This window comes from Populus euphratica, unplaced genomic scaffold (genome assembly GCF_000495115.2).
Source record: "Populus euphratica unplaced genomic scaffold, PopEup_1.0 scaffold89.1, whole genome shotgun sequence".
NCBI lineage: Eukaryota > Viridiplantae > Streptophyta > Magnoliopsida > Malpighiales > Salicaceae > Populus > Populus euphratica.
The window spans coordinates 55670-120910 of record NW_011499970.1 but is presented as its reverse complement, the minus strand read 5'-3'; the positions used below and the strand labels follow the sequence as shown (position 1 = coordinate 120910).

The 65241-nt window shown below is 32.1% G+C and overlaps 4 protein-coding genes and 1 pseudogene across 8 annotated transcripts; 2 read left to right on the top strand and 3 right to left on the bottom strand.

The window, feature by feature from the left end:
• The first annotated feature begins 5559 nt into the window (after positions 1 to 5559).
• Positions 5560 to 9471, top strand: LOC105139193 (ferric reduction oxidase 4-like). 4 transcript variants are annotated; one of them, XM_011045551.1, is made up of 9 exons: positions 5560 to 5680; positions 5753 to 5967; positions 6066 to 6168; positions 6255 to 6440; positions 6584 to 6818; positions 7623 to 7950; positions 8034 to 8271; positions 8369 to 9078; positions 9197 to 9471. In XM_011045551.1, exons 2-9 carry the CDS (start codon positions 5817 to 5819, stop codon positions 9355 to 9357), a joined length of 2112 nt encoding a protein of 703 aa, XP_011043853.1. In that variant the 5' UTR covers positions 5560 to 5680; positions 5753 to 5816; the 3' UTR covers positions 9358 to 9471. The 4 variants fall into 4 exon arrangements, with proteins under 4 accessions (XP_011043853.1, XP_011043855.1, XP_011043852.1 ...); XM_011045553.1 differs by lacking the exon at positions 5560 to 5680 and having other exon boundaries at positions 5717 to 5967; positions 6584 to 6773; XM_011045550.1 differs by lacking the exon at positions 5560 to 5680 and having other exon boundaries at positions 5717 to 5967.
• A 4087-nt stretch (positions 9472 to 13558) lies between these two features.
• LOC105139194 (ferric reduction oxidase 2-like) lies at positions 13559 to 17090 on the top strand. 2 transcript variants are annotated; one of them, XM_011045556.1, is made up of 9 exons: positions 13559 to 13855; positions 13950 to 14052; positions 14632 to 14817; positions 14911 to 15145; positions 15241 to 15314; positions 15375 to 15568; positions 15673 to 15913; positions 15994 to 16694; positions 16812 to 17090. In XM_011045556.1, the coding sequence occupies exons 1-9, from the start codon at positions 13675 to 13677 to the stop codon at positions 16946 to 16948; spliced, it is 2052 nt and encodes a 683-aa protein (XP_011043858.1). In that variant the 5' UTR covers positions 13559 to 13674; the 3' UTR covers positions 16949 to 17090. The 2 variants fall into 2 exon arrangements, with proteins under 2 accessions (XP_011043858.1, XP_011043857.1); XM_011045555.1 differs by having other exon boundaries at positions 15241 to 15568.
• Positions 17091 to 19224: 2134 nt separating this feature from the next.
• On the bottom strand, positions 19225 to 23822 carry LOC105139251 (uncharacterized). Its single transcript, XM_011045625.1, has 4 exons — positions 23808 to 23822; positions 23347 to 23649; positions 20934 to 23230; positions 19225 to 20834 (listed from the first exon to the last, which is right to left on the bottom strand). The coding sequence occupies exons 1-4, from the start codon at positions 23820 to 23822 to the stop codon at positions 19610 to 19612; spliced, it is 3840 nt and encodes a 1279-aa protein (XP_011043927.1). The 3' UTR covers positions 19225 to 19609.
• An 8126-nt stretch (positions 23823 to 31948) lies between these two features.
• Positions 31949 to 38835, bottom strand: LOC105139192 (proline--tRNA ligase-like; annotated as a pseudogene).
• Positions 38836 to 44019: 5184 nt separating this feature from the next.
• Positions 44020 to 46352, bottom strand: LOC105139191 (scarecrow-like protein 8). The gene has a single exon (XM_011045549.1). The coding sequence runs from the start codon at positions 46211 to 46213 to the stop codon at positions 44207 to 44209; it is 2007 nt and encodes a 668-aa protein (XP_011043851.1). The 5' UTR covers positions 46214 to 46352; the 3' UTR covers positions 44020 to 44206.
• Between the last annotated feature and the right edge of the window lie 18889 nt (positions 46353 to 65241).

The window sequence follows — 65241 nt, the reverse complement described above, 5'->3', positions numbered from 1 at the left end:
TATATATATATATATATCTGAGGATAAATCTTTTCACCTATTTCCTCTCTAAAAAAACCCTTAATTAATGGTTTGTTCAACATCAACACTTTACCTCCCTCTCTTTCCCTCATCAATAATACCTGTCTATTTATACATAAAATAAAAGCTTGAAAAATCAAACTTCAAGTGTGAATACAAATGGTTGGTGGCAGTGTGAATGCGGTTTATAGATATTGATCAATGATTGGTGGCTACCATCATTGACCTTCTAGATTAAGTTTACTATAACAAATACCCCTTTTACACTCAATCGAGGGATGCATTCGAAGCATTAACTTTAATCTGATAAATGCCTTTTCTTTCAATGACTTTGTAAAGATATCTGCAACTTGATCATTTATTTTGTAAGATATTAGTTCAACATATTTGTTCTTCACATGCTCTTGAACAAAGTGATGATATGTATCGATGTGTTTACTTTTTTCATGATACACTAGGTTTTTTTCTAATATAATCGCTGATCTATTATCAATATAAATATCTATAAGAGTTTCTTAACGAAATCCCAAATGCTTCAGCATATTCCTTAACCATATTAAATGACATATAGTTGAGTTGACAACAACATACTCGGCTTTATAACTTGATGTTACTATCAAATTTTTTTGGATGACCATATGAAAAATACATCTCCTATAAAAAAGATAAATCTTGTTGTGCCTTTTCTTTTATATAGGTTTTATCCCCAATCACTATCTAAGTATCTAAAAAGATTTAAGCTTTTACTTGAAATATAGAATGTACCTTTATTTATCATTTCTTTAATATAATGGATAATTCTCTTCGTTGTATTCAAGTGAGACTGATCTAGTGTCTCTATATATCTCATAATAAATCCTACTCTATAAAGTTTTTTTTGGTCTGGTATAGGTCAAATTCCTCAAACTTCCTACTAACCTTTTAGAGTAAGTTGGATAAATATTTCTTACTTTACTCTTTCTTGATTCCATTTTATTTTTAATTGGAGTTAATACCGGATTGTGGCTTTCTATCATATACTTTTCAAAAATATCCTTAACATAACCATTTTAATTAAGATACAAAAATCTCTTTTTCTTTCTATGTCACTTCTAGGGCACGAAAGTGTTCTATTATACCAATATTTATCATCTCAAACTCTTGCACATACTTTTTTTTAAATCCTCAAACATGGTAGGATTATAGCCGGTGAAAATCAGATCATCGACATATGGGCATACAAATAGTGTGCATCCATCATCTTCATTCTTAACATATATTTTGTGTTCATATAGATATTTTTTAAATTTATTTTTCTAGAAAATACTTGTTAATTTTGGTATTCCAAGCATGTAGAGCTTGCTTTAAACTATAGAGGGCTTTCTTCAATGTGTATACTTTGACTTCATTATTGATTTCAATGTATCAAAGTGATTGTTCAACATAGATCTTTGCTTCTAGGAATTCATTTAGAATGTTAACTTCATATCAAGTTGATAGATCTTTCATCTATGTTGTGTAGTTAGTGAGATCATTAGTTTGATTGTCTCCAATCGGGCTACATGAGTAAATACTTCTGCATAGTCAATGTTTTCTATCTGTTTATAGCCTTTTTTCATTAATCTTATTTTGTATCTTTATATTTTATCTTTTGTATTCTTTTTTATCTTATAAACCCATTCAACATCAGTTCTTTCTTATAGATTAGTCAATTTTCAGGTATCATTCTTCTCAATTACATGTATTTCTTCATCCATTGCTTTTATTCATTTCTCTTCTATGATAGCTTTATTGGAGCTAAATGGATCATTATTTTTTAAGAAACAAAATAGATATGTATCTTTAATGGATTTAGTGACATCATAAAAATCTTTCAAGTTTTATTAATCCTTATTAGTTCTGATGAGGATGTTGATGGTGATTATTATGATGATGATGATCATGGTGTTGATTTGTTTATCCTATTAAATATAGGGAATCTGTATACCAGAGTTTGTGGCTCATTTGTTAGTACTATTGGAACTTTTATAAATATTATTAGTACTTCCACTTAATTTGCAAGGATTAGATCAACATTGATCCATTTGACTTCTTATTGATCATTACTCAATTTCCAAGTTTAATGTTCTTCAAAGATAACATCTTTACTTATAATCATTTTTTTTATGATGAGATTATACAGCTTATATCTTATTGTTTTATCATCATATCCAACAAAGATGCATTTTTATATCTGATATCTTTGTATAAGCCATATAATTAAAGACCCAAAGATGAGTAATACTTGATTGGTGATCACTCTATGCTTGTTCTGAAGTGATAGCTTGTAGAATTTTGGTTGGGAAACGGTTCAGTGAATACACTACATATTACACAACTTCGACCCAATATTGTTTAGGTAGTTTCTTTACTTTGAGTAGACTTTTTGATCCAGAATAGTTTGATTCTTTCTCTTAGCAACAACATTTAGCTATGGTGTATAAGTTGGCGTTGTCTAATACCTGATGCCTTGTTGTTTACAGAAAAATTCATATTCATTTGATATATATTCTCCACTTTAATCAAATCTCATGGTTTTGATGTTATAACCACTTTTCTTCTTAATATTTTTTTCAAATTCTTTAAAAAAATTTAACACTTTTGACTTCCTCTTCAGAAAATATACTCATGTCTTTCTATTATAATCATCAATGAAGTAAAGAAGTACCTATTATGTCCAATTAACATTGGTTTTATAGGACCACACACATCAATGTAAACTAACTCTAGTGGTTTTTTTGTTTTCTAGTTGACCTCTTTGGTAAAACTAGCTATATAGTGCTTGCCAAGAATATAAATTTCATGAATTTCATCTGAATAATCAATATGAGGCATAACTTTGACCATTTTCTTACTTGTTAGTATCTCCAGACTTGTAAAATTCAGATGTCCAAGCCTTAGGTACCATAGCCACTCTTCATTGTTGGTGATGACACTCAAACACTTTGTTGTATCATATTGAATATTTAGAGAAAACATATTTTGGACATCTTCACATAGGCAATTAATCTTCCAATGTAGTCCTTGATTGTAAGATGATGATCCTTCATGAAAAGAGTATAACTTTTCTCTAGAAGTTGACCTATACTCAGCATGTTACGTTTTATAGCTGGAATATAATAAACATTTACGATATAGCTATGATTTTCATTCTTTAACCTAATTAAGATGTTTCTTTTACCTTTTACTGGAACTTTTGAGGTATCTCTAAAAGTGACTTGTCTTTAAACAGTCTCATCTAAATTACCAAACAAATCTCATTGTCCACATATGTGATTGCTAGCTCTAGAATCTAGATATTAAACATTCTTATTATCACTTAGTCTATATTGGATAAATAATGCAGTTGATCCTCTTATAGCGGTATCTTTCTTTGTATAGATTGCTTGTTTATGCACCTTTTATGGTTCTTTACTTTAACATTCGGTGCTATAGTGCCCAAATTGACTGCAACTATAAAAATGGATATTTGTCCTTTCACAATTATTGTAACCACTTTCTTTTCCTCTATATATACTTGTTGTCCTCGTCCTTCTCTAGTGTTGTTTTTGACACCTCTACCTTTGAATCTTGTATTCCAAGATCCTTTTTCTTAAGATCATTGAAATCCTCTCTGTCCCTGTTGATCTTTTCCTCGAGTGGTATATCCACTTCTTAAAGTCCTTTTTTAGTCGTATTTTCTTTTTTTAGGGATAATTTTTATTGCAAGGCATGTTTTATTATCTTATCTTCATTTTTTTTTTCATAATCTTCTGTTCATGAGCTTGTAAAGAATTCATAAGCTTATCTACTGTCAACTTGTCCACTTTTTTGGACTTTTCAATATGAATAACAAGATAATTAGATATTGGATTTAGGGATCTCAAAATTTTCTCAATAACTCGAACATCTATGAGGCCTTCTTTATTTATTCTCATATGATTGACTATCACTATATTTCTTGTGTGATAATTAGAAATATATTTTGAGGACTTCATTTGTAATGATTCAAATTCACTTAATAAAGATTGGAGACGAATCATTTTGATTCTGTCAGCACCTTCATATTTTTGTTAAAGAGCCTCTCGTATTTCCTTTGATTTTTCTACAGAAGTGATGATCTAAAATGTGGCTTCATTGAGACCTTGATAAATAATAGTCTTGGCTTTGTTATCTTTCTTTCTATTAGATTTGAGAACTTGTTTATGTGCCTTTTGTAAAGAATCTTCTACTTCTTTGGATTTTAGTTCATTATAATCATATCCCATGATCTACATACACCCAAGTCAATAAATGCCTTCAGTCTGATATATTAATTATCATAATTTTCTTTGTTCAGCTTCAAGATGAGTGTTTGTGCATTTTTTTTAGTCATTTTATTTTTTGAATTACTATATCATTTTAAAGGGTTGAATTTGACATAACAGATACTATAGATAAATCCAAAATGATCAAAATTATAGAGAATTGATCCAACTCAATTGAAAACAAGTCACAAATAGGTTGAATCAATCAAAAAACTAATTTAGGATGTCGATCAGTTCACTAAGGTTGAACCAGAAATATTCCAGAAAATTCTTCAACAGATGGCTTGATGGCTCAGTTAAATGGATTTGGAGGCTCGGTAAATGGTGCGGCTTGGGCGACTCACCTCGGCTCAAATATGGCGTACATGTATGTCTTTCGTATTCTTCCTTTAGGGGCATGGGCTACTGAGCATGAGTTTTAGGCAGCAATTGTGGATCACCATAGGCTCTGACTGGACTGATGTTTGCATCATTTTGTTCATAATGAAGAATACTACGCTGTGGATGTGTTTTTCACAACTTTAAAAATTCAAATGAATTTAAAAAATACCTCAATTTTTTATGAACGAGATTCTAATATCAATTATTGGTGGGAGAGATAATAGATGGTGGTTTTGAAAAACTCAGGGATAACACAATCGTAAATAACAGACTTACATGAATTGCAAGCTCTCAAATTCTCACCCTCTCTTGCTATTCAGCCACTGGTCAACTGTACTTGAATTGCCTATAGAAAGTCAACTGCACTTCCAGCAGTAACCATTGTATATTTTATAGCTTATGTATTACATGTTTCTGAACTGAACTGTGCTGAAATAAATGACACTAACTAGAAGAACATATATTGAAGAATGATTGAGGAGGTCAGAATGCCAGATTGATGCATAACATTCACATAAATCAATCGTGCAAGAGACATTTCAGACCTCAGCTTTTTCTTTCAGATTGGTAAGATGTGAAAATCTGTACTCTAATATGCTCCTGATGTGTCCTCGTGTTGAGAAGTACTTAATATCTAAAGAATCTGTAACCAAGTGAAAGGGACTTGAATTGGTTCAGCACACAATTATGCATCTTAATGTATGCAAATATGCGCATAAAAAGTCATTCTGGATAAATCATCATTTTTGGTGCTTATGAAAAGGATTTATAAATGTATTTATAGCACGCTCTGCAGTTATTATCTGTTTTCCAGCTTATAAGAGGCATTTTCTCATATTTAAGTGTTTTTGACTTTCCAGATTGAGCCAAATCTCATTGCTTGCAGAAAGTAATTTACCACAAATGGGGTTTTAAATGTGCATGAATCATGCTGTTTCTTGGTGCTTTCACTAATGATGGTGACTAAAAGACAGGTCTTATGTCGTATACAAATGCTTTTCAAAGGCTGTTTACTTATAGCACTTTTACAAAGTTTGCAATTGCAGGGTTACAATTTGCAACTTAGTGTGCAAGGGCCTCCTTCCATAACAACTGCACAAGGCAAAGAAGATGAGCAGCATGACAGTCTTCAGGCTAATCTTCCTTGCGGTGTTTCTTGGATGGCTCGTGGTTTGGATTATGTTGCCAACGAAGTTGTACAAAAATACATGGACTCCCAAGCTAAACAGCAAGCTTAATTCAACGTATTTTTCAGGACAAGGTAGGTTTTCGATTATCCATTCTCAATCCAGGTAACATTCTGTTGTTTTCCATTTCATTTCATTCTTCTCATTGATTATTTTTGTACCATTGCTACAGGCACAAATCTACTGCTCCTTTCATTCCCGATGATGTTCATTGCTGCCTTAGGATGCATTTATCTCCATGCTAAGCAGCAGCAGAGAATTTCATACTCCAAAAGGTTTTCTTTTCTTACCAGTCCACTTCAGTTCTTTCCACTATTTTGATACAAAAGGTTTACCACACTACTGTACATTATACTGGCAGTATTGTTGCAAGCAATCGTTTGTCCTTCTTAAGACGTCCGGCTCTCGTGATGGCTCCTCTTGGAATTGTTACTGCAATGGAGCTTGCTTTTGTAGCCATGTTTATTGCACTCTTGATCTGGTCTCTTGGAAACTACTTGTATGTCAGTTTTGGTCATCTCCACATACATAAACTAAGGGAGAAAGTGTAAGACATATCCCTTTCATCTTTTTGTTCATTCCCGCTTGGCTGGAATCAATTTTTCATGAAAACCTCTCATTCTTTCATTATGTAGAAAGTCTTCTTCAAAATTCTTTCGCTGAGGTGTTTCTTTTCATCAATTATTGCAGGTGGCAAGCAAAGTTTCGCAGTGTATCGTTGCGACTTGGATATGTTGGAAACATATGCTGGGCTTTTCTCTTCTTTCCTGTAACTCGAGGATCTTCAATTCTGCCTCTTGTTGGACTTACCTCTGAGTCCAGTATCAAGTATCATATCTGGCTTGGTCATCTTTCGATGATTCTTTTTGCTGCACATACTGTAGGTTTCGTCATATACTGGGCAATGACTAATCAAATGGCTGAGGTACTTGAAATTACTACTAATCTCGTTTAGTTGGGCTTCCTGGTCAACCTTGTGGCCCTTAGCTTTTGTATGGTTATACTTTTTATCCTGTAATATCAGATCAAAGGTGTGGTATCCGAGTCTTATCAACTTTTTGTGTGATTAGAGCTTTATCAACTCTTTTTTCTTGGAAACGAATCTTGTTGTCTTTCTTGTTGGACAGAAGTGCGGGACCTGATGGTGGTCATATTCGTTTTGCACAAAGCTTTCCTTTCTTTTTCATGTTAAAAGTGGCATTGGGAGAAGGAAATTTTACAACCTGTGAGCATCAATTAAATCAAAATACATGAAAAGAAAACAAGAAAAAAAAGGCTTATTAGGACATAAGGCATGTTGTTGCATACACGTTGCTGGGGTACGTACATGAGAGTTTACATTTTATTTTATGATGACATTAGTCCTTTAGCGGTTTTGCAAAGAAAAAAAGAAATTGTTTGAGTGCTCATAAATTCAAGAATCTCTCGACTCTCATGGATCAAAGAATGCCACACGTAGAAGTCAGGCATGTAGGGGGTAGCGTCATGAGTTTAGCCATAGCACCTCTTGGCATAAAGTGCTGGGTTCCATTCTCCCTCTGTAAAAGGAATCGAACCCAACACTTCTTATCAGTGTCCAAGACGTGCAACAACGTGGACCAATCAAAGAGTTGTTGCTGACTAAACTTATTTGCTTTGATGTTATAATGCCTGAGGGTCTAGTGATGTCAATGGTGTTTCCTGAATTTGTTGTGTTCTTCACATTGAAAATTTTTGTGGGACCATTCAGATGCTGGAATGGAGCAAAACCTGGGTATCAAATGTTGCCGGAGAGATTGCGGCTGTACTTGCATTAGCAATGTGGGTGACTAGCTCTTACCGTATTCGGCGTAAAATGTTTGAGGTTTTCTTCTACACCCACCAGCTATACATTCTCTACATAGTCTTCTATGTATTGCATGTTGGTGCTGCCTACTTCTGCATGGTCTTGCCTGGGATCTTCCTCTTCGTCATCGACCGATACATGAGATTCTTACAGTCACAGCGACGGGCTAGATTAGACTCCGCACGTCTCTTACCATGTGGCAGTGTTGAATTGACCTTCTCCAAGAGTCCAGGTTAGAACACATTTTGATCTGGATGCGGCAATCGAAACATTATATATCAGTATAAAATTAATATTTACTATTCTTGTCCTCAGGGCTGTATTATAATCCAACAAGCATATTATTCCTAAATGTGCCTAGCATTTCGAAACTACAATGGCATCCTTTTACTATAACTTCAAGCTGCAATATGGATCAAGATAAGCTTAGCGTAGCTGTCAAAAGACTGGGAAATTGGTCCCAAAAGCTTTGCCAAGAAATTTCTTCTTCCGTGGATCGTCTTGAAGTTTCTGTAGAAGGACCATATGGACCTAATTCATCTCATTTTCTAAGGTCAGTTTACTAGCTGGAAAGAAGTCCTGTGTTTAGAAGACTGTACATGGATTTCTGATATCGTGCTCATCGACAGGTTTGGTTTATCTTTCCACAGGCATGAGTTACTGGTTTTGGTGAGTGGAGGTAGTGGCATCACTCCATTTATCTCCATAATCCGCGAGATCATGTTCGAAAGCACGAAACCGAACTATCAAGTTCCTCGTGTCCTTCTTGTTTGTGCATTCAAGAACTCAGCTGATCTTGCCATGCTAGACCTTCTGCTCCCAATCAATGACACACCCGCAAAAATTTCTCAAGTGCAGCTGCAAATTGAAGCCTATATCACCAGGGAGGAAGAGCAGCCTATTGCAGATAACCAAAAGCTTCTCCATACCATTTGGTTTAAGCCAAATCAATTGGACTCTCCGATTTGCGCCGGTCTAGGCCAGAACAATTGGCTATGGCTTGGTGCAATAATTGCATCATCATTTATCATGTTCCTTCTCATACTAGGCATTGTCACTCGTTACTATATTTACCCCATTGACCACAACACTGAGGAGATATACCATTTTTCCTATTTTGTACTCTGGGACATGTTTTTGCTCTGTACCTGTATTTTCTTAGCTTCTAGTGCCGTCTTTCTTTTCCGCAAGAAAGAGAACGCCACAGAAGCGAAGCAAATTCAGAACCTGGAAGTGCCAACTCCAACACCATCAACGGGTTCATGGTTTCACAACGCAGATAGAGAGCTCGAAAGCCTTCCTCATCGGTCACTTGTTCAAGCTACCAAGGTGCATTTTCGTGCAAGGCCTGATCTCAAGAGTAAGTAAATGCCACTAAAACAATTCCATCTTCGTATGATCACTTAAATAGCTTGCAATCTTCTTCGTATGATCACTTAAATAGCTTGCAATCTTTTTTTTCTTTTTTCATTTTTCAGCATTTCCTGTTGGCATTGCAGGAATTTTGTTCGATTGCAAAGCCTCGGATGTTGGAGTCCTGGCTTGCGGGCCAAGGAAAATGAGGCACGAGGTTGCCAAGATTTGTTCATCTGGCATAGCAAATAACTTGCACTTTGAGTCCATCAGCTTCAACTGGTGATGCTAGTAATATATACTTCTAAGTAGAATAAAAGTAGGGTTTGGTCAGTACCATCCACAGCTACAGCAAGGACTCTTTAATTCTTTGTGATTATGTACAATAATTTTGCTGTAAGTTTCTATTTGTGGGCTTTATATTAGTTTTTTAAATTGTTTTTTATTTGAAAATATATTAAATTAATATTTTTTTATTTTTTAAAATTTATTTTTACATCAAATTTATTCAAAAATATTTTAAAAAATTCGTAAAACAGGCTCGGAGTGAAGCCGATAAAAGTATGTAGTAAAACAAACCATCTTCACGGGGAGCTGAGCACTAAAGTACAAGGGACTTAGAAAATGTAATCATGTGGAAAGGCGTACGCATGCTTGCATTAGATTGTATCCAGTCCATTTGAAGCTGGACATGATCCTAGCTCGTGTCTGGTCCTTTTACTTTTCCAGCTTGAACAAATCAAGCCCTCTACTTTTTAGATTGTATCAAATTAGCCCTAATTCACTTTTAACAAAGCGAGGCGGCATTCTCCGTCCATTTATGTCATCACACATGGCATTCATCTAGCCATTTGATTAGTCAAAAAATCATCATCTTAAATTGAGAATAAATAGGCTGATTTGATCTAATTTTAATTCGACTAAGTAAAAGAAAAGGTAGAAGGTTCTCTCTCTCTCTCTCTAATTTTATCTTTATTAAATAAAAATTTTATTTTTAAATTTTAATAATCATATATATTATAAATTATATTTTAAAATCTCACTTAATATTGAATTAATTTTTTAATATAACATCATAGCTTTAATGATCAAATAATCACGAGTTCAAATCTTACCATTCTTATTTATTTAATAAAAATTAAATATGTAATGTGAATTTATACAAGTTTTAAATCCAAAATATTTTTATTTAAAAAAATAAGTTAAAAACTAATATAAATTATATCTCAGTATCTTATCTAATAATTTATATTTTTAGGTTAATATATATATATATATATAAAAAGCTGTTTGGTAATGAGGTTGCGTCTGCGTTTTGTTTAAAACGCAGATGCAACATGTTTGATAAAGAAAAAACATAATTAACTATTTATGGATCTCATGATGTTTTTGCGTTCGAAACACAGGGGAAAGAAAAGCGATTAATGGCTTATGCACACTGTTCATGTTAATTGCACTGTTCAGTGAACAATGTAATTAACATGAACAGTGTAGCCAGCTCTACTGTTTAGATCGGACTAGTTCTAGCCGGACCAGGTTTGGTCCAAAACTCAATATGCATTGAACTGAGTCCGATCCAGTAAAATAAAAAAATAAAAATTATCTTTTATTTTTTAATTATATTTTATTTGAAAATTAGTGTTTAACATTATTCAATGACACTACATAAATTAAACACAGATCGCTTGATGACGTAGTATTTATAAAATTTGATCGCAATTTCAATTTTGTTTCTGATTATATTTTACCTAATGTTGTTGTTACGCGCTTAAAAAATCAAAAAAATTATAGTTTTTATCAGATGTATTTTATATGTTATGAAATTGTAGATAGTTTAATAGAACAATGAAAAATAGTTTTTATAAAGTAATGTTTATTTCATGATGTAATAACAATAGTTAAATCTATAATATTTAAATTAAAAACCATCAATATTAATATATATTTTTTAAAATTATTTTATAATCTCAATTTCAAAAGCCTTTAAAACCAAACACATTAAATTATTTTTTATTCAACCTTAATCTTAACAATATTTTTAACCAAATATATATAAATATCAAATCAATCTCAACCAAAAATAGGTTTTATAAAATATTTTTTAAAATTTAGAGATCAAAATCTCTCTCTGAAAACAAAAAAGGAACAAAAATCCTAATTCAGCGACAACACATTAAAATTTATAGATTATGACGTAAACCCTTTATCAACCACTACTTGCAAGTAGTAATTAAGATTCAAATTAACCTTTAATGATCCCAAGATCATTTATCATAAAGAATTGGGGGAAATTGCCAGTATGAACAGATCGATGTTTTTGCTAATGAATCATCATCAATAGCTTAATGGTCAATTCTCCTAATTTTCAAAAGAACATATGAAAAGGCACGCAGTTCCCAATTTCGCTAGATATTGACATTGGTTGATAAAATATTAACAATCACCTCTTTTGTCTCTAAAAATAATGACACCATAATTACTATTATATATATCTTCTATTAAGTTCGTCTTAATTATATCATGAAAATCGCGGTTAATGTTAATATAACCATTAAGGTCCGTACCATGAATTATTATTTTTTTGGAAAATTAAAGAGAAACGACGAAATAAAATTGTGTCATCAATTATATCATGTTGTTGCTAATTTTTATTTTTTACTTGTTAGTAGGGTTTCTTAGCATTAATATGTTCTCAAATGTTATTTTTCTTGTTTCTTGGACATGGTAAATATGTTTAGTTTTCATTATAACATGTTATTTTTTTGTTACTTCATGGTTCTTGCTGCTTTTATTACTCGAGAGATAGAGATAGGTATTACAAGAAAGAGAAGGGAAAAAAAATAAACTCTGAATAAATCTTTATTATTTCTAATATGATTATATATATTATTAAATAAGTATTTGTAATTACAATTTAAGTGTTACAAGAAGGTTTCGCTCCGACATGAAAACAGTCGATGTTGTCATCATCGTATCTGAACAGGAGGGAATTGTTTTTCTTTGACATGCACGGTGCAACTAATTAAGTACTGATAATGTCGACAGAGTATAATTTTTTTTTTCATGGACGAATAACTAATTGTTACATGCAATGAATCCAAAACCTACTTCGAAAATAATAATATCATTGTTTGCTTGAGATACCATTTAGACGGTCCTAAATCAAATCAAAATTAAATAAAATTGGATTGAGCAAGCGCTGGCATCGATAAAATTAGAGGATGTTGATTAATTTTTAATGCCTTCAAGAGAATGATTAGCTGAAGATATATACCTAAGGTTGACGCCTTGTTGCAGGCATGATTTAAGATACGAAATCTTTTTTAATTTGAATGAACACATTCTCGACAAAGAATTTTAATCAGGATTAATTCATGAGCTTTATCCAAGCTCGATGGCTCCATGGAATTATTTATATTTAGCAAGAGGTGAACTTGGGATCTTGCAGACTGACAATTAATTCCAGGTCTTTAAGATACCAAATCGTTGGGTAGCAAAAGTTGGTGGAGGTCTAGCTGTTTTGTACCAAGTTCTTTAAACATTCGATAAATAAATAAAAATTCGACAGTTTCTTTGAAGATTTGCAAATAATTAATGGAAATATATAACAGTATGATTATAACATGGACTCGTCAATGTTGATGCGTACGTAATTAATATAGCTGTAAAAGAATTACGTACTTACTCCTAAAACCAAAAGAAAAATCAATATTTCGCAAATCAAATACTTTCGTTTTATATTTTTGTTTGTCTCAGAATAATCATTTTTTGGTAAAAAAATCCAAATCGTATATTTTTCTAAAATGTATATTAAAGCTCGTTAATTATCAGGGACATATAATAATTCTATAATTAATTTCTTAATATATATGCTTTCCAAAAAAGGGATTTAATCTTAAATGCAAAAAGAATCGGACGAAATCTTGGATATGTCAAGTGAGAAAAGAAAATGAAACAAACAAATGATTGCAGGCCAAGCAGCTGGTCTTGCTTATGACCACTGCTTTGTAAAAAACAAGACAACAATGGTGGCCAAAAGTGATCGTACTTGAGCACCTCTTGCCTTTTCTCCCAGGTAAGTCAACTTTTTTGGTCACGGATCCCAATACTTTTCACCCTTTTTTTATTCTATAATTGACACATAATTCGTCTTGCAAAACCCCTTCATCCATGTAGCTTTTACAGTATCTATACGTAAAGCAAAATAATTTTCTTGTACAAGTCACTTAAATATAAATATATGTATAGATATTGAATGATTTGGACCATCACACTCATATGAGCAAGAACTACTTTGGTAAAATACATGAATAAGTATTTTGTTTATAAAGAAAATTAATTGAATTTGATCATTGGGTTGTATATCTCTTGAGACATGCATGAACAATGACTTTTCACTAGTAGCTAGTTAGTTTACATCAAAAAGATTTCAGATAAAATATAGTAATTACTGTTCTTTAATCTGTCTTTCTCTCTCTCCCTCTCTCTCTCTCTCTCTCTCTGTGTGTGATATATATATATATATATATATATATGGTAGGGTGGAGTTAACTATATATACTCATAAAGGCCAGACGTAGAGCTACAAGATAGAGAGCAAGAGATGGGTTCCGGACCTTCTGGTGCAGCAATGAAGCTGGTTGCAGCGGTGATGACCTTTTTGTCAATGGTGGTTTTTCTGGGATACATGATGATTTGGTCTATGAAGTCTACTAATACCTTTTACTTGCATTGGTGGCCTGATGTTCTGAAGAAAACAAGTTCCACTTATCTTGGAGAACAAGGTATGTTTTTTCAGGTTTTTTAGTTTTCTCATTGTAAGAAAAAGAGAGGAATTTTATGCTCATGTTGTGTTGTTGCTGTTTCTGTGATATATAGGCACAACCACACTGATTTATGCATTTCCTATCCTCTTCATTGCTACCATTGGCTCCTTGTACCTTCATCTGGAGAAGAAGTATGACCATGATCATAGCACCAGGTAAATAATGATATAAAAATTTGAGTATTGTTGATTGTGGAAGAAAAGCTTATACGAAGGGAAAGGCTAATAGGTATCCTTGGAGCAGTTAAAACTTGTCTGACCTTGTAGGGTCTGTTTATAAGTGTGGTCAAGATTGTATTTTAAAATAAAATAGTATTTTTTTATTTTTTAAATTTATTTTTAAGATCATTACATCAAAATAATTCAAAAATATTATAATTAATTTTAAACAAGAAAGATCATTACATCAAAATAATTCAAAAATACTAAAATTAATTTTAAACAAGAAAAAATCAGATTTTGGGCAAACAAACACACTATTGTAGTCCAATGATAGGTTTCTTGCCGGAGATAATGAGTATGAACATTAGAAATATGAACTTCTCAAACCAAAATGAGGTCCCTAGCTAATTGATTCCAAAGTTCTTTTCTCGAGAAAATATATACATGCATGACGGAGAAATTAGTAAGTGTGACATTAATATAAGATGCATGATGGTATATATTAATAAACAATCAATGTTTAAGGAAGATAAATTATTAACCAATGAATCAATGTTTTTCTTGAAATATCAGGTTTATTTCTCGGATTATCTTGTTGAAACGGCCGGTGATAACGAAAGGTCCACTGGGGATTGTTTCTTGGACAGAGCTAACATTTCTGGCCATGTTTGTTGCATTGCTGGTTTGGTCCATGTATTCATATACGCATAATATGTTTGCATTTGCTGCCCTGGAAGCTGCTCAAGAAAAATTTCAAGTGTAAGCCTAGCCTTACCTCCTTCTCAACCAATGTCAGAGCAAAAGGATTGATTGGTGTTTAAAGGGTTATTGATTTATGGATATTTTTGGCAGGTGGGAAGTTAAGTTGCGAGGTGCAGCTTTGAGTCTAGGGCTTGCAGGGAACGCCTGCCTGGCCTTTCTCTTCTTTCCAGTGACTAGAGGGTCTTCAATTTTGCAGTTTGTTGGCCTGACCTCAGAGGCAAGCATCAAGTACCATATATGGCTAGGGAATATTACTATGGTCATCTTCACAGCTCATGGTCTAAGCTACATCACTTATTGGTCCCATACACATCAAATTTCACAGGTAATGTTCTATGGAATCTGCTAACTTTAGTCACTGTGTGTTGGTTTAGAGCTAGCTACTGAAGCTTTGGGCCATGTCTGTGCTGAATGTGGCAGATGCTCAAATGGGACAAGTTCATGGTTTCCAATGTGGCTGGAGAAATAGCTTTGCTTGCTGGATTGGTCATGTGGGCAACAAGTTTCGGACGGATAAGGCGAAAGATTTTCGAGCTCTTCTACTATAGTCATCATCTCTACGTTATGTTTGTTATCTTCTATGTGTTCCATGTTGGTTTTGCTGAATCTTGCCTCATTCTTCCTGGTTTCTACCTCTTCTTGATCGATCGATATTTGAGATCCTTACAATCTCAGCAAAAAGTTCGCTCTGTCGCAGCACGCATTTTACCTTGCGAAACAGTAGAGTTGAACTTCTCCAAGAATTCAGGTGAACTCAAGATTTTGTAACTAGATGTTACTGAAAGGTTTTGCAATCAAATTTTCCACTCTCGAGATATGTTTTTGACACTCTTCTGTTCATTGTTGTGCCAGAGTTGAGCTATGCACCAACAAGCATTGCGTTTATAAATGTGCCTAGCATTTCCAGGATACAATGGCATCCCTTCACTGTTACCTCCAACAGCAATATGGATTCTGATAAGCTAAGTATTGTCATCAAACGCGAAGGAAGCTGGTCTCATAAGTTGTATCAGATTTTGTCCTCCCCTTCTACTAACCGACTTGAGGTCGCCATCGAAGGACCCTATGGACCTCCTTCAACCAATTTTACGAGGTAAACAGGTGTTAGCAGAATCTGTCTATCAAGATTTAAATTTTTGTGGCAGCTAAACTAACATAGAGAAATTGTCCCAGGTATGAGAGGCTAGTACTGGTGAGTGGTGGAAGCGGCATAACTCCTTTCATCTCCATCATCCGCGAGATCATCTTTAAATGCAACACAACAAGCAGCAAGACTCCAAGGATTCACCTCATATGTGCTTTCAAGAAATATGTCGATCTCACCATGCTTGACCTTCTTCTCCCAGTTTCTGGCACCACTCTTGACCTATCTCGGTTACTGTTACAAATTGAAGCCTACATAACCCGAGAGACACAGTCAAAAACAGAGAACCAGAATTCTATCAGAACAATATTGTTCAGGCCTCATCAATCAGATAGACCAGTTTCTGCAGTTTTAGGACCTAACAGCTGGCTGTGGCTCGGCGCGATAATCTCATCTTCTTTCATCATCTTCCTTATCTTGATTGGCCTTCTCACACGATTTTACATTTACCCAATCGACCACAATACCAACATGAAGCATCCTGTCCCAGCAAGTTCAGCTTTCAACATGTTATTTGTGTGTATAGCCATAACAATAGCTGCCTCTGCAGCTTTTCTGTGGAACAAAGGAGAGAATGCGAAGGAATCAAGCCAGATTCGAACCACGGATATGTCAACACCAGCACCATCACCCACTTCATTGGTGTCCGAAACAGAACTGGAAAGCCTTCCTCACCAATCTCTTCGCCAAGCCACCACAGTGCATCTAGGTCAAAGGCCAAATCTGAAAAGTATGCAATCCTTTCCTCCCACGAGTGAATTTATAAACTTCTTACGTACTACTGACTTGTTTATATGTAAATCCCATTTCCTTTTGATATAAATTTTTGGATTCTTGATTCTTGCAGAAATATTATCAGAGTACAAGGAAGAAAAGGTAGGAGTTTATGTTAGCGGGCCAAGGAAGATGAGGCAAGAAGTGGCAGCAATTTGTTCATCTTCAGCAGATAATCTTCATTTTGAGTCTATCAGCTTCAGCTGGTGATTTAGAAAAAGACATGTTAGAATCTAGCAGTTTGGTTCGAAAAATTTGTAAATTCCAGAAGTCCTTTGAGTGTTCATTGCAGTCCCCAACATCTCTACTTGCATTAGTTTTATAAAAGCAACGAGTACAAGCATGGTTATAATACTCCGGCTATGACGCGACCAAAACTCTGGTTACGGTTACGCAGTTAATGAGTAATAGCATGTATGTTTGGCAGTGATAGTTGTTGAAAATATTTTTTGTTTTTGATTCTTGCATTAGTTTTATAAAAGCAACGAGTACAAGCATGGTTATAATACTCCGGCTATGACGCGACCAAAACTCTGGTTACGGTTACGCAGTTAATGAGTAATAGCATGTTTGGCAGTCAGTGATAGTTGTTGAAAATATTTTTTGTTTTTGAAATGTATTAAAATAATATATTTATTTTATTATTTAAAAATTGAATTTTTATATTATTATATTACAACAATCTAAAATCACGGAAAAAAAATCAAAATTTGATGAGAAATCAGTTCAATCATAGCCTCCAAACATAATTTTAATCTAAAATAATATTTTTTCAAAATTTTTAAACAAAACTATATATTGAAATAAAATTGTTTAAAAAAAATCAAATTGAATCTCACTCAATTTTTTACCTAGTCAATTTAACTATAAATTGACCTACCAATTAACTAAGTTTGACCGGTTCATTTTATACATGATTCTAGAGCTTGTTTGTCAGTATAGTTGTGATTACTTTTTCAATAACTTTTCATGTCGAAATACATGTTAATAATATTTTTTATTTTTAAAAAATTATTTTTAATATTACATCAAAACGATACAAAACATATAAAATATATTAAATTTTAACAAAAATACAAAATAATTTAAATTTTATAAGAAGATGGTTTGACTAAACCTGAACCAAGCCGACAATTAACTAGCCATGTTGGGTTTTATAATAAGACCATAAGTTTTTATTATTATAGCTTGTTCTAAATTCAGAAATCAGATTTAAAATTAAAATATAACTATCATTCCATTTTCAAATTGAATCTCACAATCTAACTTTATTTGAGATATAATAATAGCAAGGTGAAGGGCATTGAAAAGAAAACAAACAAGAATTTTCATGTCGTTTTGAATTCTTAAGAGAATCGAGCATGTGCATGAGACCATGACTCTGCTTAGCTCAGAAACTGCTGAGGCAAAAACGACAGAAAACCATTTTGCTTTTTAAATTTAGTTTTCTAATTATTTTTTGTTTTTATTTTTTATTAAGTTTTGAAAAAGCGTGTTTATTTATTAAAAATCAAGAGGAATTTTTTCAACAAAAAAATAAAAATTATATCAAAATTACAACTATTTTTTATTAAGAAATTATAATACAAATTATATTAGTCTTCTTAATATTTTATATTTGTGATCATAAAATATTTATTTTATTTTATTTTATTTAAATTAAAATTTACAATAGAAAATTTTTATTGTTAACCAAAAACAAAATCTTTACATTATATTCATTATAAAAATTAAATTTAAGACACTAATTAAATATAAAATTATAAAAAATAATTTTAATATTTTTCATTGCTCAAAGGGTGTGTGTGTATATATATAAACAAACCTGTATTATTCATGCTTTTTAATTTAAAAAATAATGAAAACAATTGTGAATAACATCTCCCACGTGTTTTTAGAAAATTATTAGTTATAAAACTGTGATAAAAAAATAATAATAATAAAATAGACGAACCCACCAACCTCCAAGCCGCCCACTGACCTGAAGTTTTATAACTGGTATTTATCTTTACAGCAAGTCTATGCTTCTTGGATGTTGATCACAAATTTGAAAAAAGATGATGAGCATCAACTTGGCTCTCCAGAAACACACAAGAATAAATGGAAGGAAAAGAAAAACACAAGGAGTATCATATGCAGATTTTCAAAGGCAAGTTCTCTTTCTATGACTTTGAATTCAAGTTTTTTGAATCAGACCAAGAAAATCAAACACTGCGGCCTGTCATTTTCCACGACAGGTGCGCCTCTAATCCAGTTGTATCCCTCTGGCATTAGAGAGAAACAGTGGACTTGTCTAGAGCTTATGGCATTAGAGAGAAACAGTGGACTTGTCTAAAGCTTATCACCCCCCACCCCCCCAACCTTTAAAAGCAAGAAAAAAGAACGGATTTGAGCTTCCTTTTCCTACTAGCCTTGTGTGTACATGCAATAACCGGTAGCAGAAGTTCGCCAATGGCATGGCAAGAGAGATAAAAAAGATAGATAACCAGCGAAGGAAAACCAAAAACCACTTTGATTTTCCATTGATCATTGTACCCTTAATGACCTCAAAACCGAGCTTACAAATAGCCAGAGTTGGCTTATGGATAGGTAAAAGGTGGGAAAATAAACATCATGGAAAGGAAAGAAGATATGTAAGATATGCAAAATCTAACTCCTATGGAAGGGGAAAAAATTAATGACTAGAGAAGCAGATCTTGCCAAGGAAAACCACACAAGCACCACCAGCAAGAAAAAAACGATGGAATTGAGATGCTTCCTGCCCAAAACTTAAATGTTTGAACGATAAAAACAAAAGGGGGAAAAGGAACTATCTATCAGCAGATTAACCTAAGGCGAAGGCTCTACTCTTCTGGTGATCTCTCAAATAAACTACTCTTCACCATCTCTCCTATGCGCCCCTCCAGGCCTTCTGTCAGTTATTCTATTTCCTTCATCACAGTTAGGAGTATCATTATTAGCCACCAATGAATCTTCTGCATTAAACCGGAACCGCCGCAGACTGTCCGTATCATATTGTCTAACTCGCTGAGCCATATCATATCTGTTATGCTTTCTCCTGTCATCATCACTACCATCAAATTCACCTCCCCTGCTAGCACTCCCCATATCGTTAAATTTTCTGGATCGCATTGTCGGTCTGAACTGATCCTCTGAATCCAATCTCCGGATGGTACGCACCGAATCAAATCGTTGATTTGGACGGAACATATTCACAGGTGATTTTCTTCCCCGGAAACTATCTAAACCACCATTTCGATCATCAAACCATCTGGGGTTATGCTGTGTAAAGTGATTTCTTCTTGTGGGGATAAACCCCTCTTCAAAATCAGCTGGAATACGCTTCTGAAATGGCAACCTCACTCTATCCATCCTAGCATCAGTCCTAAAATCTGGAGACCTACTACGAAGTCTTGAAACCTCATTTCTGACCCTTGGTAAATATGAAGATGGAGAGCGACTTCTGGATCTTGACCGAGATTTCTTATGAGTGAAGGGATAGCGAGGTTGTCCTCTGCATAGGGGAGAAATGCTTCTTTCTCTCCTAAGCATCCGTGGTGCAAAACGATTAGAATATTCAATCTTGTCCTCTGGCATTGGCCTGTGGTATTCCTCTCTCAAGCCTCCCCTTGCAACCTCTCGTGGAAATCTTCTAAATCCACTCCTGATTGGACTACCATCTCTCACAGGCAATGCTCCTGTATGCACCCGGTATGAATCATCTCTGCTGGTAGGTGATCTCCTCCTGACAATCCGTTCATATGCACCATTGGAAGAAGGATTAACAAATCGCCTGCGAGCACGATTGTCAGATCCGGCAAAACCTACTCCTTCAGAATCGGTATGGTCTGAAGATATTATATATCTGCGTCTATCAAATCCACCTCTTGTTCTAGGATGTCCAGAAGTGTAATTGCCACGATAATTAGATAAATATCGCCGCTCTGAGTCACAGTAGCCTGTTGCATGGTTGACAAAGCGATGGCCTCCAGGACTTCTGCCACGCATTTGCAGAACAGGCCTGTCCCTTCCCATGAATTTATGGGAGCCTGCATCCCTTTCATCTCGAGGATATAAATTACAGATATTCCCGGCTCTGAAATATGAGAACAAGCACAGATTAGCAACTAAAGCATCGCAATTTACAAAGAAAAAAATTAAAAGAGAGAGAACTGATAAAGAATATACAATTTACCTGCTCCTAAGTGTAGGATCCTTCCTAAACATGGAACTGGACTCCTCAATGCTTGACAGGAAATCTCTATTAGATGTCCTTGATCCAACAACCCCAGACAGGAAATCCTTGTCAGTAGTGACATCAGAAGTTCTTGTCTTTGGACTAACTGATTCATCTCTCAGACAATCCCCCATCCCATGTTCAATTTTTCGACTAGCATCATCAGATCCTGAACTGGAACCTCTCTCAACTTTCATTTCTTTCTCATTATCCATGCCACAAAATCTTTCTTCATCACATTCAGACCCATAGTCAACATGCTCGACTTCCCCATCCTCTCCATTTTCATCCCAGTAAAAGCGTGAATCAGATTCCCTCAACTCCCCATCCTCAAACTGAGAATCATAACCAGCCTGAAGTTCTAAATCATTTTCAGTGCCAGCTATGACCTTACCAGCTTGATAAACATCTGATTCAAAACTATCTTCAAGATCTTCCATATTGACATTAGCTGAAACACTTGTAAAACCATTACCATGTGCTCCACATGCATCTCCGGGAGTAACAGTTGAATCTGCAGAAGACTTCTGCATCAGTTCCTCAGACCCAGCTTGCACCGGAGAATGAACTTCAGCTTTACTGGCGGCAGAAGCTTCATTGGCTCCTCTAGCATCCACTTCCATTACAGGTTGGCCTTTCTCAGCAGACGGACTGGATGCATAAATATCTCCACTATCAGGCAAACAATGGCAGCCACCTGCTTCTTCTTCGCAACTTCCAGCTTCAATTCCAAGCCAAGCAGGTCCTATTGGTGGGAAGTTTTCCAAGCTACTCGTATTTTGAATTGACTTCCCATCTTCATGTGTACAAGATGCCTTCTGAGAATTCTCTCCATTATCATTTGAAATTGAGAGGTCAATCTCGCAAGTAACTCTCTCTAAGTTTGGTAGATGGTGTGAAGAAATGTTAATCGACTCAACTTGCATGGATTCCGTATGCAAAACTTTTCCCATTTGGTCATCTGATGAACATATTTCTGAACACTGCTTGAGGGTAAGGCTAGGAAGTGTATTGCATGGTGGATGATCTAGGGACTCTTCCCCCTCAACAATCTGACTGGAAGATTTTGCAATGGCAACATCACAAATGGAGGGTTCCAGAGCATTACCAGTTGGAGATGGGAAGAGCTCTTCATCATTTCCATCATGTAGAGAACATGCTTCAGATGGATGTTCCACTCCATTTGATTCACAAGTACCAAGAGACAAGCCTATCAAATCAACAGGTGTATTATCCCGATGTAAATCAGATGAAACCACTCTATCAGGAGGATTGTGTTGTTCTAAGGCTTCAGGTTTAGCCTTGAAAATCTGTAAATCATTTTCACTTGGATCAAAGCTCAAAGTATCACAAGATTGCTCCCAGGCAACATTCAAGTCCAAATTCAACATTTCATCCCGTGACAATAGAGATCCTTCTCCTGTTCCGCCTTCCTCGGTTGCAGCAGATGCATGCAACACTGTAACTTCATTATTTTGAAGAGATAAAGCCCCTGTTTTATCTTCATGTGCCATATCTTTTGGGGATGCACCAGTTTCTTTGATTGGAGCCGCAGAGGAAGATGAGCCCGCTCCTCCTTGTGTTGACTCTTCCATTATTGAACTTTCTTCAACACAAGGCAACGCTGTAACTTCATTGTTTTGAAGAGAGAAAGCCTCTGTTTTATCTTCATGTGCCATATCTTTTGGGGATGCAGCAGTTTCTTTGATCGGAGCCGCAGAGGAAGATGAGCCTGCTCCTTGTGTTGACTCTTCCATTATTGAACTTTCTTCAACACAAGGCAACGCTGTAACTTCATTGTTTTGAAGAGAGAAAGCCTCTGTTTTATCTTCATGTGCCATATCTTTTGGGGATGCAGCAGTTTCTTTGATCAGAACTGCAGAGGAAGATGAGCTCCCTCCTTCTCGTGTTGATTCTTCCATTACTGAACTTTCTTCAACACAAGCAGCATCATTAATCATACTGTTGTCGCAAGCAACAGCAGCAAGTATCTCAATACCTGAGAAGTCGTCACTGTAATCAAACTTATCATTAAACTCTGAAGTCTTCAGACTGAGCATAGTTGGAACAGTCACATCAGTTGCTCTACGTCGTCGTTTTCCACTTGAATTGGGTAGAACCACTTCAAAGTGTGGAGATGTGGTATGAGAAGGTTTTGAAGGACCCTGGGCTGTGAATCTTCTTTTTTTAATGGGCACATGCTCAATTTTCTCATTTTTCCCACTGAAGCGACGTCCAAGAACAGCCACACCATGCTGCAACAGAGACAAGCTAATGTTAAAATCCTCACATAGCATGGAGGTGCTAATCACGATCAAGAACAATGAAATGCAAGATCAAATATCAAAGAAGAAAGTAGTGTAATGTTAACCTTCTCGGTATCTGAAACTGTCATATCATCCGCATTTCTGGCACTCTCATCTGATAGCTTTGTCTCAACAGTAAAGCTTCTCACAACTGGTTTACGCCTGGAGACACTCCGGGAGCCTTTTGTAACTGTCTTCCAGGTCAAATCAGGATTTATAAAATTAGTAAGTTCTAGACCTACTGCACTCATCATGCTCCCAGATCCAATAATTCCTAGCCCATCAACTGATGGCCCACCACTCAAAGTCTTGCAGGACGCTGTTGCTCCTTGCTTTCTACTGACCACAGGAGTGGTACAGGATTTAGTCTGAAAAAATAAATACAAATCTGTCAGTTAAATAAAAACTAATATGAATCTACCACAGAGACCCTTACCAAATCTGTAAAAATCTAGCCACAAATAACAAATAATTATCAATTTACAATGACAAATCACTTCTTTTTCATAAATAGAGTTCTTCTTACATTAACACCATCCATGTAACAATCAAAACTTCATACAAATGTGAAAACATTGAAAATCCCAGAACTTACTTTGACTCCCCCAATCTTGACAGAAGAAATTTCCTCAGATCTAACCCTCTAACGTGCTGCTGCCGTTCCTACCTGCAAAACAAGGGAAATAACATCAGCAACTCAACCAAAATGGAATTCTACACGAATCAGAACAGCTATTTCAGCACATTGTCATATAGTTCAGCGCTGATAACAAGATCTTCAAGGAGATTATGTTAAACATAATTGAAGGACTGCAAAGACCCCCTCGGCTCAGATTCTATATATCTTTGCTGCAGGTCTTCTTTGTATGTCATTAACAGAACATGAGACGTAGTAGAGATAGAGTTCATCAGTATTTTTTCTATAACCTAAGCCCACCAACTTGCAAATAAATAGTTGTTTGAACAACAAAACAAGACAGCAAATCTAGTTGCTAGAGACACTAATTGTGTCTGGTCCAAAGATCATCCAGAACATCAATTAAAAAGGAAGTCATCTTCTAATCTCAATCATAAGCAGAGAAGAAAACCCATGTATTCACTGCCTGCGATGGATGGATTTGCTCAAAAACAAGTAGATGGTAAGCAAATGGGTATTCGGAAATTACAGATCCGATACAACAAATCAACTGGAACAGAAGAACCCATCACCGAAAAAAAAAAGCAGATTCCAAATCTCACTGCAACAAAGAAAACCCTGACTTCAAAAATCTTGCTCTGCAGGGAGTGGATCTGACTTCTCCTCCTGATCTAAGCTTTTCGTCTTCTCTTCTCGTCGACACACAAAAGCCATAGAAATCTATATCTCCAGTAATTCCAAGAAAACAAACAAATCGTATAAACTAATCAAAATAATACCTTTTTTGTCTTATAGATATTGTTTTTCTATTCCTTTAATAATATTCACAATCGCCGCCGCCGCCTCCTCCTCCAGTCTTTGAAGCTAATGATAATAATATCAACAGAACATAGAAGACAGTCCGATCAGCAAATTCTTCAGAAATATTCAATTCTTCGAGTATTTTAAGTAACCTTCGCCAGATTCCGATCGACGAAACTCCGATTAGTAGAGAGAATTTTTTAGAGATATTTCTGTCTAAGAACAAAGGAAGGAAGGAAGGAAGCCAATGTCTTGCTTTAAAGAACAAACTTTAGATCAACGCCACGAAAGCCCTATCTCTATCTTTGCCCCTTTTTTATTCTCCACCTTATACCCAAACCGCCCTTGTTTATTCTCGCCAAATGACCATAATGCCCTCCTTCCTGGTTGCCCGCTGTTGACTATTTATGCTTTGTGGGTGTGTGGTTTCTTGGGAATTTGAGGATATATTGTATTTTAGTGGGAAAAAAAGAAAAGATTTGAATGATTTATTTGCATGTTTTCCTATTTTAATTAGTATTATTTCCATCAATTTACTTTCAAAATTTAAATTTATTTATTTGTGTTTTTATTTTTAATTTGCCCTTTACTGTGTCTTAGACTTGATGCTCGGAGATGATGTACAAGCAAAGTATTCATGCAAAAAGTCAAAGAGTCAAATAGTGTGCAAGGGGACAAAGGGCCTATTTTAGCCTTGGGTTTTGGTGACAATCACGGCATCTTCCAATTTATTTTTTATTTTTTTTGTTGAGAAGTTTCCTATTTTGATTTATTCTTCAGAAGTTGTGGTGGTGTATTCGTCTTTCTCATCTCCTTTTTATTTAAAAAAAAAAAAAAACAATAGCGGGTCAATGGGCACAGGCCCAATTACAGCCCGGTAAGAAGTTTTAGCTGAAACATTAAAGCCCAGTAACGTAGCATCCATGTAAAAGGTAAGCACCAGAAATTGTTTGGCAATGTTCTATTTTTTAAAATGTTTTTTAAAACTCTTTTTTAAGTGTTTTTTATGTTTTTTTATTGATTATTTTAATATGTAACATAAAAAAAATACTATTTTAATAAATTTATAATTAAAAAATATTATGCATTACATTGTTTGTACTAAAAAACTAAAGTTTGGATGTTAACTTAGCTCCCCGCTATTTATATTATTTTTTTAATTTTCTATAATTATATATAATTTAATACAATTATTCAATAAATATGAAAAATATTATAAAAATAAAAATCTAGTCGATTCTGAATTCAAGAGACTTAACCTAACTTGAGACATTCTCATCCCTGAATTAAAAGGGCGTGGGGATGGATACGCAAGACCCATGGGAAGCTTTCCATGAAATATGATAATTAGGTTAGAGATTTTTTTTTATTTTTTGTTAATAAATGGTAGGCTATAATGTTTCCTTTGTAATACAGCAAAACATAATTAATTAGGAGTAGATGATCATGCATAAATATGATAATGCCAAGCATTATCTTAGATGTATGGAATGATTTTTCAACATTTAGAAGTTTAATATCATCTATCTTCTTGTTTTGTATCGTTTTTATTTTTGTTTTTTAAAATATCTTTTATTTAAAATACATTAAATTTATATTTTTTAAAGTTCTATTTTGATGGTTTTAATATATTAATGTTAAAAAAAAACTCATCATTTTAATATATTTTTAAATTAAAAATACTGTATATTATAATACCAAACATATGAGAGCAATCTACTCTAGCTGGGATTTCCACCAAAAGATCATTTAAATTTTTTTGAAGAAAAAAAAATGAGAAAGAATTTAGAAATTGAATATTTACACTTCATTGATGAAAAAAATTATAGGCAATATATTTATTAGATAGCATTACTTTCTCAAGATAAAAATAATAAAAATAGGAGAAACATATGTTTATAAACTTTTTTTATTTTAAAATGACAAAAACTTTTTTATCATAGAATACTAATCAAATACAATAACTTTTTCTCCTTGTTGTTTTGAATACATCCAATCCTCGAGTTTCAAAGAAAGTTTATGAGATTTCCAAAGGATTTTGTATGATCTGTATCATGAGCAAGTCGTTATCAAATTATCGAAGGATTCATATAATCTTCCAAAGTTATAAATAAAATTGAAAAAAAAATTGAGACACAGTTGCATTATTGGAGAGGAATTTGTTAGGTAGAAAAGGAAAATCATTCAAATCATAATCACTTCAAGTCTTCTTCGAGAAAAAATGTGAACACCCAAATTAACTATCAGTAAAGGACAGAGAGAAAGCAAAAGGAATTTTTATCCTAATGTAAAAAGCAACTCATGATAAGATAAAGACATAATGGTCGAAATTTAGGGCAGTATTTTATTTTATATGGTAAAATTAGTTGAGATATGGATAATCTAACTTGAATATTTATATTAAAAAAATATTATTCTTTATAACTTTGTAGCCTTTGAGAAAAAAAATAGATTGGGAAACAATATAACAAAAAAAGATAAATATAAAATTGTATTTAATATAGATATATAAGATAAAATGATTGTTTATGTATTTTATTTTGTTATGACATATAAAATAAAATAAAATAAAATATGAAAAAAAACATAGTTTACCCCTTAACATGTATTGTTATCAAATTTATATATTTTAAAAAAATTAGATATTATTTTTTTTACTTTAGTTTATATAATTTATATTGAGTGTTGAAATTAATAATATTAGTTATATAACTAAGACTGAATTGATTGGTTGATTTGAGACCTGTATAGATCTAAGTTTAAAAAAATAGAGAAAATATTAATTTAATCTAACTTAATAAAAAACTCAAATCAACATAATATAAAATACAGGTCAAAAACCTGTTGATTTAAAAAAAAATTATCAAAACAAGATTGTTTGATTTTTTTATAAAATCTAGATTAACTGAGTTGATCATCCTGATCCATGACATGAGCTTTATATCAATTCAACTCCCGGTTAGATTTTAAAACTATGATTATAATAATTTTTATTCATGTATTAACTCAGGTTAACCCTTATTGATCTCTCAACATATGACATAGGCTTTGCTGTAGTCAACTTTAAAGTCAGGTTTTAAAACTATAACAATAACAACTATTATCCTTACATTGACCTTTACACTTACCCTACTGAGCTGTGATTTAGGTATTGCCTCGAGTTAACTAAGTTTTTAAACCATGATAATAACTATTTTTATTTTAAATTAAACTATGATAATAATTATTTTTATTTTAAATCAACCCTTGTAATATGTGAGTTAAACCTTACCCTCCCTCTTAATATGTGAGTTAAACCTTACCCCGAGTCAAGTTTTTAAAACTATGATAATAATCATTGTTGTTTTTATATGGACATAGATCAATAGTCAATCTCACTCATGACTCAATTCTTGTATTGAGTCAATTCTCGAATCAAGTTTTAAAATTATGATAATAATCATTTTATTTTTCTATTAACTCAAGTAAATTCGACGTATGACCCGAGCCTCGGCCACTGACCCTGATTTTGTCCTGGATTGACTCTCGAGTTAGATTTTAAAATTATGATAATAATTATTTTTATTTTTAAATGTTTTAGTTAAATAATTTTAAAATTAAGAGTTTTTGACAAAGATATTAAGAGCTTTTTTATACCTTGTATTTTGAAGATATAATTATTTACTATAAAATTATTCCCAAAACAAATTTATTTTTGTATCTTTTAACTGAACATGATACTTATTTCTTCACTGTCTCTATCTTTTATCTCGCAAGACACGATAGAATGGGTATCATATGAGTTGCTGTGAAAAGGCATCAGCTATTGCAAAAGCCCAGGTGAAATTTACTGTAAAATTTTGTGATTTTTGTCTATATATATATATATATTTCGAGTGAAGATGGTTGCTCTGGAGGTCATGGTAGTAAGCTATGATTTCTTTTTCACTCTCTTTCAACTAGTTTACATGGATTGAGAGTTGAAAAAAAAAAACACGAGAAATTGAATTTTTTGGAGTGGCTGCTATGATAATGGCATGGAAAAATTTTATGGTACATATAAGTAATTAATGGCATTCTACTGACAAAAAGAAAAGAAATAAAATAAAATCCAAAATATTAATTTTTTTTGGTTACTTCTACCTATATCTGTCATTAAAATAGATTATAGCAAATAACTTTTTTCGATACAATATATTTGTTAAGTAGACAAAATTATAACTAATAGGATATTATTAACTATAATTTGAATGATAGTTATCAACCCGGTTCGGGTATTGACCCGGTTAAGAGACTTGATCTCAGGTTTTATGAGTCAATCCGAGTTAACTTGGGTTAACCCGGAAAAAATTTTAAAAATATATTTAAAATTTTAATATTTCATATGAAAAAAAAAAAATCATATGAATATAGCCTACGCATATTGTAAATAATGAAGTTTAAAAAAATATTTTTTAAAAAAATTATCTCACATTAAAAAAACATAACTTTTTTTTTGTAAATATAAAGTATATATACTAAAGGGTTTCAAATCTTACATTCAAAAGATATTATATTAGTTTTTTAAGTAGAACTATTTAAACCAAAAAATTTTTTATTCCATATTGAAAAAATATAATTTTTTTTATGAACATAAAATATATATATGAAAAAGCTTTAAATCCCACATTATAATTTTTTTTGTGAACATAAAATATATATATGAAAAAACTTTAAATCCAACATTGGAAAAAGCTTTAAATCCCACATTAAAAAAATAAGTTTTTTCTTGAGAACATAAAGTATATATACTAAAGGATTTCAAATCTCATATTAAAAAAATAAAATACTTTTCTAATATTTATATAGTAAACTTTAAAAAATGCTAATAACCAACTAAAAAAAATAAAAAAAAAAGATATAGAAAAATACTCATATTTGAAAAAAAAAAAAAAGTAGCCTTTGAAAAGCCGCTCCTACTTCATTAAAATGACCATTATTCCCAACCCCATCGCCTCCACCCCTTCCACCACTTTGCATCAGCAAATGATCATCCTCATCCAAAGACAATTTCTCATCATCCTATCATCAACAATTGATCATCGGTATTCAAAGACAGTCTCTTATATGCCATGTTTGTGAACGATGTTACAATCACTATAACTAGATCTACTGCGGTAAGCTCTCCCACCACGCTTCCTCCCACAACCTGGCCTTGTCCCCTAGCAAGGAAGATAGCGAGACTCGTCGCACCTAGAGGGGCTAGGGGAGACAAGAAAGATCCAAACAGAGATAAGATCTCAAATCTAGCATGGAGAGTCACTCGAATCTCGTCCAAGTTTGCTCGAGTTGTTTAGGTCATAGGTTAACTTGTTGGGTGGACCAAGTTTAGCTAGGTAGTTGCACTGGTTAGTATTTTGACAAACTTGGACCAGTTCAGCCACCAAGTTAACCAACTGGATCAATCTGGGTTTAATAATTATAATTTGAGCTCTATATTTTTTTAAAATAAATCATTTATTTTGTTTTGAATAGTCAGCGCTATATATATATATATGTATGTATATATATGTATACATATATATGTATTGCCAAATATCATAAGAAAAAAATCCAATGGTAGAACTTAGAAAACACTAGAGGTAGCAGTGTGATGCAATTGGAAGTGTTTAGGAATGAGGTACAAATCATATTTTTTTTATTTTTAAATTTATTATTTTAAATTAATATTTTTAGTATTTTAAATTATTTTGATTCGCTGGTATCAAAAAAAATTTAAAAATAAACATTATTAGTTTGATATATTTTTTAAATGAAAAATATTTTAAAAAGTAAATGCAACCAAAAACTTAAACTCCCTCTAAATCTTATGCAAAATAATTGCTAATAAACTATAGTTAGCTGTGCTAAATTCTAATTAGGGCACTGAAACAAGAATAATCACAAGAGCATCAAAGATCAAGCAACCACGCCATACGATAATGTTTATTAATGCGACAGTCAATGTATCAATTAATTCTTTCTATTAATGTGTCTATGAACATTTCATTATTTTCGGGAATAATATTTTTTCTCAATCCCAGACAGTCGAAACTCATCATACCCAGCACGTGTGGGTAGCATTAATTATTTTTATTTTTATATTTTTTTTTATCTATAAGAGAATTTATTTTTTCAATATGAATTATTAATTTATTTATTAAATAATAAATGTCAGCTGGAGGATTTCCTCCTGCCCTGAGCAAGTGTATTATCTATAATCATATTAATTTAAATATATATTTATATTTAATAAAAAAATTATCAATACTATATTAGCTTAACGATTAACTTGGAATTTCATCAATCTAATTCTAATATTAGTTAGTTTTTCTAAAAAATTAATTGAAAATAATATTATTTTAATTAAACTATAACTTTGTTGTATTTTCGAATTTGCCCAAAGAAGAAGTGATGAATAGGAGGAGGAGGAGGAGGAGGGAGTGGGACAAAGGAGGAAGGAAGAAAAAGAAAAGTTCTTTGCGTCACCCACCACCTTGCAATTTGCCTTCTTCAATAATTTGATACTTTCCTTTTTTTATATTTTTTATATTTGTTATTTAATATCTTATTTTCAAAAGGGACCCACACGTAAGCGCGTTAACTTTTATTCCACGCCAGGAACCCCACCACAATTGATAAAGTCAAGATTCCTTTCCAAAAAATTGAAGCGCACCTGATCCTTCCACGTCATCAAAAGGACCCACTTGAGTGCAAGTTTTCACCAGTCACGGACGACCCAGATGCTCCCATTAAGCTTCTTTGGGAACTCTCTGAATCCTACCCTACCATCGGCACATAGTAGCTGCCCCTTTTAGCATTGTCACCGTACGACACCGTTACTGTTTGTTTTTGTATCGCTTTTAAAAAATTTAATTTTTTTCTTCAATTTAATTTTTTTAATATTTCATATTATTTTGATGAGACGGTATTAAAAATAATTTTTTTTTTAAAAAAATATTATTACAACAAAAAAAGAAGCTGCACTTTCCTTCCCTCCTTAGACCTGTAAAATTTCCTCAAGTTGTCTCTTCTCCTCCTTCCTACCATTCCAAAGCTATTTAGTTGAAAGCAGGTCTAGGGAAGGCCATGGAAAAGACTCAACACAGGCGGTTATCTTCCCTCCTCTTTTTCTTAGCTAACAAACACCATTTCTCTAGAAAATCTTCTGACAGACGTCTTGCAACATTTTGTCTTGAGAGATCCGATGAAACTAGGAGCAATGCTATGCATGCAAACAAACAAATCTTACGAAATTTCCATATTGCTACTTGTCATTCTTAACCGATCGTTTGATATTTTCGGGACCAGCACTTCTTATCCTTTATTAGATGACATATGAGTTTGTACGAGAATTTAGAGTGTAATTTGTTTGCATGCAAAGTGTTTTTCGATCTAAAATGTTGTAAGAAAGGTATGCTTTTAGCATAGCCACACCCTAACTGCACCATTTTCCAGACAAGGACAGCAAGCAAAGCATCCACCAGCAAATCACAGACAATGCAATCAGGTTAATCCAAATATTGTGGTGAAGATATTAACATCCCACTTATGACGAAGGGTGGTTAGAGAGTTAGCTGATCTCACCTACTACTCTGCACTTGTATTTGACCCTTCTTCGCATTCTGAATGAACGAAACAGGTTGTGCTTGTGTCCTTTTGTACCATCTTCTCTCATTTCTATCCCTTCATTTTGCCCACTATCCGACAGACACCACCTATTCCGATCTAGGCACACTGTTCTCAAACTTTTGACTCTACACAGAGGAGAGTGCTATTAATTGATAGAGTGCTAAGAACTCTAACCGAGATAATGAAATCATGATCCATGCAGCTGACATGTCTACACCTCATGTGCATTATCTGCACAAGAGGTCCAACCTGCACACATGTAGCATGTACCACCCAATCCATGTGTGTCAGTCACGACCTAGATTGGCACCTCACATGTTACAAAGCAAGTTGACATTTCCAAAGAAATTTAATAAGGTGGGATTGATTGTTGCAAGGGATTGCAAAAATGATATTTTAAGTCCAATCTTCAACTTACTCTTATCTCTGATTGAGATGGAAACACTTCACGCAACAAAACCCGCATCTAATGGTTGTTTGGGAAATCTGTCTATACCACCTAAAACAGTATCTTTCCTCTTTCTCCATTAAAATAATATGATGCATTGCTTTGGTCACCCTCTTGATCAAAACTACTAAAACAAGGAAGAACTGGAATCCATGACAAACTTTACCATGGGTAAACGCTCTCTCCCAAATGAGACCATTTGAACATCTGATGTGAGACAGGAGTCGATATGAGCAAAAATCACAACTTCTTCTGCTGGCTTGCCGCCAGTCATCAAGCATGTTTTACTCCCTTGAGGCTGTTTGAAGGGGAAAAACCGAATGGTTGCCCCTGTTTCTTCTTTTACTCTCCATTCATCCGCATCACTACAGTCAACAAACACAGCATAGCATTACACATGCTGTGAGTCCCTCCTACTTTGATCTCAACACTGTAATTGTTTATCCACTACTAACATGAAGAAGAACAAAATAAACTACCTAGCTGACCAAGGACCCCTTGCCCATTTAGCCAGGGATATTGCCGCTTTGAGTTCATCATATGAGCCCACATCCACAATGTTACTGCAAGAAAACGTCAGAATAATATTAGATGTTTTTGATGAATACAGGAATCTGATGGACTTCATTACAGATGGCTGTGATTATTGGAATTGGTACACAACTACACAAGTACAAAAAGCCTAATTGCAATCAGGTGAAGCAGACTCTCAAAGCTTCCAGAACGATAATGCCATGCACCATGATAAAGTAACTATAGATCTAGATCTAGAGATTTGCCCACTGTGCCTGAGGCTATTGAGACGAAGCATAAACTCCCAGTTTCATTGCTTTGGCAGTTTCCATCATGTGACAGTTAATGACATATGAAATAGAAAACCTATGGTCTTAGGAAAACAATTCTTACATTCTTGCTAGTAAAAAAGCAATTTATTGCTTCCTGTGAATCATGCTGGCATTCCTTTTCATTCTGGTAGGATGGTCTACTATGATGATTATGCCTCACGTGTTTGAAAAAGTCAACTTATCATTTGCATTATTAGACCACAACCTGTTTTTCTCCTAAAGAAGCCTGTAGGTGCTATTACCGCCTTGACATCAAAGCAAAGTTCACAAAGAAAAGGATGTGAGCAGCAGTGGTATGGACAAAATATTAGCATTTTTATGGTGGCAGGGTGCAGAAATCACTGTTTATAAACAAATTCGTCACCAAGAGATTATGCTATAATTCTGAAAAATAATAATAGATGACCTCGATGAAAAGTAGAGCTCGCATATCCAATAACTGATGCACATAACTAAGCTTCCACTACACATAATGTTTGAGCAAGAGAATGCACCTATCTCGAAATGATGTTGCCCTACCCAAAAGAGATGACTGGATCTCATCCAACTTGTCCTTGATGTAAGCTTCTAAAATTGAAGGCTCCATGGATATTACAACATTTTTCCTTGTTTTCCAGGAACATCTCTCCTGATTTGACCATGACCACACTTCCACTTGAAACATCCCGGGGACCAATTTCAATCCTCAGAGGTACCCCTCTTGAAACTAAAGTATTATTTAACATTTGCTTGAAAAAATAAGGGCTGTTCCACACATTTCAAAGGCTTTCTTTTTATGAACAAGGATAAGGGTCTATGGTAGAAGTTGTTTTTCAAAGTGCTTTTTGCTTGGAAATGAATCAAAACAATGTTATTTTATTTTTGATAGCGCATGAAGATGATCCAAAATCACCAAAAACAAAAAAAATCAAAAGCGCAGTTGGGACTCATCGAAACTATTTTTTTTTTAAATAAAATAAAATTGAGGACCAGGTGTAGCAAGTCCAACACATTGCATTAGTCACACAATGACATAAACATCCAAAATTGACATCAGGCACAAGAAGAAATGTACAGTTCAGATTCTTTTTGACAGATTACCATAAGTTTTAATGACCGAGACACATCCAGGCACCTTTAATGAAAGTCATAATTAATTAGAGGGCTAAATCATTAATTAATTATTAATCTTTTCTTTTGTTCATGTACTTAAAATAAGAATAAGAACAGACCTTCATCTCCCAGAAATTGAACTTCCATCCCAGGCTTCTTTGATCCATGTCATCGAGTTTAACTTTGATACCAGCAGATTGCAAGTTTTCTTTTACAGAAGATGCTGTATTGAGAACTCCAGTTTTTTCATTCTCCTTTCTCCAGATTGGCACAATCACCACCTGGAAGAACACAACACAGATAGGAAGAACAAATTGAAATGGTAGTATAACTCATAAAACGAGTTGTTTGTTATCTACTAAACGTGAAAATGGCAACTCGAAAACCTAAACTTTACTTTCATACAGGCACCAATCAGAAGACTGAAACCAAGTGCTTATGCATAGACTGTCCTAACGAGATATTTTTCTCCAATAGACAAAAAATTGCCTGTCCAAGTACCTGAACACAGCAAGCACACCCCTGGGATGTGCTGCTATATTACAACCACAAAAGAGAGCAACAACAAGCTTCCTTAAAAGAATGAAACATCTCTATTCTTAGATCAAGTACATAAAATTGAAAGATCCCCGACAAGTACCAAAGTACCTTTGATCTAAATGCATGTAAACCAACAATGATAATAACAAACACATATATGCTAACTTGAGAAATCACTAATAGAGATACACAAGTACCTTTATTGGTGCAAGTTTTGGTGGTAGCATTAGACCAGAATCATCACCATGGGTCATAATTATACCACCAACAAAGCAAGTGCTGATAGCCCATGATGTCTGCCACACATGTTGCCTCTCTCCAATTTCATCCATAAACTGTACAGGTACATAATTTCTGTTAAGATCATGGACTTCTCAAATTATAAGTAAAATTCAACAGTGAGGGGAAGGAAAGGATCGATTTCTTTATTTGGTAGGTTAAAAGGAAAACATGAAAAAATATCAAGGAAAAAAAAGTAAGTGGCAGAGAACAGACAATCAACAAAGTCCGGTATTCACCCATGCATCCAAATGCACATAGGCGAAGAATAAGCAGGATATTACCCTTTACTGGTGTTTATGTACACTTCTTGAAGACAATGGCAACACAGCTAAACGATTTAAACAATCACACCTAGGTTAAGAGTGCAAAATGCTGGACCAATGAGATGATCATTGCTACCACTGAGTTAAGCTTAGACACTTGCCAGAGAAGCTGATAAAGTTAAATCTCGGACATGGCCAACTGAGCCACTTCATATCAGAGAATGCAATGGGAGATACATTGTAATTGTGTGCCAGAATAAGAATGGGTGTGCGCAAAGGTCTTGCTGCCTTTAAGTAGTGTCTTGATAATGAGCAAGAACACAAGTGTCTTGGAGGGGCTGTGTACAAACACTTGTAATCATGTTTAGCTAGCAAGCGTTCACCTATGTGCCCAAATAAGCAAGACTCGTAATACCTATATAACAGGCATTCTCTTAGGTACCAAACAAGCTTTGTTGAAATAAAACTCCACATTATCATACAATCCCCTTTTTATCTTCCTCTTCTTTGTTTGCTTTTTGCACATCACTGCTGTGCAACCCAGTTAATTGCTATAAACAAAACAAGGAGGCTGTTATGCACAAGGGTCTATTCTTGTGATACATGTAATTTGTATAGGGACATGAAAGGTGGTGGTACGTGTAAGGTTAACAATAAGGAAAGCATTGGATGAAACTATAACGTATGTGTACTTGGGGATTCTTATTCAAAAGAGCTCGCTTGTTCCAAACACGATGCCTCCTTCTAAAGGTGTTAGTAAGCTTGGTTATTTGGACATGTAGATGGATAGGTCTTACCTAACATTAGCCAAGCTTTAGTGCATGACACCTCAAAGACACTTGTCTTCTTGCATATTATCGGGACAAGACTCCTCGACAATTGCATGCACCTATACACATGCTTGGACAATACACCTACACACTTGCATGCATTTCTGCTTCTCACACACTACATTGCTATATACTGCACATGTATTACATAGGTTCCTTTTCTCCTTCACCATAAAAGAGTGGCTGCCAAACATATGCATATGGTATTGGACAAAAACACTTTAAAAACACCATGCCTAGGCTAAGACTACAAAGCGCCAGACCCAATAAAGTGACCACGAATTCACATAGTGCTGGCACCGAATTAAGCTATCTGTAGGCTGTTATGCAGTCTAAACCTCAGGCATTGCCATCTGAACTACTTCATGTAGGGCATGGTATTTAAGGCGCGTGGTTTTGCGAATAGGAAAAAAAACAAACCTTAACCCACATGGTAGGTTAAGCATTATAAATGTTACATAGACGGAAAACAAAAGGAATAGTAAAGGTAAGTTCATTCAGACTAATTGTTTATAGATGCCAAAATGCACACTGGCCATTTCATTGTTTCTAAACCAAATGGAAGGGAATTTCCCAGGTAAATTAACCACGATTTAACTCAAATCTTGAGTTTGCAACATTTTTTTTTCCCTATTCCATAATTATCCACATGAATTAGCTGATAATTCACTAAAAAGGATTTAATTAATAAAATATTTTTTCAAAATTATGCTGTTGACTTTTCTTTGCATTCAAATTATATCATGCGAGAAATAGAGCAACAAAACACTCAGCTAGCAGCAATTCATAAAGTGTCTGAAATAATCTTATCTAGTAACTACTGACTAAAATACCTGCATTCCAAAAGCCCGAGAAAAGTTTTGCCGAAGGCTGTGGCTAGTTCCAGCCTGTGATGCTTTCTGATCACCCATCATAGCCTCTATTGTATGTGTCCTATCAGAACTAGCAAGAGTTCCCACTTTTGATTTTCTACCTGTGATAACAGGTATTGCAGCTTGCTCATAAGCGAATTTTGTATAGACATTGATCATCTGTAATGCCTGCGATTCAGCAGTGCAAATCCATTTAATGCAAATGCTAGTACGCTATCAGATATCAAGCATACTACAGCTCAATAAGATGCAAACCTCGTTTTCTGCCTCCTCTAGATTGGCATGAGCTGTGTGACCCTCCTGCCATGGAAATTCAAGAGTCCTCACAAATGGTTCTGTGTGCATGTCCCATCTTGTGACATTTGCCCACTAAAACAGAAAACAAAATATTAATAGGAAGGGGAAGGGGAAGGGGAAGGAGAAAAACAGTTGTACATAACAACCCTCCATGATTGGAAGCTATTCGCTACAGGTGACCAAACTTTTACATGGTTTACCTTGAGAGGAAAGTACGATAACTATGAACCCACTGAGTAAACATGAGATTCACTATGGTTTCACTATTGGGTCAAACCTGCCACAACCTCAGCAAGTGCAAAGCCAAAACTCAGGTCATTGTTTTTCAAGAAAATGAAACAACATAACATTTTCATCAACCCTTAACTTTCCAAGACTAGAAAAAATAAAATGTTACAACAAGTTTTTTTTCAAGTTCCTTTCCTCCCGAGATAGTTACAAGAGCCAATTCTGGACTGAACCCCTCAACATGACTAGCTTCTTTCTCAATAAATGAGTATTGGTATAAACTACAGCACACAAATACCAGCACAAGAATTAAAGACAAACTCAAACAAAGTCCATCCACAAGAACACACACATGCAGTTTCAATTGTAAAAACAAACCATGCTACTTGAGCCCAGCTCTGATTTGTCTCATAAAAACATCATACGCCAACTCATTTGTACGCAAAGAAAAGCAAATTAGTCCCATAATTCAAATTCAATATCATTCACAAACAAACTCAAACAATAGAATACTCAGCTCAAAGTGTCCATGACCACAAAATATGTCTTTAAGAATTGATTTTGGAAAAAGTTGTATTAACGCATACCACTTTGATCATGGTTTGCTTGTTTCTTGGGGTTTTCAGTTGTGGATTATGCATGCAGTTTGAGAAGAGAAGGCGGCCGTTAGTGGTGGAGGGATGGAAAGTTTGCTGCGGAGGGAGGGAGGGAGAGGAGAAGAGGGAGATTGGTGAGGGGAGTATAAGAGAAGATACCCTTTCTGCGATTCGTTTTCTTTAAGGTTTTAATTTTATTTTAGCGATTCGTTTTCTTTAAGGTTTTAATTTTTTTTTTTAATTAACAGTCAGACAAGTTTCATCATGTACCTCAATTAATTTTATTTAATTTTATTGACCTTGACTACCATGCAAATTCTTTGAAGAAGATGAGGTTTTTGTTTTTCCATAAAGTATACATTCTAGTCCCTGTAGCTTACAGAATGACTCATATAGATCCCAAAAGTAAAACTCTTGACCCCAATCACAAATTTGTTGCAAAGTTAACCCTCGAGCTAATTAAAACAAAATATAGATATTCGATTATACATCAAGATTTGCTCCCTCTGTAAGAATATCATAAACCCTAACTAAATTTAAACATAAATAAATGGTTAATTAATAAGCATTGTTTTGTCTCAATCCAATACAAAATAAATTCGAAACTAAAAATCCAAAATAATAAATGTATTCCAAAAGATGGATTAGGATCCATTTCTTCTTTTTCTAGGCCTAGATTCCTTCGGCGGGTTTTCTTGGTTGGGGCTTGAAATGTACAAGGCCTGGCCCAGTGGCTTCCGTCTTGAGCTTGTGTGATATTTTTGGGCTTGGCCCTCCAATGAAACCATTTTCATATAAGAACTTCCTTGGGATCCCATCCACGAGAAGACATGTTTTCTTATTCCTTTTCTTTTTCTTTTTCTTTTTAGAGTGCTGGGAAGCTACTTTGTCAGTTGTGTACCTCGGTAAAAGAATCTAGATTATTAAATTATTTTATTAATATATTTATTTTATTTAAAAAAAATTCTTGAATTCATTGATGAGTTTGATTGGATTTATTTGAATTAATATTTTTTAAAATTTAATTTTTATTAGAATTCAAATAAATAATAATTTTTTTTTGTTTTTTACAGGGCTAGAACGCTACTTGGTCTCTTATCCTACCTCCTCCCAGGAGGGAGAGGAGAAGAGGGAGGTTGGTGAGGGGAGTATAAGAGATGATACCCGTTCCGCGATTCGTTTTCTTTAAGGTTTTAATTTTTTTTTTTAATTAACAGTCAGACAAGTTTCATCATGTACCTCAATTAATTTTATTTAATTTTATTGACCTTGACTACCATGCAAATTCTTTGAAGAAGATGAGGTTTTTGTTTTTCCATAAAGTATACATTCTAGTCCCTGTAGCTTACAGAATGACTCATAGATCCCAAAAGTAAAACTCTTGACCCCAATCACAAATTTGTTGCAAAGTTAACATAAACCCTAACTAAATATAGATATTCGATTATACATCAAGATTTGCTCCCTCTGTAAGAATATCATAAACCCTAACTAAATTTAAACATAAATAAATGGTTAATTAATAAGCATTGTTTTGTCTCAATCCAATACAAAATAAATTCGAAACTAAAAATCCAAAATAATAAATGTATTCCAAAAGATGGATTAGGATCCATTTCTTCTTTTTCTAGGCCTAGATTCCTTCGGCGGGTTTTCTTGGTTGGGGCTTGAAATGTACAAGGCCTGGCCCAGTGGCTTCCGTCTTGAGCTTGTGTGATATTTTTGGGCTTGGCCCTCCAATGAAACCATTTTCATATAAGAACTTCCTTGGGATCCCATCCACGAGAAGACATGTTTTCTTATTCCTTTTCTTTTTCTTTTTCTTTTTAGAGTGCTGGGAAGCTACTTTGTCAGTTGTGTACCTCGGTAAAAGAATCTAGATTATTAAATTATTTTATTAATATATTTATTTTATTTAAAAAAAATTCTTGAATTCATTGATGAGTTTGATTGGATTTATTTGAATTAATATTTTTTAAAATTTAATTTTTATTAGAATTCAAATAAATAATAATTTTTTTTTGTTTTTTACAGGGCTAGAACGCTACTTGGTCTCTTATCCTACCTCCTCCCGAAAAGAATCAAGATTATTGAATTATTTTGGTAATATATTTATTTTATTTTAAAAAAATTCTCGAATTGATCTAATTATTCTGATTTGATTAATTGATTTATATTGAATGAATATTTTTTAAGACTTAATTTAAAATTTCATTCTAATTAGGATCCAGATAAATAACGAGTTATTTGTTCAGAATAACTTATCGGGTGTAAAAATTGAGATTTGAGCTAAAGTCTTTTTTCTTAGAATCAAATGATGAAGAATTGATGTAACTATTAAGAGCATCGAGGCCAACAAGAGCCGGGTGACACTCGTTCATGCTGTGCCACTGCATGAAAAAGGACCACAACTTTATTATAAAGTTTAAATAAAATGTAAATATTAAGAGACAAAAGGAGGGTTTTGACTTTACTATTGTGTAAAGTGACTTTGATCTCATGGCCTGCTTGTTCTACCATGCCTTTTGGTGATCATCTATTCAGCCCGTCAAATCCAACCATCTACGGACACCATTCATAATTTTCTTTATTTTACTCTTGCGCGTAGTCATTTTTATTTTATTTTTAAATAACTACAAAGTCTTCACCGAGTCGTAGCAAATTAACCTAACATGTTAAGTATTTTTATATCAAATTAAATTAAAATAATATTTTTTTTAATTAAGTCATCAAAACAATTTAAACACATAAAATAATACTTTTAATAAAAATTAATTTTTTTTAAAATATAGTTTACACTATATTCTCGAACAACTTCTTTATCATTGAGTTAAACTCAAATTAAATTAAATCAAGCCTAAATTAATTTAATTTAATTTAAAAGTTATCTTAGATCATACATATAACTCAATTGAACAATATATAAACATAGGTCGAGGTTAATAACATTCAGTGTTATGTACTACTCTCTCATTTACTTCAAATTTCACACAATTGGTCGAGCTAATTGAATTCTAATGTCAATTATAGTCTGTCGTTCCTTTTTTTTTCCTGCTCATTTCAAAAAGCATTTGCTTCCTTTCCCATTTTTAGGGCACACATAGTACCTGTTTTGCGGCTGCCATGTCGAATTATTATGCATTTATTAGGGTTTTTCTATGGAGAATTGTGCACCTTGTGCATCACACGTTTTGCTGGTGTCAATGAGCATTGAGTGATTGATCATTGATGGTGAGCCCGAGTGTTCTGAAGAAGCAAAGGTAGTGGGGGTGATAATTTTTACACAGTGAACTTAGCATCCATCGCCTGTATTTTTTTAAATAAAAATTGAAGTTTGCAATGATTGATTTCGAGGGGTATCCATGAAACCAGTTTTATTATTAACTATTCAAATTACCATAAATTCAATTAAGTATGAATTTTTTTATGCATCGAGAGGCTTGGTTTAGTGATATAAGAGGCTTGTCTAACATGGATTCAAGTCCTAGCATGTATGCCTGTCATCCCCGTGATATCTTACTTGTCTACTGGGTTTGTAGGATATTTAGTGAACCGTGATGATTAATCGTGATGCACGCAAGCTGACCGGATATCCCATATAAATTAAAAAAAAAGTTTTAAATATTCATTAAGTATTTATAATTTCAACTTACATGTTATAATTTATATCTATTTGGTACCCAATTAACTTGGTATACATGTAAATTAGACTATTTATTTATTTATTTATTCCTAGTTGCGTAGGCATGTGTTCATACTAACCTAGACCCGACCTTTTCTTTCAAGTTTTACCTGAATGAGGTCTAGTCCAAAACCCTCTTGTCCATTCGAGTTGGTTCGGTCAAATATCCATCGGTTTCATTGAAATTGTCATCACTAATAATTATTGATTCATGTTCGTGCTTGAAAAGAACAATTGTCACTAAATTCGGGTTTATGGTTGCAAAGGTTTGAAGCTCCCCTCACTTGATGATGTCTTTTCATCTTAAAGTATGGATAGATGTTTCTAATCTTAGGTACCTAAATAGTAAAAACAATCCCCTTGTCCTCCTCCAACCTCTTTGTGAATTTTAAAGAAGAACAACACACACCATCAATCTCTACCTCAATTATTCAAAAAAGAATCTCGTAGCTCCATTTTTGTAAGAAATCATCAAGTTATACTCTCCTGTACACGCGAATGTGAGAGTGAATCATTGAACAAGCTTCTTGGTTAAGAGGGTGTCTTGTAAGGAGAGTAACCATTGTTTTTTAAAATATTTTTAGTTAAATATACATCAAAATAATATTTTTATTTTAAAAAATTATTAATTTAAAGTAAGTAAAAAATATTAATTTTTTTTAAATAAAAATAAATGAATATTACTCTAAATAATATACTTCCATTCCCAAGATTCCCCGTTGGATGATAACCGTAAATTATTCATATCTTACAATTATTCATATCATTAAAGATATCTTAAGGAAATTTTATTTACTTATGGAAATTCAATCACTTATATGTTATCAATTTAATTATTGGAGATACTATATGATTGCGACATATGTATGTATGATACATGTACGTGTATACCTTCAATTGTACATCAAATAACTAAGATTGTTAAAGTGACCCCAAACTTCAGTCTAATGCTCCATCCCTTTTTCTTCTTTCTTTTCATCTTCTTTATCAATAAATGTCCGCATCTTAACCAAAGTACTTTATAATTTTAAATCCAATAAATATATACTACTTAAAAAAATATTAAACTCATTTTATAAATAGATATATTCTCTTTTTTTAAAAAAAAAAACTCAAACCAAAAACAATTCATTGTAAAAAACATTAATGTCAACTAAACAAAAAATATTTATTTATATAGTATTATTAAAATCTACCTAACCTTACAAGTCAATCCAAATCCAATAAATAATTATTCTAAAGCCTAGTCTGAGCTATATTTTAAATTAAATTAGATAAGAATGGATTATTAAAACCGATTCAGTCTAACAAATCAATTCAGTAAATAGATGTTTTGAAATTTAGTTTTAGCTATATTTCAAATTTAATTAGAAGAGAATTAATCCAATTAAAATCCAATAGACCCAGCAAATTAATTCATAATCTAACCCAACCCGTGAAGTATAACAAGCTAAATTTAATAATTTTGGCGACAAAAACCATGGACAATTGAGAAAGTTCCAACCCTTTTATTTTGATTTTAACTATATCTAGCAACTCCCCTCTATTAAAATATCATTGATTTAAAAAAGAAAAGCAAACTAAATCACACAAGTGTTAGCAAACAACACCAATCACACAGATTCCTCCACACACACACACACACACCTCATATTTAATAAAATAATAATAACAATGAAAGCAAATGAAGAGAATCTTCCTTCCTCAAATTCATCCAAACACTCCCTTTATATTATTTCGTTTGGTGGATTTTCTTTCCATTTTCATAAGCAAAAGGAGTTAAAAATAATACTAAAAATAAGTATACATATACTTTAACAATAACACTAAACGATTAATAACAACAGCAATCATAATAATAATATAAAAGAGAGAGAGTGAAGTTAACGCCAAGCAGATGCGACTGTGAGAGTTTTTCCCATCCAACCGAAACATACCCCACCATTCTCTTCTTTAACGCTAAATCCTGGGCTAACTCTGTTTGCTAAACTCAATCTCATTTTCATCGACTCGGCTATGTTTTGACTCAGAGGCTTTAACTCGAACCCTGCCATGCCCATCCGGGCCCGCCATTTTCCAAACACCTCGCATCTCTCAACACGGTCCCTCCCTTCACAAGCAACCGAGTTTAATATCCTCCGCCCCAGCCCCTCCTCGACCTTGGCTCGCTCCGAGTTATCCCCTTTAGCCGTTGACTCAATCGAGTCGAACAGCGCTCCGTAATATGAACAGGATTCGTTCACGCGCGCCATGAATGGGGCCGTGTTGGTATTCATTTCTTGCTCCACTACAGTCACCACGCGCGGCGCCAACCCCTTCACGCGCCTCAAAAGCTCATCCCTCGGATTCTCGGTGGAGGACACGCTCTCGTCCGGCATTCTATACAGCTTGAACGCAAAATTGACAGCCAATGCCTCGTCCGGCTCGCACCTGAGGGACTCCCGAGTCAACTCACTGAGTTTGCAGCTCACAACGTTGAAACACAAATTCAGACCTCCTCGACGAGCGAGTTGGCTAAGCCTTTCACCAACTAGCCTCAGCCTCTCCTCCTCTACGCCATTGCTATCAGCAGCGACGGCTGTGATCTTAACAAAGGCTGGCCCCGAATTCTGAAGCCCAGAAAGCGCGTGTAGAAGGTTCATGTATTGCCCTCCATGACAAATATCAAAATCAACAACATGGAAGCCATTGCTGGAAGTGCTCGCCTCTTGTTCTTGCTCTCTTGTAGCGTAAATGATGGCAAGATTGGCAGCCATGAAACCAAATTTGAAACAAGGAGACAGGTCGTACAACAACTGGGTTGCATCCACATGTTCCTTGCTATACAGCTCCATTACAGAAGTGTTTTGAGAAGAATTAAGCCGGGATTTTAAAGCCATCAACATGTACTCAATCAATCTCTGCTCAGAATTCCCTCCTGGGCTCGAAACCAGAGACACACGAGTCAAGATCTCAGTGTAAACATCAGTTTTGCCTTCATAAATTGCTGATGCTGCTTCGATTACTGTCTGTTTCGAAACCGGAGTTGTGACCGTTGAAAATGAGGATGAAGATGATGAAGTGGGTGATGGAGAAATCGGATTATTACAAGAAGAAGTGATGAGATTATGTATTGTTTCAGACCATTCACTGTTAGTGTTCGTTATAACACTGACGGCATCACCTTCTTGGTTATCGTCGTCGTCGTCAAGAAGCTGTTTTTCCAGTTCTTGAAGCTGGTTCAGCATCTTTTTCTCCCGATCTTGGCCCATAACTATTCCATTTCCTCCGTTTTGATTCTGTAACATATTCACATACGGCATCATGCTGTTGTTGCTGGTTCTGTTGTTGTTGATGATACCACTAGGACTAATTAGATTCATAGGCGGCTGCTGCTGCTGATGTTGTTGGTGGTGTTGGGGTCGAAGCTGTTGAAGAAGAGGGAGCCCGTAACGTTGAGACATTAAGGAAGGGAGCTCAGGAGACAGGTTGCTAACAGAGAAATCAAGAGTGGAAATCGGAGACGTGTTCTGTTGGAAAATATTGTTATTAATCCTCGGCTTTACAGACCGGAGAAGAAGATTGTTCAGTGCTGCTTGGTTTAGCAGGTTTTGTTGCGGTGGTGATTGTTGAAATGCTTGAAAATCGGCAAGTGTTCGCTTGCCGATCAAGGTGGTGGTAGCGGTGGTTGTGGGAAAGATTGCTCTATGTTGAGCGATCTGTTGGTAATTATGAGAAGACAAATTTTGGTCAAGAAAAATTTGGTTGGTTCTATAAGGAGGCAGTGATGATGGGTTGTGGTGGTGGTTATTTGTTAGGTTCATGGTGGGTATAATAGGTGATCTACTGGTGTAGAAATCTTGGACGCCACCGCCACCGCCACCGCCGCCGCCTGAAAACCCAGAGGCCATGAGAAGTTGAGTTTTTCCAAGAACCCCTTTCTTGTTTTCTTGGAGGATCACAGAGAGAAACGCATTATGGGGGAGGTTTGTTTATGGGGAAAAGCGAGTGTATGAGAGAGCGAGAGAGTTTCTCTTATGAGGGTGGAATGATTGTTGATAGAATATAACGGAAACTGTCACCGCTTGATGTCTTCTGTTTCTTGAAAATCAACGGTGATTAATAGAGTTGTAACATACTTTGGTCGCGTGGAGTTGGTACTTTTAGTAGGACATTATCTACGCTTCTTAGGAGTGCGTGCTTTTCATTTTGTTTTTATTAAACTCTTCAAGCCTATTAGAGTGTTTTTGTGTACCGGTTTCGTTTTGTTTTATAAAATGTTTCTTTTTCAATTTTAAATATATTAAAATAATATTTTTTATTTTTTAATAACTTGCTTTTAAAATTTTAAAACAAAAGCATTTTTAGGGTGTATTTTTTTGTGTTTAAAAAATAATTCTAATTTTTTTTATAATTTTAAATTGTTTTGATGTGTTAATATTAACAATAGAAAAATGTTAAAAAATTATTTTAATATATTTAAAAAATATTTTAAAAAATAATCATTTATGATTATTATATTTATCCAGCTATGGTAATTTATGATATAAATTTAGTATGTTCAATAAATAATTTTATTTAGTTATTTAGTAATAAATTCTTGAAAGGATTTTAAGGGATAAATGAACATAGAGAGAAAAAATTTTAAGGTTATTCAAATAAAAATAAATTATTTGAATAGCTAGTATTAATTCAATTGGTTATTTTTTATGAGTGTGACGTTATTATTTTTATTATCATCTTCTAAATATCATGTGCATTTAAAATTTAAATGTTTTTATTTAAATAATTATAATTTTTTAAATTATAAAAATAATATGTAATGGTAGTGCTGGAGTGATATTCTCAGTAACTAATTATTTTTTTATTTGAACAGATTATCCTACGATGGACAAATTTGTTATTTATATCTTGCATATGATAATTTAATAATTATATGTACACGTGTCATGTCATGGACCCCAGAACATAGCTAGGCTCTTAGGAGTGTGGACACGCGCCGTTCTTAGGAACGTGATGATAAACCTGGAACTTGTGTGAAGTAGATGATCTTTTTATACGGGGAGGAAGCAGTGATCACCTGACAGGACAGTTACGACCTGTTCTAAAAAGCGAACGACAATAACCCTAAGAAATGCAACTCAGAACGGCAAGTGAAAATGACTTGTCAGACACGTGTCACAACAAGGAAGAGCTTTGATCTAGGTTTCGGTAACTGAGCCGTTAGTTTCAAATTTTCTCCCTTCGGGCCCCCCTGATCCCCAATTGTAGTAGCTGTTTTGTCTTAAAACCAAGTTTATTCCCGGTTGATTACTCACACGTGTCGGTCACTAACACAGAGAATTTCAAAAACAATAAAAAAAGCTGGCCATGCCCTAAACGCACAAGAAAAAATTTAAATTTTTTTTAAAACATAGTTTAAATAGCGTTTCCAAAAATATTACAAGGTGAGCTTGGAAAGATTTGGTCAACGAGAAAAGAATTCTTAATTAAAGAAAAAAATTAACCTTAAAGAGAAAAAACATTTAATTAATTTTTAAAAAAAAAGTGAAATGACTATTTTTTAATATTTTTATTTATCAAATTTTATCACCATTTTTTAAATAAATTTGAAAAAATAAAAACTTCAATTTTTTATCGTACAGAGAAACACTAAAAACTATTTTTATTTTATTTTATATAACAATAACAGCATAAAAAAATAATTTATTTCACATGCAAATTTTTGTAGGTTTTTTTTTGGTTGACTTGGTGCATTCTTCAAGAATTACTTGGTCCATTACCTTGCTTTGGCTATTTAATTAATTTATTATTTTAGTTAAAAAAAAAAAGGTTGATTGATAGCTATGGCATTCAGGGATTGGATAGGACCACCAATTATGAATTTGGTACCTTTTTAATTCACAGAGCTGACATTTTCTTTCCTTTATTGGGGAAACTTTGTTGTAGAACCTAAACCGGTTCTCCATGTCAATTTAAGATTCACTGAATTAGAGTCTACATTGGTTCGATTTTAATTAAAAATAAATAAAATCAATGTAGATAATAACTTGAACTCGATCCGAATCCCTTTTTTTTTCATTTTTTAATAAAATAATGTTATTTTTATCATTAAGTAGTTTTCACAAGAGTTTGGTACCTTTCTAATTCATAAAAGTGACAAATTTGGTTTCCTTGTTCAAAAAACTTACTTTGTCTGTGCATGCTAGTTTAAGATTTACAAAAAAAAAAACAGTGACGATAGCGACCCAAACCTGATTCTTAATTTTTTTAATAAAAATAATTTTATTTAGTTTTTATTAATTTAGTATCTAAAATAATTTATTCATATTTCGGTTAATTTTATAAATTTTAAAATTAATAACTACATAAATTTTTAATAATCATTATATTAACAACTATAAAACTTAAATCTAATATCAATATATAGCATCTATATCCAAGCTTATCTTCTAATTCATGACCCATATTGGATCATATTGGGTTTTATAAGTACATGAGAAAGTGAAAAACCATTACTGAAATAAATATTACAACTCCTATATTTCCATCGAATAGATAGAGCATATTAAATTTTTTATAAGAAAAATTAATCATAACAATTTGTCCTCCAAACTTCCAGGTAACATGGTAACATTTCACGAGCATTATTGGCAGTAGAATTTAAAGTTTTTTGTTTTTTGTTTTTTTTTGTTTTTTTGAAAGGATTTAATATACAATTCAGTTGCCCAAATAATTAAAATACCATGTTTATCAACACTCACATGCTTAGAATAACTTCTATCATAGTTCTAAAGATAACTTAACTGTTCAGGTTTTATATTTATATTTTAGTAATTATAAATTTAAATTTTTTTAGTATTATTGAAAATTTGTATGGTCGTTAATTTTAAAACCTGTAAAATTAATCGAGATACGCGTAAACTGACCCGAATATTCATATTTATAAATAAAAAATAATGACATCAATCACATCTATACAGTGTCTAAATACGAGTTTGAAATTATAAAAGTTTTTATAGTTCTAATTTGAAAATATAGTTGAATCAAAACTATAAATTATAATTTATTTGTATTAAGTTTTCAAGAGAGTTTTAAATAATACCTATACACAATTGTGATTTATATTGATAAAAAAATATTTCATTTGAAGGTGATTTTGACTTTTTTTTATGGGATTCGTGTAAAAAACATATATTTTTAACTTTTAGAGATATAATTTATGTTTTAAAAAAGTTATATCTTTAAAAGAATAATTATTATATCTCCAAGCGAAACACAACAAACACAATTTCAACCATAATTATGCTTTTCTCTCCCTCTCACTATCCTCTTACCCACCCATCATTGCTTACAAGACAGACTCTTGAACTTGGATCCTCATTTTTTTTTATCTTTCCTTGCACAAAGCTGGCTTTGATCGAGAAACAGGTGACCGAGCAGAGGAGACAAAAGTTTATGAAGAAGAGGGACGGTAGATTTTTTGCTTTCATAGCCCACTGCTAACTTTTCAGGTCATCTTTAATGCAAAAACACAACACCTTCCTTTAATGCTCGATAAACATTTCTGTGTGGAAATGGATGGAGATGATCATGTGAGTAGATGGAACACACGTGCAATCTCCATTTACACCTATACTCTAATGTTATTAAATTATAGTATAATGTTATTAAATTTACCTTGGCTTGATAAATCGATCCGAAATGTAACCTAAATCAAGTTTAAAAAACTCAAATAAAAGTTAACATGAGAAGTTAATGCAAAACAGTAACCTCACACAAAACATAATTTAACTTTTTTTTTCTTTCAAAAGAATATAGTTTTATTTTTTTTTTAATTTTAAAATATTGTTTTGAATTGATATGAATTTATCCATCAAACTCTTGATAATAGCTAAAAGTCATGCTAGATTCAATAATCTTGATAGAGCCTACTAGAAAACAAATAACTATAATAAAAATATTTATATAAATATAAGTCAAGCTAATATTGGATGAATAGCAAATGTATATTTTTACAGAACGGTTCATAATTATCAATTAGATGGCTGCTCCCTCTCATGAGAAGGACTTGATTATTCAATTGAGAAGGACATTGTCTTCCACGAGGGCCATATTTTAAAGTATCTTAGCTAATAAAATGGTGGATCCCCGCCACAACTGCTCCATTTGGCTTCAAGATTAAGCCATTTCCAATACTTTTTTCTTTTTTTAAAAAAAAAATCAATTTGAGCATCTATCTTTATCTTTAGAAAATTAATCCATTTTGGTATTGGAACAATTAATTTATGAATTTAATGGGTCTAAAGGAGTCATTTGGTATGAGAATTACAGGGCTAGGAGCTGCCTTAATTAATTTTTTTTATAATAATATAATGAACTTAAAATTCCTTGTTAATTTTGGAAATATCGAGAATCATACCAAAGAAGAAATAGAAATATTTTTACTTGTATTGCTCTTAATTATAATCTTGACAACTGTTAAATTCTTGCCAGTTACTCTTGCAACACCAAGTCTTATTGTTGACCTGTTTGACCAGGGAACCCTTCGTGCCCAGAAGAGGTGAGAGTTGGGTCAACCATTGTCAAAAAAAAAAAGCTCGAGTATACTCTGATTTTTTTGTCAAGTCATGGACCATAGTTAAGAGACGCAGCTCACTCAAGGTTAGGATGGACGAGTGGATGATCAATTTATAGATCAGCAGTTAACCCTTGTTTTTTTTCAAAAAAAAATTAAAACATTATTGGTTTTTTTTTTAAATTAATTAGGTCCATTCGAGTTTCAATCAAGTTTTTTAAATTTCTGTTTATTTTTAAATTTTAAAAAACTTAAATTTTAATATTTTTTTAATATTTATTAAAAAATAAGCATGACCAGATCCTAATCAATTACCCGACTAAGAAGGTTAATAAGTAATCTAACAACACAATAACAATGTAAACATTTAATCAAAACACATAATATAAGGTTTTTATTTGTTTTAGATGCAATGGGATTGACTTAAAACACAGATGATCACGTAATATCTTGTTGTTTATTAATTTGCCATGCATGATCCATCAAGGTTAATTAACTAGTTACATGTGAGCATAACCGAACCCTTCGTTTTTTTCGTATTGTTTTCTGGATAGAGAACAACAGAGAGAAACCCTAATTAAAATCCATCTAACTACAACTTGCACAGCGTATCAATGCACATCAAGAACGCTTCCCATGATTTGCACCCACCACCACAACCTAAAAACACAACTAATCTCTTAAAAAAAGCCCCAGTTGGGTCATTTCAGACACACCTTGCTTGAACTAGAAACTAAAGTAGCCGTCGTCTGTGTTATAAGTTGGTGGAGACTGCCTAACAGAAAACGAATCACTCCTAACTCATGCTATTCGTAGGGCGATTATAATATTACACGATCAGGTTTCGTGTTTTTCAAACTGGTTCATGTGACAAATGACTTAGTTTGCTGTTCTTGTTGTTCACATTTGTGCTGTAGTGTGCCATGTGATACAATTGAAGCTGTGCTTTGTCAAAGTTGCAGTCTTGAAAGTGTTTGGTTAATTCACACTTCCTATAAGTCTCTCTTAAGTTTTTGGTTACGAGAAAAAAACTGTTATTTATATATTTTTAATTTATATTCTTAAATTATAATCGCAATAACTATTATAATATCAATATTAATATAAAAGTTATAATTGTTAAACTCGATTAAACTAGTTAATATAAAAAATTAGAGGTTTTGAATTTGATTCAAATTGAGTTTAAAATTGAATATAAAAAAATATTAATTTTATAAAATTTGATTAACATATAAAATCCGATCTAAATTGATTTTATCAATCTTTAAATAGTTTTTTTTCTAGAAAAAAAGAAGATGAGGAAGAGAACTAATTCATTAATATGGGAGTTGATTTAATAATTCAAATATATTTTCGAGACGATTTTCAACGAAGTTTGACAACTAAACTGGTGTGATCATGGAAAAGGGGAACAATATTTGTGGGGCCATTGTTTGGTTAGGGAGTTTTGGAAGCTTAACCGGTGATAACCGGTTCACAATAGGAATCCACGAGAGCCGACGGGGAGTGATATTTTTTAAGTGTAAGGGGTTGGTTTGATGAGGCTACGCGCCTCTACTTATGTGAACGCGCGCACGCTATCGATGCCACACGAAATCCACGCCCCGCCCCCACAAAACTTGTCTGCTAGATTTTCTTCTCTTTTTGAGGTTTGACTGGTAATTTACCATCTCCTTTCATATCATTATTTATTTTTCTTGAGATACATGTACATGCTAAGTTTCTTTATTTTTTTAAAAAAAAGTACGGTGAAAGTATTTTCAAATCATTTTCAGTAATTTCTAGATCAACTTTTATATATGAAATTAAATATTTTCACAATAAAACTTTAGGTTAATCATCATCCATGCATATATAGATTGATGAGGTTTTTTTTATAATTTTATTTTGAATTTAAAATGATAATACTCGTCAAGACAACAATAATAAATATAAAAAAATATGTTTTTTTAATATATTTTTGTTTTAAAAGTACATAAACTTACTTTAAAGCTATTTTATATATAAATTTATTTTTATTTCTTCAATCAAACATGTTTTTATTTTTTTTTATAAATGTTATATCCACACTAAAACATTAACTAAACATGATTTAAAAAATAGATTTGAATTACCCAAGTTTCTTATTATAGTTTTTTGGGATAATTATAAAAATCCTCATCTAAATTTCATTTTCCCTCCATATTCCTATATATATATATATATAACTATTGAATATTCTTCTCTGTTTTTTTAAGTAACTTCTTTTGAGCTGACGTGTTTTAAAACGAATGAGCTCGTTAGAAGTTGTGGGATGAGGCTAGCTGGGAACGATGGATTAGCACTTAAAAGCTAGGAATAGCTCGTAAATCGAATAAAATAGGATCGTCTACTTAATTAAGGAGGTTACAAGAGGACAAAAGATTTAGTGTAATTGAGAATTGATTTATGTCGGTTACTGGTAAAACAACAGAGAAATTTGTGACGGTTACATCGTTTAATGCTCAGCTGGATGCCTGCCTGGTTGAGGGGTTTGCTTGCATTCCAAGACAATCTAGATGGTGACTATCTAGGGTTTGTCCAAATTGCATTCCCACTTGCCCAAATCGATATCATGAAGGGTTCAGTATCTGTTTTTTTTTTTTGCTTTTTTGGAGTTCGGGAGGGTGTTAATGATTTTATTTTAAATCATGTTTTTTATTTAATTTTTTTTAACATTAATACATTAAAATAGTTTAAAAATATTAAAAATAATTTTTTAAAAAATATGATTTAAACTTGAACCCTTTTTATCTTCTTTTCAATGGGAGGCTGTCTAATTGTGTAACAAGATCAAAATGCTAGGGGCTAAAAATACAGTCAACATGCAACAGGTTTCAATGGAAAACCCAACTTCATTACAAGGCAAAGATTCAACACTTGCACATGGAAAATGCAATAGGTTGTTCCATTGCAATTGATTTGAATATTAATTAGCATATGATAAGATGCCAAGAATAAACCCACATAATGTATTGTATATATACCAAGGACTTTGATTCTCGATGGCCCTTTTTTTGTTTTAATTATTGCTAGCTATTTTCATTGTATCTTAGTCATGATGATCTCTCGATGATGCAACATGGGATATAATTTTATGACAAAACTATAGAACAAAACCTTTTTGGGTCACATGGTAGCATCTCATTCATAACAATAGATGGATCATTGATGGTCCTCAATTCCACTCTTGAAGAAATATGTCGTTTATGTCTTTATTATTTGTATTTTTTCTATCTCGAAATAGGATTTAAATACTATTTAAAATTCAATAACTCATATATTAAAAGCCTTCAAAAGTTTTATTTATTTATAGTTGGCGTTTCAGGTTGAGAGGCTGCATCAATCTATCTATCTGCAAGCTATGGCTGTGTACAATTTGTGGTAGCAATTATTTGGATGTGCAAAATGTACCAAGCCCTTGTTCGGTGCCGCTTTTCGGCTCGCATATTGTCTTGATCGCCATCATGCCATCCAAATCACTTATTAATTAGATCACCGGTCCCCTTTGGAACCCCCCTCCCCCCACCTCCACCAAAACCCAATGTTATTATTTCTTCTTCTTTTCTCGAACTTGATCATGTATGGTATATCCCGCGGTTGCCCACACTTTCTCGCGTGATTAAATATTAAAAATAATATTTAAGTGTCGCAGGCGTCTTTTAAAATGGAATAATAATTTGTGTTTAGGTCATAGAGAGTAAGTTAGTTTTATTTTAATTAAAAGAAAAAAAGAGAGAATTAGTGACAGTAGATTAACCGAATATTTAAAAAAAATGAACATATTATCCTGGAAAAAATATATTTTTAAAAAGATAAAAAAATAATGTAACTCGATTCATAATCTATTAAATGAAAAATAATGAAATGAAGGTAAAATTAAATAAAAAAAATTAATCTTGATCAACCAGAATTAACATGACAGACATATAACTTTAGTAATCAAGACCAAGCCAACTCATGAAATCTCACAAAACTAGCAGCTCATATCTTAAGATCACAATAACCAATAAAAAAAATTATAAAGCTTGTGATCTAAGTCATTAAACCCGAAGCACCCTATCTGAAAAAAAAAATATGAAACTTAATTTTTAATTAGTTAAATATTAAAAGATAAAATTAAAAAAAGAGTTTCAAATATACTAAAGGATTTAAAAAATACAATTAAAAAAATAATGATTAAAATTAAAATATAAAATAAATTTTATATTTAATTGAATGGTGAAATTAAAAGGAAAAATCAAGTTAGCAAGATAATCCACAAAAAGCAAAAGAATAAAGATCAAAACTGATATAAATAATAAAAATAATTTTTTCATTGAATGGTGAAATTAAAAAGAAAAATAACTTTGATAAATAAAAAAAATAAAAAGAATAAATATCAAGTTGTTAAAAATAATATACCATAAATTTGAATTGAATGATAGAATTGAAAACAAATAAAACTTTTACAAAAAGATCAAAAAAAAATTAAGATTAAAATAATAAGGACTAAAATGAAAAATATAATACCATAAATTTAGATTGACTGATTAAATTAAAAATCAATAAAAAATCTCATAAAATGACCAAGGAGAAAAAATAAAATAAAATAAAAAATAAAAAACAACTTTGAAAAAATAATATATTTAAATTGAAATTAAAGAACAAAATTGAAAAAAAATTATAAAATACCAGCAACAAATATTAGAAATCAAACAATCATCAACGAAGTTAAAATATTAATAACAAAAAAATATCAACTTGTTATTTTCAATGAAAAAAAGAAAAGAAAAAAAAAAGGAAAAAAGAAAGGAATGCAAGCAACAAATCAAATATATCTAGTCGTGTTAATGGATGAGAATCCTTTCCACGCAATAAAGATAAAATCTCAAAATCTTTTATGTTTTTTAACATAAAAGTCTCATTGAAATAAATAATAATTAAAAAATCTTATCTATATAAAAGAGAACAATTTATTTCAATATTATACATACAATATGAGATATTATAACATATTAAAAATATTTTATATTATTATTATTATTATTATTATCATCATCATCATTATTATTATTATTATATTAATTTCAAAAGAAATTAAAAATATTTTATATTATTATTATTATCATTATATTAATTTCAAAAAACAATTACTAGAAGAAGATCGTGAATGTATTAATCAAGATACTTAATATTGAATTAAGAAAAAAGAAGGAAGAGGATTGGTTAGTAGAAATACAGGATATTTATCAAACTCCATTCATCCGCAATATCAACAATGAAAAACATGCTCCATTCCATTTTCTAGAAAATAAAATAAAATTCGAAGAGATACACGTGGAAATTAAAGACTTGGAATTGCGGGCCCCTTTAAGCTGTCATCTGATGGAGTGATTCAGACAGCTGCTGCCGTTTCCCGTTCCATCACCAACGTTTTCTGCTCCAATCCAGCACTCCATCAATTATAACAATAACAAAAAAAATCGCCAAAAAACTTTTTCCCTGCCACGTAACCTTGTACTTTACACGTCAAAGACGGGGCCCTCCAGCCTCAAAGACCGGTCATAAAACTTCATGCTCGTTCAAGTACTCTTGTAATTTGAATCTTTACAACTTGCTAGCATACTCGGTTTATTAATTATTTTTTTAATATAGGATGATAGAATAAATTCTCTATAGTTGAATGGGTGTAGTTTTTTTCTCATGTTTTGTGTGAATTTATTCTTGTTTGATATTTTTGCCGTTGCAAAGTCATCAAGCATGTACCGTATTAATCTTTTCCAAACAATATTTGTTTTATAAAATCTGATGATGTAGGTTTATCATAAATAATAAAAATTATTAGTTTCTTGAAAAGTATTAGAAAATAATATATCATTAAAAATTTATATAATAATTTAAATTATTGTATTGAAATAATTCTTTAATATAGTTTCAGAGTTTTTATAATCAAACAATCATAAGTTTAAATCTCATTGTTCTTATGTATTTATTTGATAAAAATTAAGTATAAGATATATATACATGTATAAGTTTTAATTCTAAAGAGTTTTTATTTTAGTGATGAGTATGTTAGTAAATAAATTATATCTTAAAATCTCACATAACAGTTTAAACTATTCAATTGAAAATAAATATATTTAAGAATATTATAGATTATATCATGAAATTTTATTTAATAATTTAAGCTATTGAGTTTAGATAGTTATTTAATAATGAATGATTATTTTTTTAAAATATCATAAAAAATAATATTTGAAAGAATATACAAATTTAGTCATAAATTATCTATATAAAATTTAATAAAAAATAATTTAATATGATAAGCGAAAAAAGTCTTATAAAAAGTTTTCATGAAGCACACGTATATTAATACCATTTATAAATAACTTATTATACTGGTATTAACTTTTAAATTATATAAAATAATTATAGATCAATAGAGACACACGTCGTGCTCTCATAACATTTTACATTAAATATAAACTTGGACTTTACTTGTTTCATGTTTTATCTTTTTTATAAACAAGCCACTACTTTACCAATGACCTCAAGTAATGGATACGGTAGCAGTCAATATCATTATTTTAACCCACTGATAAGTCGGTGTCTATTTTTATATTTTAAGAATGTTTCAGAAAAAATAATTTTTTTATTTATTTTTTTAAAAATTTTGAGGTATTAATTGAAAAATATTTTGTAAAAAATAAAAAAATATTTTTGTAATATATTGGTTTATAAAATATTTTAAAAATAAACAATACCCCACTTTTAACAACTTCCTGCAAAAATCGTGGGCCGCGCATCACCAATAAAAGAGAAAAACGACTTTCGGCGTTTCTCAAACTCGACAAGACGAGAGGGTTGCTAAGCGGATCAGAACCGTTGGATCTACTCAAAAGATCTGTTACTCACACGTGTGCAGTGATTAATGGTCAGGATTTAATAAAGAGTTCGCTAACGTGACGGCTAAAAGCTGGAAACAATCTTGTAGCAGTTTCGTATCAGGAGTGGCCAAAAGATACGGGCAGAGCTTTTCAACTTTAATAACTTTGTGCGTGCTTCCTTCCTCAAACCGGATTTTTTTTTTTTTTATAGCAAAGTTATTAAACCAGCGCTGTGCGTGCTTCCTTCCTCAAACCGGATTTGTTTTTTTTTTTATATAGCAAAGTTATTAAACCAGCGGGGTTCTAGACCTGGTTTAAAATTTAAATCATGAATTAATTTCAGTAAATTCAAATTAATTAAATTTTTTAATTTCTTAACAAAAAAATAAATAGCATTGTTTTGAGATTTTTGTTAGATTATCTAGATTATTTAGATTTTATTGAATTAATTCTAACCTAGTTTTTGAAAATCTGAATCGAGTAGTTTGGATGAGCTATATCTTAGATTTAATAATATTGATTTTGAGTGTATTAAATTTTTTTTATTTTAGGTAAAATAATTTTGAACTGATTTTTTTTAAAAAAAGGTAAGACTTTGATTAAAAAGAAGGTATTTAAGAGTGTATAAAATTAAAATGTAAGATTATTAGGAAAAAAATCTTAAGAAAATAGAGCCCAGAGAGGTCCATATATTAATTTAGATGACATGCTATTTAAAATATTTAAAATCATATCTTTCAAGGCAATCAAAACAAGGCCCGGAGCAGGCGGGGGGGCAGAAGGGTGATGCAGTCTCCGTAACACAATATGCAATTTTTTTTTTTTTTGTTTTTAAGAATGCATTGATGAGAGCCTAAAAGATTTATTAAAAAAATAAAATTTGAAGAGACACACGTGGAAATAAGAACCCCTTTAAATGTCATTTAATAGTGTGATTCAGACAGGTGGTGCCGTTTCCAGTTCAAGCAGCATCGGTGGTGGTTGACTATTTGGGTATGGAAATAAATAAAAAATAAAACTAATTGGTTTAAAAGTGTCATGCAGGATAACACCACTAAACTATACAAATTTCTAAAATAATATAAAAAAATAAAGAAAAGAAAATATGTTATTTTTTATATATACTTTAAATAATTTAATGAAATTATATGATTGTTAATAGGATAATTATATAAACTGAATAGTTACTATTTATTTTTATCTCAATAGTCATGAATATCAAAGCTAATCATACAATTAAAAGAAATTAACTTAATAAATAATTAATCTCACTAATAAATTAGTTTTAAGTATCAAGTGATTAATGATTTACCATTGCTCAATAAATAATTAACTTAATAAATAATAAATCATTAACTTATTTACCTCTAAAATCTAATAAAAAAGAATCTAACACGGCAAAGGAAAAAAAGACTCATTCAACAAATGAGGTCCCCCAACCTCCCTCCCCTCTCATGTAGGCAAACAAATGCGAACATCCACGTGTACAAATACAAATTATAAGCGATTTTTCATGCATGTATTAATTTTAAAATAATCATAAATAAAAAGAAACAAGTATCTTACACTTATAATATTTATCGCAAAATATGAACTAATTTTTTTACAAATAAGTAAACACTTTGTCAATGAATTAAAATAATGGATAAGGTAATATTCAGCAAAATTATTTAAATTCACATGAATTTTATTTTTTTGATACGGGTCTGTATTTTATTTTAGCCATAAATTTAAAAATATTTCACTACAAAAATATATTTTGAGATCTTGATTAAAAAAATATAATTTATAATTATTTTAAAATTTATATTTTCAAACTATAAGGTAAGGAAAGAGGCAGAATCCCTTTAGTTGGAAAAATATAATTTATAATTATTTTAAAATTATAATTAACCGGTTGCAGCCGGTAACAGTAAGAGGTTTGTCTTCCACACTGTGGTGCCGCATCTCCGAGAAAAGAAAAAAAAGAAAAAACAACTTTTGGCCATTCTTTAAACTTGACAAGACGATGGCTGTTAAGCGGATCAGAACCGTTAGATTTGCTCAGTCACCCGTGTATATTGATTAATGATCAGGATTTACTTAATAGCAGATAATTTGTGAGGCCCACGTGATATTTAAATTGCTGGCTGAAAGCTGGAAACAATCTTGTAGCAGTGCATGATAGGAGTGGCCAAGAGATCCGCGCAGAGTTTTTCAACTTTTAATAATTATTTATGTGCTCCCTTCCTCAAATTGGAGATTTAATTCAAATAATTTTATGCAACTTGAACCCTTTAACTAAAATAATAACTTTGTGCATTTAAAAAAAAAAACTTGATTCGAAAGCAAAGGTAATAGAGATTAATAAAACACGTTTCTATTTTTTTTATATATAAATGAAGTATTATTTTAAAATAAAATTTTTTATTTTTAAATAATATTACAGATATATTCAACCTTATATAATATTTTTTTATAATGTAAGTTTATTTAATTAGTTTTTTTTGTATTTATTTTTAAGTTATAAGTTTTTTATGGTGTATTTATTCAATCATCAATAAAAAAAGATATTATTAAAAAATAAAAAAATATTTTAAAAAACATGTTTTGCATAAAATTTAACCTTAACTTTGAAATAATGTTGACACATAATTCATCAATCAAGAGAAAAAACAAGGAAATATACATGACTGAAATGGAAAAGACTTTCATGGGATGTGGATAACTAAGGCTAGACAAGACACTTCTTTTAAGAGTTTATATTTAGAGGGTATTTTATTTTGAATTTTATTTTAAAAAAGTTTTGGAAGGATCTAATATAGATTCTAATATTTGTAATTTTAAAAAAAAGTTATTTGTGAAAATAGAATAATTTTAATAAAACATAAATACTTATTTAAATTCTTTTTTGAATTTGAAAAGGATAGGTCATCTGAGAAAATAAATCAATTTTTTAATTTTTAAAATAAATAGGTCGCCTGTGAAAATAAATCAATTTCAAGGAAGCTTGGAGGCTTATTAAAATTCCTTTTGGAATTTAAAAAAAGATAGGTCACTCATGAAAATATGTAAACTTTTTAATTTTAAAATGGACTTGTCGCCCGTGAAAATAAACTAATTTTAGAAAATCTTGGAGACTTGTTAGAAATCTCTTTTTTGAATTTGAAAAATAACAAGTTAATCATAAAAATAAATAAATTTTTAATTTTAAAAGGGATAAGTCGCTTATGAAAATAGATCAATTTTTGAATTTTAAAAAGAGCATGTCATCCATGATAATGAGATTATTTTCTTTTTAAAAAGCAAAATTTTTGGAACTCTAAGATGAGTGGATTACACAACAAGTATGACAAATATTTTTTCTTTACAAGCTCATTATAAAAAATCTTGATGAGATTTTGCTTCGTGAGTATTATAAATAGGGAACATCTATTTTTATTTACTTTTGACCCCAAAAAAATCAATTTTTATTTACTTTTGACCCCAAAAAAATTAAGAAAATAAAAATCCAAAATACAAGATGATACACATAAAGAAAACCTAAAAGATTGCTCAAGTTGGTGGTGAAGGATTAAAGTGACAAGTAAAAAAGTTGGAGGACCAAAACATAAAGAGAGAGCATCTATTGTTACCTATTTTTTACCCCAAAAAAATCAAGAAAAAAAGATAAAAAAATCCTAAATACAAGAGAATATAAATGAAGAAAAACTGGTGGTGGACGACCAAAGTGACAAGTGAAAAAGTTAAAGAACCAAAACATATAAAATTGGCAATTCTATAAATAACTCTTGGTAAATTAAAGCAAAAAAAAAAAGAAGAGAGAAAATATTCATAAAGAAATTTTAAGTGTAAAGGTTTAAGAGCCCAACATAAAGATTTCTTAAGTTTTGAAAGGCAACAAACTTGTGGAAGTAAGACTTTATAAAAGAAAGTAAAAAGAGTAATAACCACTCTAGGAGCTTGGAGACATTACTTTCTAATTTAAAAGTGGAGTTCATGTGGACTGCTTGAGTTGTTTCTTTTTTTTTTATTTGATCTGTAATTATGTTTACAAATATGGAGATGGAGTTTGGAATGCCTGACAAGTATTATTGTGGTTGCCCTTTTTGTTATTATAATAGTTTAGTTTTTTTTTAAGATTTTTTTTTAAAATGTTTTTGATGGAGTAAAAGTCTTCAATTTAAGTTGTTTCTTCTTAATAAAATAATGTTGTTTTAGTTTAACTTAAGCAATGATATTTATTTTATATTTGCTAGGTATGTTTATGACCAAAATGAGTTTAGAAAATCAATATTGAATTCTTATTGCATAAACATGTTGACTGTTTTAAGTTAATAGTTTTTAGATTTGGTATCTTTTGAATAATTTTGATAATTTAATGTTGTTTGTTATTTTTTTATTCAAATATGTTTATTGATGGTAATATGATTTGTTAGAACTAAGAAAACATGTTCTAGAGGCATAAATTGCCATTTTCTAGGTTTGTTCGGCAGTGTCCTTTATATTTTTAAAAGAACATTACTTTAGCCCTCTAATTTGGACCATTCTTGGTTTAATTCTTTGCACAAAATCTTTTAGGTAACTTGATTACTTAATAATTTAGCGTTTATTTTCATCACTAATATGTTTTTAATAGGTTCTAATTATAGGGTTTTAGTTTTGAACCGAAACTCATTTTTACAAAATCATGGTTTTTGAATGATAATCAAAATGTATAAATACTAGATTATTGTTCGCTGTATGATTTTCAACATGTTTTTGTACTTTGTTTGTCCATATTTGGTCTATTTTGAAATCCATGTTGGTAGTTTCATGTTGAATGTTTTTTAATATTCTTTATTTTTCTGGATTTTGATAAAGAGTTTTTAATATTTTATGTTTTTTTTAGTTTGATTTGTTTTGGATTCTGGTTTAGGTTTTGTTTTATTTTTTAAGTCAAACCAATAGATTTTAGTTCAGTTTATGATCGAACCAAAAGTTTCAGGTCAACTCAGTCATGTAAAAAAATGATTTTTTTCCCGCTTGTTGCATACAACCCTATCCTTACAAAACTTGCCTTTTAAAAAGGAGAGGAAGAAAAAAGTTTTTAGCATTGTTTAAAATTTTTTTTGTTGGTTTATTTAAATTTACAATAAATTTGTAAAATTCTTTAAGAATTTGACCAATATTTCAATAATCTTAAAAACTTAAATTTCCTAAAAATTAATGGTCAATATTTTAATATAAATATTGGACCTACAAATAGGTTGATATTTAAGTACCAGAAGTTGAATAGAAAAATTTCAGAATTATTTTAGATATTTACAAACTTTAATTGAAAATGTTTTTCACAATAGAATATGAGTTATGGAAAATATTTTCAGCTTTTAGGATAAGTGAATCCTATTAAAGCTCATATATGGATTATTCCTATAAGAATTTACTTGGTCATATATGTCTATAATAAATTTGAAGTGATATATTTATTCGTGAGTGTAAATTTTTGTTCTGCGTCCTAGACAAAACATCGGTTAGAAACCCACCAACACTTTAAAACCACTTTCATACTACGCAATGTAGTTTATCTTATGTAAGATACGTTGGGGGTGCTAATACATTATCTAACCACAACTAGTCCCTTACTATGGATTTTTAGATAAGACCAGTCCATCTGGATCAAATAATGACCTTGAACTAAACACATAGGTGACGACTCCTTGATATGTTGAATGTTCTTCATGCCTTTTATTTTTCTAGGTTTTGATCCATTTTGATAAAGAGTTTTTGAGTTTTTTTAGTTTGATTCGATTTGGATTCTCGTTTAGGTTTTATTTTGTTTTTTAGGTTTAACTAGTGGATTTTGGTTCAATTTATGGTCAAACAAAAAATTTTAGGTCAATCTGGTAAGGTAAAACAATGATTTTTTTGCTTGTTGCATATGACCCAATCCTTATAAAAATTGCATTTTAAAAAATAGAGAAATTGTTTATTTTTAGCATTGTTTTAGAAAACTTTTGTTGTATTTTTGGAATTTACAGAAAGATTGTAAAATTCCTTAAGGATTTGACCAATATTTCAATAATTCTAAAAATATAAATTCTTAAAAATTAATAATCAATATTCTGGTATAAATACTGGACCTACAAGTAGATTGATACTTAAGTACTGAGAGTTGACTAGAAATGTTTTTCAGAATTATTTTGGATATTCATCAATTTTAATTTGGATTATTTTCACCATAACATATGAGTTACAGAAAACACTTTCGCACCCTTGGATACATGAATTCTTCCTATAAAAATGTACTTGGGCATCGAGTCTATAATAAATTTGAAATAAATTTTTTTATTCATGTGCATAAATCTTTGTTCTGAGTTATAGACAAACTACTGGTTAGAAAACCATTAATACCTTTAAACCATATCCAGACCACGCAATGTAGCTTATTTCATGTAAGGTGCGTTAGGGGTGTCAAAACCTTTCCTAACCCCAACCAATCCTTATCTTGAAATTTCATATAAGACCAATTTATTCGAGCTTTCTAATGATCATGAATCAAATAATTAGGTGACAACTTTTTGATATTCTTTCATGTGTCAAAACCTTTCCTAACCCCAACCAATCCCTTATCTTGAAATTTCAGATAAGACCAATCCATTCGAGCTTTCTAATGACCATGAATCAAACAATTAGGTGGCGACTTTTTGATATTCTTCCATGCCGTGTTCGTCACATGAAACATTGTTTTTTGGTTTCCAAACAAAAAAGCTAGTCTTTTTTTAATTCATGGAGAAGGAATTTCATAAGCTAGATAAAGGGGAAGGTAGGAAAAAAAAAAAAGAAGAAGGAAGAAACAATAGTCATTGTAGCCACACCAAGCTTTCATTTTGGACATATGCTACTTTGAGAGAACGATGATGAAGTAAAGATTTGAATAGCAGTAAAAAAAATTGTCTTTAGAAATTGTTTAAGTTTCAAATTTTATCATGTAAAAGTTGACCCTTTTAGAGTTGGTTAACTTTATGGATATATCTATAATCAAGTTAAAATCTAGATTAATTTTAATTTTTTAAAATAATATTGTTTTAATGTTTTTAATTTTTTAAAAATAATAACGTTTTCAATTAATTTAGATTAACTCATAAATAAAATCATTAATTGAAATATTCTATTTATACGCAACCTCTACCATTCATCTTTCAAGGGGTTTTCTTTTTAAGATGAACCCAAATTGATTAATTTCTCGCCTATGTGAAGAGTCTAATATTAAACTCTGGTCTTTAGTTAGGCACCTCTTCATGATCCCGTTAACAAGACTGGCATGAGCATGACCAGGAAGCGAACCAGTTAGGTTCAAAGAATGAGTCACGGTGGGTCACCATGGCAAGCGGCGGTCTATTAATGGCCGCTGCTGGGTGACCTTTTGGAAGGGTATCGATCCTTCAAAACTTTGTATTAAACCTTCATTTTCAAGTCATAGCCCAAATTATTATTATTATTATTATTATTATTA

Coding starts and splice junctions, on each gene's coding strand:
- LOC105139193 (XM_011045551.1), top strand. CDS start 5,817: ATGAGCAGCATGACAGTCTTCAGGCTAATCTTCCTTGCGGTGTTTCTT. Junction 7,951..8,033: donor GACCTTCTCCAAGAGTCCAG/GTTAGAACACAT, acceptor TCTTGTCCTCAG/GGCTGTATTATAATCCAACA. Junction 8,272..8,368: donor AATTCATCTCATTTTCTAAG/GTCAGTTTACTA, acceptor ATCTTTCCACAG/GCATGAGTTACTGGTTTTGG.
- LOC105139194 (XM_011045555.1), top strand. CDS start 13,675: ATGGGTTCCGGACCTTCTGGTGCAGCAATGAAGCTGGTTGCAGCGGTG. Junction 14,053..14,631: donor GACCATGATCATAGCACCAG/GTAAATAATGAT, acceptor TTGAAATATCAG/GTTTATTTCTCGGATTATCT. Junction 15,914..15,993: donor CCTTCAACCAATTTTACGAG/GTAAACAGGTGT, acceptor AAATTGTCCCAG/GTATGAGAGGCTAGTACTGG.
- LOC105139251 (XM_011045625.1), bottom strand. Junction 23,231..23,346: donor CAGTTTCAGATACCGAGAAG/GTTAACATTACA, acceptor TCTCTGTTGCAG/CATGGTGTGGCTGTTCTTGG. Junction 20,835..20,933: donor GATCCTACACTTAGGAGCAG/GTAAATTGTATA, acceptor CTCATATTTCAG/AGCCGGGAATATCTGTAATT.
- LOC105139191 (XM_011045549.1), bottom strand. CDS start 46,213: ATGGCCTCTGGGTTTTCAGGCGGCGGCGGTGGCGGTGGCGGTGGCGTC.